Genomic DNA, 72,089 nt, shown 5'->3' with positions numbered 1-72,089 from the left:
TAAAAAATTATAATTTAAAAAAATAAATTCCGTAAAACTTCAATTTGAATCACATTAAATCGGCACTATTGAGTTATGTGTTGTTTTATTTTCGATGCCATTGTAGCAAACGAACATTTTTTTTATCCAAGTAAAACGAGATGACGGGTCCCTCTTAGCTACGACATGTCAACTGGTTTTTCTTTGTAACTTTTAGCAATTGTTGTCTTATAGTTCGTTTCTGCGTGTGTTGCACTGTCGTTTTGTTTTTGTTGCAATTTAGTGTTTCTATTGTTTCGTTGTTTTCCTCTAGTAATTGATGTGTTTCCCTGATTTAAATTTGTAACCCGGATTTGTTTTTTCTCAATCGATTTATGACTTTCGAACAGCGGTATACTACGTTTGCGCTTTGCCTTTTCTTTTGTTGATATACACATAATTTGATACATGGTATCAATTTGTATCATTTACCTTTTGGTGTTGATGCGACGTTTAGCAAACCCCAATCAATCAATCATTAAATATAGATACAAGGGGCTAAACTTGAATTGCTTAAATCCATGTCATCTGCACTCCGGTTGACAGTTTGACAAACACGCAACATCAATTATCAACATATTCTTTTCATGATGCTTTTGAAATATCAAAAAGGAAGCAAATTGTCACCTGGATAAGGGTAAAAAGTAATGGTTGTATACAGGAGGTAAGTTAAGACGTAATACAGATTTGTTATCATTACGTTATCTTCTTAAAAATTAGCAGTAAATTTTTGTTATATGTTATTTATACGGTTTAGCATTTTAAATTGTTTTTTGCTACATAACAAAGTTTGGAAGTTCAGACATTGGGATTGTTGCATAGAATACCGTTTTTATTCAAAAAATTTGGCATAAATAAATACTGACAACAATCGAAATATCGCCTTGTAAGTGAGAGGTTTAGCTAGCTTCAACACCAGGTTTAATCCACCATTTTCTACATTTGAAAAAACCTGCTCCAAGTCAAGAATATGACAGTTGTTTAATTTTGCGATTTGATTAGGGACTTTCCTCAAAGTTCAGTAATTTTGTGATTTTACTGTTTTTTTAAAGCAACAGAGAAAATGGGGTCGTGCCAAAGTCATTGCTGAGTATATAGGAAAAGTATAGGTAGGACGTTATTAAGATGAGGTATCAATCGTATTTTTATAAAATGTAAAATAATAAAAATACCGAACTTCAAAGAAAATTAACCTGTACGGATTAATTCATTTTTGAATGAATGATGAACATTATTTATAAAATTTTTACAGAAGAAAATTATGGAGATAAACCCCATAAGGCTTATATTGTTGTACGCCAGATACGCATTTCATCCTTTTCTTATTGTTAAGCGGTCTTACAACTAATTTGATGCATTATTAGATGTTAGCGTTGCGCTATGGAAAAGTATTTTTTTTTTAAATCTTATTGTCAAAACTGCTCTTTAGGAATAAAACCACTAATTCGTAGCCTCGATATCAAATTCTGCAATTTTAAGCTTCCAGAGTTTGGTAGTACAAACACAGTTACTTCTCAACTGACCAACATGCCAAATATGTCATCACAATTTTATTTCCTTTTTTTCCAAACAGCAATCACTTACGCTTTCATTTGATACAAAATAACACAGATATTTAATTGTTTTCCTTTCGTTCAATTTGTTAGAGCTTTTGATTTTGCTATTTTGACTTCTCGAGTTTGGTATTCTTGTTACTATACTTTTTACTTATTAACAAAGCAACAGCTATGCGAAGGAACAATTTTGTTTAAATATGTTAAACTTTCTTGTATGTTTTTGTGACGTGTGGCTCTATACCTTAACAGTAATATATGAAAACCTGAATATACGATTATTTGTGAATAGACTGTTCAATGACGTCTTTTATGTTGATCATTTCTGCAATTTTAATTTGACTATGTCACCTCTATATTCTTATCAATTTCACTGTCATGAGCTCTTCTCTTGACAAAATATAATTTTAAGTTCATAAAAAAAATAATAAGATGTCGAATGATTACCAATTCAACTATCCATCAGATTCTGTGTCACGTGGAAGTAAGAAACAATATATCAGCATACGGCCTTCAAAAGTTGGAAAGATCAAATCATAATAAAAGGCTGTAAACGATTATCACGGTCTGACACCTTTTATTTTAAAACATCTATGAAAGTTATTGAAAACAGCTGTCTGCAATACCTACAGATCTAGACAAAACACATCCAAAAACACTCAGATAAGGTTACATTTGGATATATAACTCATATAGCAATTAAGGTTTTTTTTTAAAGAAAGGAGATATCTAAGGGAATTTAAGATACAAACCGGAAGTCGAAACAACAAAAGGGACAGCCTTACAATTTTTAGACAGAAAACTAAACAATATCATCAACTACCTCCGCCCGAAAAAAAAAGCGCGAATATAGATACTGTAAGACATAAGCTACGAGTTACTATACGAAGTTTTTTTACGAGAAAGAGTTCAAAATATATCATATAGTGTCGTACAATTGATTTTTGAGAATATCCGCAGGATGACAATCTGAGGAATAATAGTATGAGCATTATTTATAATACAATTTTTTTTTATTTGTTTCTTCAGCGACCGGGAAAAGACTTGATAATTTGGTTTGTAAAACTTACAAACGTCAGTGAGACTAAATATCGATGCGCTTTTCAAAATTTACCCATATTATGAACTCTAAGAACAGAATATTTAAAAGTCAATGATGCACAAGAACCGAAACAATTGAATATAATTATGTATAACTTGATCATTATTTTTGTGGGACAAAGTTATTAAGGCGTGGTCTTACAACGTATTTGAAGTCAAAAAGCATTAATCATTTGAGCAATTTATGAGTATTTGAAATGGATGAAATAAAGAAAAAGGAAGACTAATTATTGTAAACATACAATGTACATGAATCAGGTAGTTAGTTATTTTGTTTGAATTGTTTTACATTGGTCATTTCGATTCCTTTTATAGCTGACTGAGTGGTATGGGTTTATTCATTGTTGAAGGTCGCACGATGGTTTATATTGTTAAATTGTTTGTGTCATATTGTCTCTTGTGGAGAATTGCCTCATTGGCAAACAAACCACATATTCTTACTTTCATATTTTTGTTTCTGAAAACGCACTGCATAAGCTAATACATAAAAGTCACCGAATATTGCAAAACGGGAACACTATTCAGAAACTTATATCAGTATCATTGTGACATTTTTGGGTAACTAAAAAATAAGTGACGTTTCAAAAGTAAGGGGATACCCAACACCTTGATTTAAATAAATTTGACTCGTTTAATTTCCATACTATTTTTACAAAATATTTAATTAACTATGACCTGTTGACAAAAATATGACAACTTCTTGAAATTTTAACTACATAATTTACAAGATTAATTCTGGTTGCATATATATCTGTCTGACCTACACTAATTTTGATCATTTAGAAACTTGATTTCTCCTTACTAATATCATGTGATTAAAAAAGGCAAAAGTAGTATACCGCTCTTCAAAATTCATAAATCGATAGAGAAAAAACAAATCCGGGTTCAAAACGTTCAGCTTGATTTTTAAATAGTAAACTCACTATGTTTTCTGTACCCCCTTGAGACAAATCTGGAGCCTTGGTTCTATACCTTTACATTAATGTATGAAACGAAGACCATAGATCTAGAATTAGCTATGAACAGATTATTTCTATGTAGGTTTTTATAATAAACATTTTCTGGAATTCTAATTTGGCTCGGTCGCCTCGATATTTTTGCATTATTTAGGTTTAGGAGGTCTACATAAGAACATGTCTGTACAAAGTCAGGAATATAATAATTGGTATCGATTCGAATTCGTTTGATGTGTTTGTCTTTTGATTTTGCCTTTTGATTATGGACTTTCCGTTTTGAATTTTCCTCGGAGTTCAATACTTTTGTGATTTTACTTTTGTTAGAAACAACTAACTTTATTTTAAATAGAAATAAAGAGATGTCGTATGATTACAAATGAAACAACTTTCCATCAGATTGCAAATGACGTGCATGTTTGCACTACATCTGAGTGTACGGCTTTACGTAATATGTCAGTCAAACCCCTATAGCATAAAATGCTATAAAGATTATGATAGTCTGACACCTTTTTTTTTCTAAACATCCATGTATGATTATTGGAAACTGTTGTATGTGATAGCACAAAATGTCGCCAAAGATCTAGACAAACAATATTTGCACAAACTCAGATAAGGCCACATAGTGATATTTAACTTATATATCAATGGTCTTCAACTTTGTTCTTTATTTGGCCTTTTTACTTTTTAAGTCGACTTACACTCATGTGTGGATCTTGTATAGACTAAATTCGAGCCTGGCGTTCACAATTTGAATTCTGGTATATATGGTGAGATAATAAAGGTTATTGTTTTAAAGAAAGAAAATACCATAGAGAATTAAAAGAACCGGAAGTCGAAGAAAGACAGACAAAAACAAAATAGACGACACAATGAACTTGATAATTTCGTTTCAAACTGATCAACGTCAGTTCCACATTTAAGAAAATATTTAAGCAAATCTTCTTTCCTTGCTAAGTTGCTTTCAAAGAAAGATTATTTGTCAAGCTTATCACGATTAAAAGTATGTTAATTTGTTTTTTCTCAATCGACTGATGACTTTTGAACACCGGTATACTACTGTTCCGTTCGTGTGACACTTTGCCTAACAGGGGTACACCTATTAATGTACCTTAAATATCCTTGCCTAGAAATTTATAATCAAAGTACATCGTTCAGATAATGTTGATATTGACGCATTGGCACAGTTGCGGAAGGTACTTTTCTGTAATGACAATCCGCCGGTAGATTTTTGAAAATATGATACCAGTGTTTCGAGCTCATGACACTTGTATCTTTAATAATCTTTATCATGTATCTTTGAGTTCATGTTTTGCAAAAACAAACCATTTTGAAATACATAACAGCCAACAGCTCTTGGTAAAGGTTCATAATGATGTTAAACTTCGTTCTTGATTCGTCCTTACAGCAGTTTGGATTCTGGTACAACTGGTAAGACTTGTGTTATAATATGAGCAACACAACGGGTGCCACATTTGGAGCAGAATATGCCTACTCTTCCGGAGCACATGAGAATACCCCCAGTTTTTGGTGGGGTTCGTGTTACTAAGTCATTAGCTTTATACGTTGTGTCATGTGTACTATTATTTGTCTGTTTGTCTTTTATCATTTTTAGCCATGGCGTTGTCAGTTTATTTTGTATCTATGAGTTTCACTGTCCCTCTGGTATCTTTCATCCGTCTTTTATGTTTTATGTAGACGATATGGGTACTGTGGGAATATTGTATAAGTCTGACGTCTCTGACTAGTATCACAAAACTATATTCTTTGCCTACAACTGATTCAACTTTCAGAAAGGAGTAGGTCCGGTAAGGGCCTCAAATTTCAGGTTCATCTGAAGAAAGATTTTGGACACTTTTTAAACACTTAAGCGTCTATTTCAGTGGATTCAAGCAGTTTATGTGAAATATTTTAACTGATTTAATCAATAAAAACCCTCCGATGCAAGCTTATATATGAAAAATCTATCAAATATGCCATAAATGGTAAATTTTCAGAAGGTTTATGTCAAAAATGATAGTGGACGCATCCGTGTTCATCCCCAACCTTTATATATGTTATGTATTATCATCAAAAATAACTTACATTTCAATATAAAGAATTAATGAACACAAATGCGGCCACTTTCATTTAAAAGACGAAAACTGTCTAAAATTTAACTAAAAAGCTAAAACTGTGAAGATTTCAGTAATTTAGCATGATTTAATGATGTAAGTAACCGATATATATGCTTTGTATTGTCAAACACAGCCCAACTTATGTAGCATAAGCAGAAGCATCTTACTTTCCAATAAATAACTAAAAGTTTACATTTTAACAATTTTGTAAAACACCTATATTTTGGGCCAAAAAGGCGTCTTACTGCACCTACTCCTTTTATGACATGAGTGGTATTCATCATCAATTTAATATTTATATTATGTTTAAATTGCGCAAAAATAAAATCTGTACTGCAAGTCATCATTTTTCCTTGATGGATTATTGATAAAAGTATATATATATATATATAGGTATACAGTTATGAAATCGTTGTATCTTATTATATCTAGGTCATGAATATCGATTCCCTTATTCAAAATAGAAAACGTATCATTTAATATCTTAAATGGATTTAAATTCTGTCTGGACATAGAAAGTTGTATGTACTTTAACACTGATATTTTAAAGTAAATCTATAAAATGTACTTCGATAAACCATGCAAAATCAGAATAAGATATCATGGTTTTTATGTCACCAAATTAAATACTTTGAGGTTACATTACTAAAGTGTGAGCATTACTAGACACGCTATTAAATTGTATAGTTTCGCTTGTGCTAAAGGGGAAAACGTTTACAAATGGGGAATTGAAAAGACGAGAAAAACAGGCATCACTCTGACCACATAAAAAACAACGAAGATGAAAGAGTTTGCACAGTTATTTTGAAACTAGGTTATCGTTAGTTTTCTCAAAAATTGATTTACATTTGTCAGTTCGGGCATTTCATAGCTTAAAAAGCGGTATGGGTTGTGTGCATTATTGAAAGCCGTACAGTGACCTATAGTGATTAATTTCCGTGTCATTTAGTCTATTGTGAAGAGTTGTCACATTGGCACATCTTCTCTTTTATATTTGATTGCTGATAAAGTAGAAGTATATGATTTGGAAAGAGCATTTGGCAGATCCAGCCATTTAACTCTGTTTGTAAACTTGTGCAAAAAGGATATCCCGTAAGCAGTGAAGTTTAAGTTCTTCATATATTTGATTAAATCCTTAAATAATCGTAACATAAAACAGACATTCTATCTCTGTTATAAGTCTTGTCGGAGTAAATTATTTCCTTTTAAAAATATTTTGTAATGTGTTTTATAAACAAACACGCAATTGTGTGGGGGTTATTTGCGCGGAAAACATATTGTTGTGGAGGCAGATCAAATGATCACCAATAATTGATGTAGTAAGAGTTTTGAAAAACACATAAAGTTATTTTATTTTGATGTATTTCAACGACCACACAGCTTTAACCTTTTCGGAATTGTTATCTAATGAAATAGAAATGGGGAATGTGTCAGAGACACCAATCTGACAATGAACAGAAAGCAGCCCAAGTCCACCACAGGGTAGTTAACACAGCCAGCGAGAAAATCCCTCACCCAGATGCGGGCTTTAGCCGGGTCCTAAACAAAATATGTACTAGTTCATCGAAAAGGGACGTCACACTTAACTCCGATCCATATAAGTGATCCAACTTTTTTTTAAATATACGAGAGTATCAACGATCAGAACCTCCCGAATTAGGACATGCCAATAAACGCAGCGCCTTTTAACATGTTTTGTGAATTCACAACCCTCTCCCTCAATCTGTAGCCAATGTCGAATAACACTCCTATATTTGTAGCTAATGTAGAATATACAAACACACAGCAATAGACAAAGTAAAATTCAGATTAAAAGAAGTCCAAGTCGTCTGATGTCAGAATAGGTTGCAGAAAGAACTAAGAAAAATGTCAATGCTACATAAATAAACTAGCAGTTACTGACATGCGAGTTCCACACCTCAATTGAACTGATCGAAATATCATATCTTCATGAGATAAAGTCTTCTTTTTCATGTTGTGTCCATTCTTGCAAATAATCTGCGACTGAATTATTTTGTATTCAAACTTGTTTTCAGTTAAAGAATTAAGCTGATGTTGTTTCGATCTTTTGGCTTATATGTTTGTTAAAGATGTGTTGATAATAATTGTAAGATAATAACTTGGCCAGTACCATAGTACAAGAGATCCGGCCGCAACACAAGTTTGAAGTTATAGTATCAATAGGCATTTGTAGTTATATAGGTAAAGAGGGTGATTGGAACATCTTATAAGTCCAATATCTTAGATTTGACTGATTTATAAGTATAGATTATCGTTTATCATCTCAACGAGATTGTTTTTTCTCTCTTGAGTCGGTACGGCGAAATTGAGAAAAAGTAATCGAGTTGGGATAAACCAATGATAATCTGTTTATCGCTATTTTACCGATGACGACGTTGTTAATTTCATTGACAACGAGCACGCGCGCCCTTAGTTTCTAACGATAATTTATCATGTCACCCTACTGTGCTGAGAAAAGGAAATTATCAATCAGTAAGATCAAAGGAAAGTTTCGTAAAAAAGCGATAATGAAATTTATTTCTTAGATTGATGTCTTCTACACTTTCTCATCAAGGGAAAATTTAACAAAAGAGGGACACAGAATACAAGAGAAACATTCAAATCGTGTCTCTGCTTCGTTTTTTCCCATGCCAACCTGACTGAAAAACCTCAAATATCCAATATCGGAACAAGTAAGATAACAAAATATGGAACTTCTAGGAAAATTTCAAAACGGAAATACCATAATTGAATGGCAAAATCAAAGTTTCAAAACACATCAAACGAATGAATAATAACTGGTATATCCCTGACTTGGTATGAAATGACAATTACAATTTTGTGATGATCATTCTTTTTAATGAAGAGATTTTTTACGTATGTTCATCTGTGCTCTTAAGTTATCCAAGCACAATAGGGTTTATTTGTAGTAAAAACTGATTTTCACCTCAAAAATATATTGTCGTAAATTAAATTGTTAGTTTAAACCAAGAAAAACTCAAATCATTTAATGAATAATTTTTCAAGATTAAAATCTGAAAAAAAGATTAACATTCGACAAGCATTGGTTCAAAAATAAATGCATAAAAAAGAAAGATCAAGTATAGACAAAATCGTTAAAACAACATAAAGGAGATATTTACTTCTAGATTCTTATTTTATTGCAGCTTCATTTCATATTTATTTACTTTGAAACCTATATACACTTAATCGTGTAGTATTGATAATGTCATGACATTTGAAAAGCTGTGTAGATTTAAAATTAATCATATAATCTCCAAATATCTTAAACATACATATCTATTTCTGTACTAAATAAAATACTTGGGGTCATACCATTTACAAAATATATGTTAAATTTAACATGTATTTTAACAAAGATTCTGAACTAACTTAAAATTGCACGATATTGTTTGAAGTGTATCTATCTTTATGTATAGAAACATTGTTTTAGCTATAACTTGGTCTTGATCAGACACATCTTGACAAAGTGTAATGAAATGCTGCAGCTGTTTCCTCGTGCATTACTTCGATTGATAGAAAAGTCACGATCACCGTTTGCTTACGTTATCTAAAACCATCCTATTGTGATATCCATGGGAAAATGGAAAAAAATATTATACACTTCGTTTCAATTCATTTGCAAATCAGTACGTTATACGCTGTGAAGATCATCAGTAATTGGCTTCAACAGATAAAACCTGATAATTTCAGGTGATTATAATGAGGGAGGGGTTCATTTAATCTTCTTTCAAGTTAACAATTTGTTATCATGGTGATAAGATTGCAGGATCATCGGCTCATGTTATTTTTATTTTTGATGAGTAATACTAGGTTTTAATAGGTTTTTCTTTTTCTGTGTTTGATTAATTTGCATCGATTCATAACGGTAACAACATGAAACGAACAAATCTGTTTAATTTGAGATTTGGTTAATAATAATTACAGTCACAATATTCTTGTAGTACAGTATATTTGATGTTACAGGAGCAACCATTTATCTTCAAAAAGTGTGTTTGTCTAAGTCAGATTTAATTTTAGTTTATTGACGTCACGCTATCAATCATTTTTTGATAATTCAATACTATAAGAAAAGGGAAATCAAAATATTTTGTTTTCATCTGCTTTACCACATTTTTTTTTATCAAATTGGGGATCAGAATACTTGTTTACCAAAGAAAAACATAACCAACCTCCCTCTTTTCAAGTCCAATGGTCGTTCCCTTATTCGAGTCACAATATTACAGTAGATAAGTTGAATTATATTTAATGTTAGGTACAATCTTATTGAGGTAAATGTATTTCCTATTTTCGCTAGTATTTTTAGATTTGTGTTATGTCTATTCTGATGGAGGTTTTTCCCTCTCTTTTAAAGACCTTAAACAAATTTGCAGCTCTAACTTAATGTTCGCCATATGATATTACATCACACTTACAAATGTATATAAATTGTATATAAAGCCACTGACTCACAATATAGGGAAAACGGTAGTATTACATTTTCCCTGCATTAGGTTGGCCTTTTGTGTACCCAAGACAGGTGAAGGAAGTCAACTTAGGAGCACTGTGATTGGATGTAAGGGTACAATATATTTTTTTATTTATCTATGAATAACTGCAGTGTGTATATTTATAATATAAATTTGAAAATTTTTTGAAATATTTTCTAGAGAATTATTGTCGCCTATGGCAGAATAAATAGTACCGTTTTCCCTATAGTACATGACCTGGCGTGCATAAGTAAGGTAAGGTAATATATATCCTGGTGCAATCCTTATTATAACGGCAGACTAGACAAATGCTATGAAATAACAATTTACCTTAAGACATTTTTTTGTGGCTAGAACAAGAATGTGTCCATAGTACACGGATGCCCCACTCCCACTATCATTTTCTATGTTCAGTGGACCGTGAAATTAGGGTCAAAACTTTAATTTGGAATTAAAATTAGAAAGATCATATTATAGGGAACATGTGTACTAAGTTTCAAGTTGATGTAACTTTAACTTCATCAAAAACTACCTTGATCAAAAACTTTAACCTGAACTTTGCACTATCATTTTCTATGTTCAGTGGACCATGAAATTGGGGTCAAAACTATAATTTGGCATTAAAATGAGAAAGATCATATCATGGGGAACATGTGAATTAAGTTTCAAGTTGATTGGACTTCAGCTTCATCAAAAACTACCTCGACCAAAAACTTTAACCGGACGGACGAACGGAGGCACAGACCAGAAAACATAATGCCCCTCTACTATCGTAGGTGGGGCATAAAAATTATCAACAACAATTGGACATCTAAAAATTCTTTACTATTGTATTTTGGTGAGGCAACAGATGTTATTTGTTTTGATCAACACTGCTGATAATGCACAGTGTAAATATACATCAAATTAAATGTAAGAAGAAGTTCTAGCTATCATGTATTAATCATCTGTTGTTTTTGTGTGTTCTTCTTCATTTTCTTTTTATCAGTATCCTTTGTGACATTCGTGTGTGAACTTTCGTCAGGATATACTTATGCATCGCAGTATTTAATTTGAAAGCAATAAAAATGTGTTACTTTTTTTTAGCAGATAATAATTTGAATGAACCTGTTAGGGTTGATAATTTCCACGCATACAATATATTGAACACGAACGATACAATTTGATAGGGTCAATTCTAGGTAACGTTGGTGCCAGCAGATATTGTGACCACCATGACGATCTAACACTTATCTGTATGCCCTTACAATGGATAAATTAAAATCTTTATTCGAACATGTGGTTTCCTTTATCATTCATGTTGCTAACTTGACTGTAAAAGGTTGTCTCTTCATTGTAACAATAATTAATGAAAATGTTATGTAAATGATTATTGTAGCACACACTAGAGAATAAAGTGGCAAATATGTATCTTCCTTGCAAACACTCATAATTTAAACTGTCCAATGTGTTGCACCTTCGCCACGAGGACATTGCATATCCTAAGTTCACAAAAAATAACAATTATGGCAAAAACTGACAATGTAAAAGTAAAACAAAAATAAAGTAGTCTCACATGGTAAACCTCGTTTTTTTATCGACGCAATAGACAGATAACTCAAAACAAAATCTTGCTTGCTCCACTTTCAAAAATTAAAATTGAATAAGATTCAATTATTATATAAAAAGACTAGCTGACTTTTTTCACATAGTTGAAGATATATACATATCAGTAGAGACATCAATCATTGTTAAAATCAAAAAAAATATATAGTAACGTATACGTCTTTGAGCGAGTCAGGCACATATACAATGATCACTGTTCTGTACATTGTTTTGTAAAAGCGCAGGGTGTACATACAATTGTCACAAAAATATAATACATAAAAAAAAAATCATAAAACCTTTCTTTTTTTCACGAATACTAAGAACACCATCAAACACTCATCATTGATTCAAGGATTCAAATTTTGTAACTCAGGCGCATTTTTTGTCTACAAAAGACTCAACGGTGGAGCTTGTATCAAAAAGGTTTAAAAGGTAAAATAAACGTCAAATGTTTAGAGTATTGCGAACCCAAACTCCCGAAAGGTTTTGCCAAATACAGGTTTTAGTTTGGCGTTTACTAAATGAAATTAATGTTACTCACAGTATGTTACAATGAAAAAAGATAATTTCTTGGCTTTATATTAAGCAGTGTAGGTATGCACTCTCTCTTCTCATCAGGTACAAGACTATGATTCAATCAGTGTCCTTCATATCAAATTATAAGCTTGGTATCTTTGATGAGATTTTTTTTTCATATCCAGTATGCCACTGTGAATATAAAATCATGATGTTAACTATATACAAGAAACTGTCAGCTTTATACTTTTGCACCAAGGTTTCTTTCCAGAAATAAACTACAAAGTTACAGCTGTATTTATGATTTAATTAGACAAACGTATTAACCTTGTCGTAATTTCAATGATCTTTTAGAAGTAAATTAAGAGGCATATGCGCAATGGTAAAATAAAATGAACTACATAATGTTTAAATTAATTTATGTTCATGTTCCTTCATATCGTTGTGACCTAAATTGAGGATGTATGGGGAGGGGGGGGGGCATTTCACTTTGTTTAATCGCAAATGATAATTAGGTCAAGTGTTTACTGAATTTGAAAAAAAAAAATAATGTAGAAATATAATGTTCTTGAGGAACGTTTTATTAAAAAATAGCTGAACATTGATAATTTTTTCTATTTGGAATTTGGAAGAACATTTGTTAACAACTTTTATGGCTACCAAAATTGTTATTCAGATAATTTTAAATCATACTCATAGATAGTATGACGATTTTAGAATAATATCCTGTAAGAATAAGATAATGTAGTTTTAAAAAATCGCATTTTAAAGAAAATAATGTATATTGTTATGTTACAATAAAAAAAAAGGGTTTTAAAACATGCATTTTTCAACTTAATTAATTAAAATATCACTCAAATATTAATAGTGTCACTTAAGTTTCATATTGTTTTTCTGCGGAAATAGATTTAACCAGATGTAAGATGAGTGCCAATTTGTAAAAAGTAAACCATTGAAAAAAAAAAGATCGGTTGCTTAAAATAAAGGATCAAAAGACATAAAGAATAAATTAAGGGGACCTGCTTTTAAAAATACACGATAGAAGACAGCAAATCACTCATGTGTGACAAAGCATGACTTTTTTTAAATATTAAAAATGCTGTCTATTATCTAAGTTGTATAATGTATTATTATTTTGTTATATCGCAAAAAAGATATAACAAACAACAACCAATTGCAACAACGACCACTGAATTACAAATTCTTGACGTTGGACCGTCACACACATAATGTGGTGGCGGTGTTAAACAAGTGTGTGAGTGCTTAGGACATTCTCTTGCCAAGAACAATGGTGTAACATCACAACATAAGACCAAACTGTAAAAATTAGTTGGAAATGTATTAACTCATCAACTCGGCACGAACCGTAAAAAACAAATTAACAAAAGTGACGGAAGACACAAATTATCGATATAAGAGTATGGAACGCCATGACTGTCTTCTGATGTTGATTGTTTAATATGTTCGGTGCTTTATGCATTATGTTCAGTAGTATGTATATTATGTTCAGTAGATATCCTATTATGTTCAGTAGTTATTACATTATGTTCGGTGCTTTAGTTATTATGTTCAGTAGTTTCATTATTATATGCAGTGGTATTTAAATTATGTTCGGTACTTCTGACGTTATATTCAGTACATTTTTCATTATGTTCAGTACTTTCGACATTATGTTCAGTAGATTCAATATTATTTGCAGTACATCATGTAATACCTTCAGCAGTCCCGCTTTCTTTATATTCAGTAGATTATTCATTATGTTCAGTAAAAGCATCTGTATTATATTCGGTTTGTTCAACTTTATGTTCAGTGGTTTTATCATTATGGTGATGTAGTAAAAGTGGTTGTATCATTATGATGATGTAGTAAAAGTCGGGAAGTCAATAACGGAAATTGTCGGAAAAAAACGAACGCGGATATTTTTGACGGACGTTTTATTCATGAACACCTTTACATGATTAAATGAAAATGAAAGAAATGGAAGCAGTTTTAAATCGGTGTGGTTTACGTTTCCAAGTTAACATTTTTCACCAGGAAAAATAACTCCTGACTTAATTTGTAAGTTGTCGCTACAAGATTTCGCGTATTTATGTATGAACGACAGGAGAAAAATAATGGAATTAAGAATAGCTTGTGTTCATTTCAGCAGCAACATTTTGACTAAGATAGCTCGAACAAATGCCTAACGGATAATTTTTTTTCTCAATCCGTTTATGTTCGCTAGACGTCCGTTCTTATCTGTTAGACGTCCGTCCATATCCGTTGCATGTCAGTTTAGCGTACGTTTAATCCGTCGACGTCCGTTCTGTCTGGTGGAAAATTTTGAGCATGTTCAAATTTTGAACTGACGTCCATTGGATGAAATGTCCGTTGAACGTCCGGTAGGCGTCTGTTTTGTACGGTACTCGTCCGTTTCACTTCTGTTTTGTATTCGTAACGTGTCCGTTATACATCCGTTTGAGGTCTGGCAGATAAATTCATCGACGGACTTCTAACGGACGTCTAACGGATAAAACGGATGTTGAACGAATGTGAAATGGACTTCTACCGGACGTATAACGGATTAAACGGATGATGAACCGATCTTAAACGGATAAATGCCAATTGGAAATTTCGCGTCTTAAATGCCAATTAGCCTTTCTTAAGATTCATGAATTCTTATTATTCATAATCGATCTTAGAGTAAGGGCACGTCTTCACAATCAAGCAGCTTTATTCAGTCCAGACACTGCCCTTTGGCGGCACTTGCTTGTGGTTTAACGTATAAAATTGATGTTGAACGAATGTGAAACGGACTTCTACCGGGCGTATAACGGATAAAATGGATGATGAACGCATCTGAAACGGATAAATGCCAATTGATAATTTCGTGTCAGGATTGTCAATTATGGGTACGTCAGATTTCTTGAGGTTCATGAATTCTTATTATTCATAATCGGGATTAGAGTAAGGGCACGTCTTCACTATTCAGGCAAGACACTGCCCTTTAGTGATAGTTTAGTGATAGTTTGAAGAACAAACCAAAACCAAATACACAGAAACATTTTGATTATTTACAAGATTTACATGTATTATTATTGTCGCCTTTAATTTTTTCGGATTACTGTAGAAGGGGATAATTTTTCTTAATTGGCTTAAATTTAGAGGGGAATACAAAAGATTTTAAGTTTTCATGGGTAAGAAATAAGGAGCCGCAAAGCACCTCTTATTTGTTATATTTACAAGAAATCTACCCGGAAATTTGTGTTTAATTATAGTCAACTGTGTAAAGATGTTAATACCAGTGAAAATACACATACTTCATGTAATTGTAGTACCTCCGAATATATTTATGGACCCATTTCCCATGTTATAACAGGAAATCTTAACATCGTTCAAGACCGAAAGTTAAAATCATTCCTCAGTAAAGGACCTAAATATCGTCCCCCGTCAATTATTAATTGGAATGAGTGTCGTAATATCATCCACGACTCACTCCATACTTACTGTATGAAATGGATAAAACGGGAAAAAGCTGACAAAAAATCTTTGGACTCTTTTTTTAATTCAGTAATGAAGATAGTTGATATACGTATTCAACATTTTAAAGAACATTTTACTATTAACAATAACCACAAAAAAAACTATTTCTCGTTTCAAACATAAACTAAAAGAACTAGCCATGAAATTTGTTTTTGTCCCGGCCGATAAAGCTGCTAATAACATTATTATTGTTTGACGTTAAGTTTACATTGAAGTTCTGAAAAAAGAAATCACCAATTCACCAACATTCCAACTGACTCCATTTTCAGAAAACGACATCTGTAACAAACATAAACTTTTAGCTACCGCTTTTATAAGCAGAGCCAAATACAATGAAAGTCCCAACTATGTACTGGCTTCCGAAGCTACACAAAACACCTTACAAATATAGATTTATTTCGTCTTCAAGCCATTGTTCCACTACTAAATTATCTATTCTTCTTACCAGCACACTTGGTACAATTAAAAATCTGCTTATAAATTGTTCAAATAAGGCCTTTGAAAATAGTGGAATTAATTACTTTTGGAGTGTCAAGAACTCGTTGGAAGTACTTGATAAATTGCATGCTTATATTGGTGATTTTGAATCTGTTCAAAGTTTTGATTTTTCTACCCTGTATACCACATTGCCTCACATTCTCATTAAGAAGAAATTCACACACCTAATTAAATGGGCATTTAAAAAGTCATAATGTGAATATATATGTTCAAACTCTTTTAGCTAATTTCTTAGTAGCAATAAACAAAAAAAAACTATGTCAATTGGACATGCTTTGCTACTATATATGCCCTTGATAACATTTTTGTTCGCTTTTGGAATTCCGTATATCGTCAGATTATCGGAATTCCAATGGGGACTAACTGTGCACCACTTATTGCGGACCTGTTTTTGTATTGCTATGAGTTACAATTTCTGACAAAAATAAGCAAAGACCCATCGAAACAACATCTGATAAACAAATTTAATAATACTTTTAGATATTTGGATGATATTTTGGCTCTCAATAATGACGACTTCAGTATGTATATTAAAGAAATTTATCCTGCTGAACTTACTGTAAATAAAGCTAATACTAACAATGACCACTGTCCTTTCCTCGATCTTGATATCTATATCACTAACGGAAAGCTGAATACTAAAATTTATGATAAAAGAGATGCTTTTTCATTTCATATCGTTAATTATCCATTTTTTGATGGTGACGTTCCCTTGTCACCATCTTACGGTGTTTATACATCTCAACTTGTACGATTCGCTCGTGTATGTAACAATGTTTTAGATTTTAACGAGAGAAATTTATGTATTACTGAAAAATTATTACACCAGGGTTTTCGATATCACAAACTAGTCAAAAGATTTACTAAATTTTATCATCGGTATAAGGACATCATTCGTAAATATAGCTCAACATGCAGACTTCTTATACGTTCAGGTATTTCACATCCAATGTTTTATGGAAATATTCTTTATAAAGCACAAAGGTGTCAGTATTCACCTCAAAAACTAACAAAACCTTTGAACAGACTTATTAAGAAAGGATATAGTTACGATACTGTTGTCAGGTCATTAAAGATTGCATATTTTGGCGTTAATATTGATTCACTTATAGGGTCTTTGCATCGGAACTAAACACATTTATTCAAAAACCAGTTGTTGGCATGACACGGGTTATGTTCTTCCCATATATGTTATGATGGTATGATACTAAACCCCTAACGGGAAGGATTATGCCTGATATTCATATGATGAAATCATAATCTTTCAGTCAGTTTGATTGAAGTCTGGAGCTGGCATGTCAGTTAACTGCTAGTAGTTTGTTGTTATTTATGTATTATTGTCATTTTGTTTATTTTCTTTGGTTACATCTTCTGACATCAGACTCGGACTTCTCATGGACTGAATTTTAATGTGCGTTATGCGTTTACTTGTCTACATTGGCTAGGGGTATAGGGGGAGGGTTGAGATCTCACAAACATGTTTAACCCCGCCGCATTTTTGCGCCTGTCCCAAGTCAGGAGCCTCTGGCCTTTGTTAGTCTTGTATTATTTTAATTTTAGTTTCTTGTGTACAATTTGGAGTTTAGTATGGCGTTCATTATCACTGAACTAGTATATATTTGTTTAGGGGCCAGCTTAAGGACGCCTCCGGGTTCGGGAATTTCTCGCTACATTGAAGACCTGTTGGTGACCTTTTGCTGTTGTTTTTTTCTATGGTCGGGTTGTTGTCTCTTTGGCACATTCCCCATTTCCATTCTCAATTTTATTAGGCTATTTCTTTCTTTGCGGGCGTATACTCCGCCAAGCAAACAACATGCATGTGTATAACGGCACTTAAGATTTTCGTATTAAATAAAGAAAGTTGCAGGTCCGGTGCATGAACAGATTGGTTAGAAAGCAAGGTTTTAATTTTAATTAGATTGGAAAGCTTAATTCGAGGGTTGAAAATAGAGAGCACCAAAAAAAAAGGGGGGGATTCCAGTGCTTCTTTGGGAATGAAAAACTTGTTATTAATCTTAGTCAAAATATTGCTGCTGACATAAACACAAGCTATTCTCAATTCCATTATTTTTCTCCTGTCATTCATACCTAAATATGCGAAATCTTGTAGCGACAACTTACAAATTAAGTCAGGAGTTATTTTTTCCTTGCTTGGGAACGTAAACCACACCGATTTAAAACTGCTTCCATTTCTTCCATTTTAATTCAATCACGTAAAGTTGTTCATGAATAAAACGTCCGTCAAAAATATCCGCGTTCGTTTTTTCCCGACAATTTCCGTTATTGACTTCCCGACCTTTACTACATCATCATAATGATAAAACCACTGAACATAAAGTTGAACGAACCGAATATAATACCAATGCTTTTACTGAACATAATGAATAATCTACTGAATATAAAGAAAGCGGGAGAACTGAAGGTATTACATGATGTACTGCAAATAATATTGAATCTACTGAACATAATGTCGAAAGTACTGAACATAATGAAAAATGTACTGAATATAACGTCAGAAGTACCGAACATAATTTAAATACCACTGCATATAATAATGAAACTACTGAACATAATAACCAAAGCACCGAATATAATGTAAAAACTACTAAACATAATGTAATAACTACTGAACATAATGTAATAACTACTGAACATAATGTAATAACTACTGAACATAATAGGATATCTACTGAACATAATATACATACTACTGAACATAATGCATGAAGCACCGAACATATTAAACAATCAACATCAGAAGACAGTCATGGCGTTCCATATAAGAGTACTCGTAGTTAATATAATCTAGTGCAAAGACGTCAACTAAGAAAAACATGACCTTGCGTATTGCTAAAATAAAAGTACATACTATTGACAGTGTGTCGGACTTCAAATGTTCATAATGTTCAGCAATAAATATTTAGTTATTTTTTAGTTCACCAATAACAAGATCAATATCAATATCATTATAATGTTAATCATATTCACAGATCTTACTACGGTACTAGAAGGATATCCTTTATGAATAATATTATTCAAGTGATCGATCTTAATCAAATATACAAGCTTTATCAACTGTAACAAATTGGGATTTGAAATCTGCATTTATGAGAATTTTATAAAATTGAGAATAGAAATGGGGGAAATGTTAAAGAGTCAACAACCCGACAAACAGCATACAACAGCCAAGGGCCACCAATGGGTTTTCAATGAAATGAGAAACTACAGCACCCGGAGGCGTGCTTCAGCTGGTGTATATATGACGAATTTAGTAAAAGTAATAAGTAATGTATGGGAACGAAACTCCTGACTTAATTACTTTACCAGTAACATATTTAAGCACATTAATTACGGATTTTTTGTTATTAAAATTTGCTGTTACAAAATGTTAGAAATTATTATAAATTAAGGAATGTATCTCCCTTGTGCAAAGCTCCTATTCCTGTCACGGATTTGGCTATACTTTTTGGGACCTTTTGGATTATAGCTCTTCATCTTTTATATAAGCTTTGGATTTCAAATATTTTGGCCACGAGCATCACTGAAGAGACATGTATTGTCGAAATGCTTATCTGGTGCAGGAAAATTGGTACCGTTAATGTTATAACGACCACTCAGTCGATGCCTCTGCTGGTGGACTCTAAGTCCCTGAGGGTATCACCAGCTCAGTAGCCAGTACTTCGGTACTGGCATGAAAACACGGATTTTTTGTTATAATAATTTGCTGTAACAAAATGTTAGAAATTATCATAAATTAAGGAATGTATCTCCCTCATGCAAAGCTCTGATTCCTTTCACGGATTTGGCTATACTTTTTTAGATCTTTTGGATTATAGCTCTTCATCTTTTATATAAGCTTTGGATTTTAAATATTTTGGCCACGAGCATCACTGAAGAGACCTGTATTGTCGAAATGCGCATCTGGTGCAGGAAAATTGGTACCGTTAAATAAATGTTATTAAAGCACGTAAAAAGAAAACGGTTTTGAGAATAAACAAATTTTCTTTGCAAACGATTTAAAAAAAGAATCAGTGCTCTTCGTGTGTGTTGCACTTTATCAGTGACATTTGATAAAACATATTTCTTTGTTCTGTATTATTCTGTTTACAGTGTGCATCTTGTCTTTGTATTGCATATTTTTTTTCTCTCAATTAGTTCGTTCTAGTAAAGTTTAAACCCGCATATTCTTACTCGATATGAAATCTTTTAAAATTTTCGTTATAATCGATTAATATAGATTCTACAAATACGTCGAGTGTGATATGATATTTATCTACTCGAGACAATGAAATTGTCAAATTTAAAACGCGAAGCTCGCCGAGCATTTTAAATATTTAAAATTTAACTGTCGCCACTTAAGTCATACTTGAATTAATTGCATGTTCGAGCTTACGTCCTTGTTTAAATATGTTTTATGAAGACAATTGCACCCCCTGTTTATGTCCGAACACACATGAACGAATCAGCTTCAAGGTGTGTCTGATATTTTCCCTTTTGTTAAAATCCTAGTTTTGACATTTAATCCAACATTTTCTACACCAGGAAATGCCTGCACCAAGTCAGGAATATAGCATTTGTTTGCCATTCGCCTAATGTATTTGAGCTTCTCATTTTGCCATTTGTTGATGGTTTTGAATTTTCATTGAAGTTCGGTATTTTTGTTAATCTACAACGTGTACACAGTCACTTGTTTCTATCCATGGTAAAACCCACTATCATCGTTCATTTACGAGAGGGTACCCAACTACTTTTTTCACCTCTCTGATTAAAACCCTCATTTCTCTGTCAATTCAGTCTCAAAATTCTTGTCCCATACACCATTTTGAAGCCGGTTTGAAGCAAAAAAAATCAATACCACTTGTGATTGATCGGTTCATAGTTCATAGGTCATTCACTCACTAGATTTTACATTAATCATTTGTGACTCTTTAGACTTATCCTTCACTGTTTTATGCAAATTATCTAAAACAGAAGTTGTTGTATTTTGTAGGAGGACTAAAAACGATTACATGAAAATTTATTGACAAATCTTGTGTATTGGGGTTAAAGGAGTAATCTAAGGGTAAATACAATGCATATCATCTGAAAGAAAAACTTTTTATGAATCGAATGGTGTATGGGACAAGAAATTTGAGACTGAATTGACAGAGAAATAAGTGTTTTAAGCAGAGAGGTGAAAAAAGTAGTTGGGTACCTTCTCGTAAATGTACGTTGATAGTGGGTCTACCCATGGATAGACACAAGTGCCAGTGAACGTGTACCTGAATCTGAATTCAAGTGATTCAAAATTTCCTTAAATGACTGGGTGTTCGGTACAATCCTTTGGTCTGTTTGTAATTAGATCATTCGGACTATATCAAATATGTGACTGGAAAAATCTACTTTACATAACGCATGCAAACTTCCTGTAAGTAAGATAACGTTTCCAGGAACCGTTCAAATATTTGTGTTCATATTATCTTGATTGTTTTGTCGTAAAAAAGTAATAAAACCATTGTTCTTGTCCTGCAAAATGATATGTTATTAAGTGAAGACATGGATCTTAATTAAACAGTTTAAAATTAGCTGTTTATTTTTTTTTCATTAAAAAAAACTTTATTACCGCTGGTTAATTTGTTTTGCACTTCACCCTACAGATTTAAAACGATAACAAATCGATGACGGCAGGTTTGTTTACAATTTCACTATAATCAATTTTGAATTGTTTTTGTCGGAAATGACACTCGAAATTATAAAAATGAGTTTCGCTTGTTCTTTTAATTTGACATTTTGGTCTGTTCTGTATATCAACAGACATAAAATCTATTATTAGAACGATGGGCATTTGTACTTTTAAAGGCACTCCGGATATAACTTGTGTAGATAACACGGATTCAAAATTATGTTTGTAATTTTTATAAATTTTTACGCAATTGAATTCTGATATTGTAACTTAAATAGGATTGTAACTGTTTCTCATATAATTCATATGAATGCGTATTATTGAATTTGTGTTGTTTGTACTTATTTCAACGATGTTAAAGAACAATCATTAATAAATATTAATAGAAACATTTATGTTATAGACCTGCTACTTGAGTACACTTGTGGGAGTACATATCAAATTGTTGGAGCTGAATATGTATAAATAGTATCACGTTTAATTGAAAAATTTAGTTAGTTATCGTTGTCAGGAACAGATAAACAAAACGTCAAATATAATAAAAAAAAAAACACAACGGCATTAAAACTAAACTCTACATCCTCTCTGCATTGTTATATGCAATTGCAGAAAAAAAGGATATTAAAACATAACGTGTTTAAGTTCTATTAAAATATAATTCATTTTGCACTTTTAAGATAAATGAGTCTGAAAAAGCAGAAAATTTAACACAAGAAACAAAGTTTGTGTTAAGGGGATCCAGTTATTATAGTGAAAATAAATAAGAGGCTCGAAAGAGTCTGTTTCGCTCACCTTCTCTTTAACACTGACCACGTTTTAATAATATCATCATTGATATGGAATATATTTGGTCCTCAATGCGCTTCAACTTTGTACTTGTTTGGCTTTATAACTATTTAGATTTGAGCGTCACTGATGAGTCTAATGAAGACGAAACGCGCGACTGGCGTATCAAATTCAATAATCCTGGTACCTCTGATAACTATTTAACTCTATTAAGAGTGAACTGTTATTTATTTTAATATACTTTTAGATCTTATCCTGCTGATAATTTTTCCTTTTGGAGATTTTATTTATGTATTATAAGATAATAGGCAAAAAACGCAACAGAAATGTTTAAAATCATCATTAAAGGGCAACAACTCCATTAAGTAGTCGGCTGAAACTTGTTGACATTTTTGCTTATTTTTAGACCATAACCATACAGTCAACTTAAGGTTTCAGCTATTTTGAATTATTCGAAGATCATGTAACTAAGTTTTTAAGATATTAGGCAATAATGCAAATAATTGGTAAACATCGTGATATAAAGGCAATACAATTTTTGTATACGTATTTTCGACATATAGCTCTTAAACGATTTCGGTACTTATACATCTTCGTATTTCAAATGTTTGGCTTTGAGAGTTCCTGATGAAGGTAAATCCAGAAAAGCGCTTCAGACGCATGAAATTATAAAACGTTTTGTTTTCAATTTTTCTCTCACATGTCTTATTAGAAGTCGTCTGACGATTTTTGTCATGACGACTTATTGAAGACCTTGTGTTCCTAATCCGTGTTGCTGATTAAAGTTTTCGTCTACCCTTTATTATTTTGGAGATTATCATGATAATAAGCAAAAAAACATAGAATTCAAATTTTGTCATTTAAGGGCAATATCTCATATAAGAAGTCGTCTGGCAGTTTTGACGGAAACGCACCATTGTTAGAACTCGGCATTCTAAACTTTTTTGTCAGATTTTCTCTATTTATAGCGGTTTTCAAAATGAAATGAACTTATTTGAAGACCTTGTCTTGCTAATCCGTTGTGCTAATTAAAGTTTTCGTCTATCCTTTATCATTTTGGAGATAATCATGATAATAAGCAAAAAAATATATAGAATTCAAATTTGATTTTCTCTATTAATAGATGTTCGACTTGTATTATACCGTTATGTTCTATTGTAATGTTAGCCATGTCCGCCATTTTGGTTGGCAGGTGGGGTTATCGAACAATCTTAAAACTAGATACATAACCAAATTGTGTTCAATGTGGTCTTGTAGTTTCAAGGTGAAGGATTTTGTAAAAGATAACAGACAATGACGCCAAGTGATGAGATAACAGCTCATGTTGCTCTATGTGCAAGGTCAGCTAAAAATGAGCAATCGCGTAGTTTTGAAATTGACAATGGTAAGGGACAGCATTTAAGTCGCATTTGAATTAATGGCATGTTTGAACTTTAATCCTTGCTTCAAATATGTGTTATGAAGGCAAGTGCACACATTGTTTATGTCCGATCCCACATAAATGAATCAGCTTCAAGGTCTATCTGATATTTTCCGTTTTGTAATGATCCTGGTCGTAATTTTTAATCCACCATTTTATACATAAGGAAATACCTGTACCAAGTCAGGAATATGACATTTATTTCAAATTCGTTTGGTGTGTTTGAACTTTTGATTTTGCTATTTGATGATCGAGGGACTGTTCGTTTTGAATTTTCCTTTGAGTTCGGTATTTTATCTACTACGCGTATCTGTTTCGGAATTCAAGTGATTTCGGTTTTTTTCTTAAATCAATAGGTGTACGGTCCTCTGTCACGTTTGTAAATAAATCATTCGGACTTTATCAAGAATATGACTGGTAAAATTGACTTTTAAATATACATATCGCATGCAAACTTCCTGTTCGATATTAAAGTAAGATAGCGTTTCCAGGAACCGTTCAAAGATTTTTTTCATTTCATCTTGATTGATAAAACATTGTTTTAACATAAAAAAAAGTAATAAAACAACCGATCCTGTCCTGCTGCTATCGTGTTCAAGGATAGGTTGTTTAAAGATTACATGGACCACAAAAGGAAACTAAATAGTATAAAATTAGCTATTTAATTTCTTCCATTAAAAAAAAACCTTTACTACCGCTCGTTAATTTGTTTTGCACTTTATCGTGCTCATATAAAACAATAACAAATTGATGACGACAGGTTTGTTTACAATTTCAGAATAATCAATTTTGAATTGTTGTTGTCGGAAATGACACTAGAAACCGGCACACCAATTACATGATGTAACAAAATTATGAATGTAGGAGTAAGGAGAATGTTAAGGGTCATATAATGGCTTAACTTGCAAAAATGAAAACAATTAATAATGATATTGGGTCGACCCGAATAATACACAAAACCAGAAAGTCTTATTATATAATAAACCCGAGACAGACTAAACATATTGTGCATTTTCAAATATGTCATTTTTGAAAGAAATGCACAACTTTATCAAATGATAAGATATGATTTATATTTTGTTATGGTTGTATGCATGGATCTGAGGCATGGATGAAGGTATATAGTCTTTGTTTACTAACAGACTGCTATTATTTGCAATTTAAATCATTTTTTGGTGAATGACTCTGTAATAGCATTCCTGTATATATATAAAGATCTCACAGTAAGAGCGTGTTCGATTTACCTCTGGTGCATACATTTAAGCTGCCATCCTTTTTCAACGGTGTTTATCATATATATGCGTAGCCAACACTATTGTCAGATTTCATCTTATTTTCGTTCCATGTGTTTAAAACTATTTGTCAGCTTCAACTTTATTTTCTTTCCATGTGTTTCAAACTTTTTGTCAACATCCACTTTATTCTCGTTCCATGTGTTTAAAACTTTTTGTCAACATCCACATTATTCTCGATCCATGTGTTTCAAACTTATGTCAGCTTCAGCAATATTATCGTTCCATGTGTTCAAAACTTTTTGTCAGCATCAACATTATTCTCGTTCCATGTGTTTAAAACTTTTTGTCAGCTTCAACTTTATTCTCGTTCCATGTGTTTAACACTTTTTGTCAACATCCACATTATTCTCGTTCCATGTGTTTCAAACTTATGTCAGCTTCAATTTTAATCTCGTTCCATGTGTTCCAAACTTATGTCAGCTTCAGCATTATTCTCGTTCCATGTGTTTCAAACGTTTTGTCAGCTTCAACTTTAATCTCGTTCCATGTGTATAAAACTTATGTCAGCTTTAACTTTAATCTGTTCCATGTGTTTCAACTTATGTCAGCTTCAGTATTATTATCGTTCCATGTGTTTAAAACTTTTTGTCAACATCCACATTATTCTCGTTCCGTGTGTTTAAAACTTTTAGTCAGCATCCACATTATTCTCGTTCCATTGTTTTAAAACTTTTTGTCAGCTTCAACATTGATATCGTTCCATGTGTATCAAACTTATGTCAGCTTCAACTTTAATCTCGTTCCATGTGTTTAAAACTTTTAGTCAGCATCAACATTATTCTCGTTTCATGTGTTTAAAACTTTTAGTCAGCATCAACATTATTCTCGTTCCATGTGTTTAAAACTTTTTGTCAGCATCCACATTATTCTCGTTCCATATGTTTAAAACTTTCGTTTCATGTGTTTCAAACTTACGTCAGCTTCAACTTTAATCTCATTCCATGTGTTTCACACTTATGTCAGTTTCAGCATTATTCTCGTTCCATGTGTTTAAAACTTTTTGTCAGCTTCAACTTTATTCTCGTCCATGTGTTTAAACTTTTTGTCCGCATCTGCATTATTCTCGTTCCATGCGTTTAAAACTTTTTGTCAACATCCACATTATTCTCGTTCCGTGTGTTTAAAACTTTTTGTCAACATCCACTTTATTCTCGTTCCATGTGTTTAAAACTATAATAAAAGCTACAGAGTCATAGTTTGATGCTATTTATCGGGTAAAACATGTTACCAAATTAAAACTCTGCAACACTGACGTGTTTAGCTAAAAATCGAGTATTTTTTTTAAAACTACAAATTACAAAGAATTATTTCTGACTTATCCAAATCAAATATCCGTGGAAAGCAAAACGTGTATTATCTTTCAGAGACGAAATAGTTGTGTTGGTTAACATTGTACTTCAATACAAACGCATGTTACATTTTAAATAGTGTATAAAAAAATTATGTCCCAACAAATTTATATCACGGAATATCTTTTTAATATTATGTTGTTTGTGTAATATTGGCAAAACATATTTAAGTATATTATTACAGTAACAATTATTGTTATGACATCACCATGTTACCAGCGTCTTGATATTGTGTGCAATATTGACGTTAACTATGAATTAATCAACCAATGAATCATTTTTGAAAATACTCAAAAATACAGTTTCCATGGTTTTTATTTTCTACTTCTTTGGACAACAGTATCTGTTCACCAAGGCAACAAGTAATTCAAATGAATTAACTACGTCTATGTTTAACCGATTGATAATGCTTTCTATAGAAGACAAAAAATGATTAGTAAATGTATTTTGTTGAAAATCTAATACAAATGTTAAGTAATTCATACAACATCAGAACTTCCTGTACCAAGTCAGGAATATGACAGTTGTTATCCATTCGTTTGCTGTGTTATATCATTTGATTTTGCTATTTGATTAGGGACTTTCCGTTTTGAATTTTCCTCGGGGTTAAGTTTTTTGGTGATTTTACCTTTTTTCATGGCATTTGATACGGTTTTTGGTATTAACTTTAAGACAAGTAGGCCACATATGCAATATGTAATCTTGTTTCTCAATGTAAACTTTACCCTTTATTGACTTTAGATCATCTATTAAAGAATAGAATTTGTATTTATGGACAAATATGTTGGGTAAAATGATCAAATAACACGTTGGTATATTACATATAATTGAATCAGCTATTAGTAAAACTTTGAATAATTCAGTATTCATGAAAAATCACTGGCAGTGTATTATTTCTAGATGCCAAATTAGTACGTGTAGACAGAATATCACACGGGTATATCTTTTGATAGATGAAGTCTAACCACGCTGTGTTCCTTGCAAGTGCTAAATATATCCATTGTATCTATTGTATCCATTATTTAATTTGATGACGTAGTTTTTGGTACAAGTTTATATTTTTGTATTCAATTTAATTCAAATCTTGATTGTTCTTATATGAGTTATTTTGTTTCAAACGATCAAAGGTTTTCTTTTGATTTAGTGACGTATCTTTCTTTTGATATTAAACGTTGGTGTACACACATTTGTAAATGCACGTCGACAATAAAGTGCTATATTTCAAATTGATATTTCAGGACCCGTATACATAAAACTACTTAAGTTGTGTTCCAAACGAATGGATTTTTCTACATGTCTAACGATAAAATGAGTACTACAATTTGATTTCTTAACTTAAGTAGATTTATGTATACGGCACCTGTGGGCAAGTCCCTGTGGAATTTAAAACTTGTTGACCAGCTAGACGAACAGATAAATAAAATTTCCATTTCATAGTTAGGTTCTAAGGACATAAAAGTTAATCAGGCTTTTTTTTGCCTCAACTGTTTCATCTCCGTGTTCCTTTAAATAGAAATGTATTAACATAAGATTATACCAGAAGTAAGAGTACTTTCTGTTGTGGTGAATTAATTTGATCCATTTCTAATACAAATGGTTTTTGTATGAAAATGACATCTAGATTCGCCATAGTACTTTTATGGTAGACTGTACTTTACTGACTGCTTTGATGAGTTTTTTCGGATTTAACATGTTCTACACCAGAACTGATGTAATCGAGTGATGATAATTTATGGAATTATATATAGTTGCTAAGTGTTTACAAGTTATGCTTGAAGAATCGATATTACTACATTGTATTACTGACAGAAATAAAGAAATTTAGATTTTTTAATCATGTGATGAATTTGTCCATGTAAGCTCTAAACTAGAGCATTGCGCCTTTTCATGTCAAGTCTATCAAAATTCATCTTCAATTTCCATCGACACAAAATAAACTCGCTCTTTAAGACAATCTAAGACTCTTTATCTTGCAATAGTATTCAACAATTGACCTTTCTACACTTTACACAAGTATTTCCCATTTCTAACTAAAAGAAAAATTGAAAGATTTGGTATTGCTATGTTTCATAAAAAAAAAAATGGCCAACGCAGATACACGTATCTCATCTTAGAGAGGGATACATCCTTCATTGTAAAAATCACTCTGATTCAAACAACAATTTCTCTGAAACTGACATTATTAAGATACTTGATTTCTTGATTGACGACATATTTGTAACGTTTGAAGGACGTGTTTTTCAACATAATATCGGCGTTTCCATGGGAATCAACTGTACCCCTCTTCTTGTCGACTTGTTTCTTTTATTTTTATGAGGCTGACTTCATACGTGAACTTATCAAGTTAAGAAGTTAGCAGTACAGTTTAAATTTACTTTCCGCTATATACATTTGTAGATGATGTTCTTTCACTAAATAATTCAAAATTTTCTAATTATGATGAACGCATCTATCCCACCGAACTAGAGATAAAGGATACAACAGATACGAATAAGTCTTCCTCATATCTGGACTTACATCTAGAAATTGCACCTCTATTATGGACAACTTTATTCGATTATACACACGGTATCTACTGGCTACCTGTCTTTCTGTCTATCTGTGACCGCATTCTCGTCCATACATTTGGGTTGATATCAGTATGATTCTCCTTTTGTTATACAATAACTTTTGTTTCGTTACTTTTGTTCGCGATCGGCTTGAATAATTTTATCTGTAAGCATGTTTGACTGGTAATAGAGTGTTGCATGATCATGTTACTTACCAAATATATATATGTTACATTTTAAGTAGCTTTGTAATTTGATTAAAATATATTTTGTGATTATATGTTTTGGTTTGAATAACTTCTTATTCTAAATAATTGTATTCTATGACTTACAACAATGTAGTGAATGAGATACAAATTAAACGTACAGCATTATCAGTATCGCATGTCAGTTTAATAAATGAGATCCGAATAAAATAGAACCTCTTAGGTATACATTGGATAAACATTGTATATTATATTTTTCTCTCACAGTCCCTAATCGTGAACCTCAGAACGTGTAGCCAGTGGTCATGGTGGCCTCTTGAACCAGTTAGGTCGCTCTTTGTTTCAAGTGGACGAAAAACACAAAATGAAATGTATTAGTAAATAAAAAAAAAAACATAACTATTAATATTTGCATTATGAAATTAAAATAAAAACTCCAACGAAAAAAAAATAATACTACACACAAATAAAAACTGACGACAATTTTAGATACTGCTAATCACCCCACTTTGTTTAAAATTTTGTATGGTTGACACGTTTTTGTCACAGAGATTTACACAATACATTCTATCGTCATTCATTAGATGTGTTAATATTTAACCTCGTAATATTTCCAATTGGATGAAAGTGTTAATATGTTAATACTTCCCGATGCAGATCTATTCTTCAGCTGGAACTGTCCAGCCTTTTCCAGATATTTTTGGTATTGTGCTTCTTTCGAATATCTGGTCCTCGGTTCGACTTCATACAATGCATTTTAAAAATTAAGTACCGTGTTTATTTTGTATTACGTCCAATTGTATATCTATCTTTGAAACACATATTTGTGACCTTGCATAAACTAAGTTAATAAATTCAGCACTGGAGTTAATAGACCAAAAGTACCGTCTTCAAAAAGGTCGATAAATGGCAAAAATATAATTTGATGTTTAACCATGTTCAGAAATAGCACGACTTGAACCATCGTTATCTCTCATTAGATTGTTACACAGGAGTGTAAATCGTGCATGTTCAACACGAAATTTACGTAATTGTATTATGCAATAGCAAATGTAATTGAATTCTTCGATAATATTATATCGCATTTTTAACTTGACTGTCATCTGAAAAATCATCGATTACAATAAATATCAAAATTTATCACTTCCTAGTATGCATTTCCTTTTAAAAAATGTTATTTAAGAATAAGTGTCTAACGTTTAAACGTTTATCACAAGTATGATATTTAATATTTGAACTCGTAATTTTTCAATGAAAAAAAGACGCTTCTAGTAAAGAGACTTTCGTCTCGTCTATGAATGGATGTATGCAAGTATACCCAACGTATATATATGGTTACTTATCAATTGTAGAAAAATCGATTATTTCTTATTTCGAATATTTTACTCGAAAAGCAAGTTGGTTAGTAACGGATCATGATTATAGACACATACCTTCGGTTTTTTTAATGTTGATACCAATTTTACAATTGAGACATGTCTTTATGTTGTCATATATATCTTATTATTCATTTTGTCTTAATGTACTTATTCAGTAACCTCTGTGGTATTATAATAACTATAGCTATAACAGTTTACGCGTCTGGCGTACTAAATTATAGTCCTGGTACCTTTGATAACTATTCACACCACTGGGTCGATGCCACTGCTGGTGGACGTTTCGTCCTCGAGGGTATCACCAGCCCAGTAGTCAACACTTCGGTGTTGACATGAATATCAATAATGTGGTCATTTTTTATAAATTTCCTGCTTACAAAACTTTGATTTTTTCGAAAAAAACTAAGGATTTTCTTATCCCAGGCATAGCCGTATTTGGCACAACTTTTTGGAATTTTGGATCCTCAATGCTCTTCAACTTTGTACTTGTTTGGCTTTATAAATATTTTGATATGAGCTTCACTGATGAGTCTTATGTAGACGAAACGCGCGTCTGGCGTACTAAATATAGTCCTGGTACCTTTGATAACTATTTACCAAATTGCAGTTTGGATTATTCTCCCATGAACTGATCAACTGAGAAAATATTTTAACAAATTGTTCGTCAAGTTGGTTGAAGTCTTTGTCATTGAATTAATGAACTATTTATCTATAAAATCTATTAATGATCAAAGTTTTCATGTCAGATAAAGAAGAAACGCGCGTCTGGCGTACTAAATTATAATCCTGGTACTTTTGATAACTAATTATACCTACTAAATATGTGGCTCATATTATAGTAAGTCATTATTTTGTTTGCAATTAACGACAAAGACTTCAACTAACAAAATAACTATGACTTTATTATTTACAGCATTCACTTTATACTACATGTAACAACCTTTCACGTGAGCAATTTGTGAAAATATTTCACCAGTTGATCAGTTTGTGGGAAAATAATTTAAACTGCAATTCGGTTAACTGCTTTCGCCATTGCTATTGTAATACAACAAAAGTTACTGGATAAGCACAGTAATAACTCATCATATATATCAGGCTTTTAATGAGGTACGATACTCTACATCGGTTATCGGTGGCGCTCGAATCAAAACTATCAAAGATAATTTATAACCGAAAATCCGGGGGTGTGGTAGAACAACCTTCCTGTTTTGAGTTTTAAATACTTAATTAATCAAACAGTAAGTAAACATATTAATGGTCAATGTCAAAACAAAATTGCTGACTACCGGGATGATGGTACCATCCGGAACCGACAACTCATACCATATAGTAAGCTATAAAACACACATGTCAAAATGTGAGAACACCAAAGGCCTGGTTTATGCTAAAACAACAAGCGAGAAACAACTAAAGACTAGAACTGAATTATAGGCTCCTGACTTTGGACAGGTATATAAACGTTACAAACAGATATTTTTGAGTTCTTAACCATCTCCCTATCCTGGAATAGTAGTGTACTGGCACTTGTTTAACACTGTGCCTTGTAATGAAAGACTATGTCAAAGTTGCAATCTGAAAACCATTGCAATCATCTTGTAATGGTTTGTCCTGTCTATAGACATTTGCTTCTTAGATTTTTGCCTAAATATTTTTGTTCTTGGCCTATGTCGCTTACTATATATTTTGTTGATGCTTTTGCATTTTCTTGTATGCTGTTTTGCAATTTAACTTATTACAACTGTTTAAAGTTGGCACTAATACTGGAAACTTTTTAAAAATGGTTAATGAAAGCCTTACTAGCTTTACTTAAAAGATAAAAATAGTTGAGACATTCCCAGAGTCTTTTCAAATAACTCAGTTATCGGGATTATGCTTCTTTCTGTGCTATTATTTTTATAATCTTAATTTTTAAATCGTATATTTATTGAATACACCCAAGTAGCTTCTTCAAGGTGACCAAGTGAAATAAAGTTCAAAAGAGCATACGAACTGTTTATTTATTTCCAGAAACTGATTTGTTTAGATATGAGTTCATTTGCCATCTGAAACTGATACTATGAAACACGCTCATAAACTACGTAGTTGGTTATATTGCAGTAATAAGCCAGTCCAGTACAAGTTAATTTACAGAGGTAATACATGAAACATGATATATATCATAACATAATTATTCATAACAATATCATTGTTTACGACTATTTTGTTCTGTACAGAATTATTTGTTTCTGTTTTCTGAACTTGTGAAATCGATCTGTAACAACTGGGTCATGGCAACTGATCACTAACACGTGATAAAATTAAAAACATGTTTAAAGGAAATCGTACTGTGTCAAGCACGGAATACTAAAAAGCGACAGGAAATATGCTAGGCTGAGCTAGAAATAGACACATCCAGTTTTCATCAAGTTAATTAATGTTTAATATCAAAAATATATAAATTATATATAAGTTGAAGAATTATGCTGTCCGACTAGTTAATTTACTTCTTGTGGTAGTGTTTTAAAGAACAAAGGGAAAGGAAAGTGAAAAAGATTGAAAAAAAACCAAGCAAAAAAAATTGAATTAACAAGCACCCCAAAAAGAAACAGACAAAAAAATATCGAAAAACTGCTACAAACAAACTGAGCAAACAAACAAAGAAAATTGTATAAACAAGCACCCTGAAAAGAAACAAAGAAAAAATAGAAAATAAAGCAATCAGAGAAGGGAAAAAAATTAATTTTCATTAGAACCGTGGTATAAAAGCATAAATGTACTGATGAGTCAATTGATATCTTTAATATAAAACTTCTTTTCATGCTAAATATCATTCATTTGATCAAATATATATTGACATTTTTAAAATCAAATCTAATGAGATCCGAATAAAATAGAACCTCTTAGGTATACATTGGATAAACATTGTATATTATATTTTTCTCTCACAGTCCCTAATCGTGAACCTCAGAACGTGTAGCCAGTGGTCATGGTGGCCTCTTGAACCAGTTAGGTCGCTCTTTGTTTCAAGTGGACGAAAAACACAAAATGAAATGTATTAGTAAATAAAAAAAACATAACTATTGATATTTGCATTATGAAATTAAAATAAAAACTCCAACGAAAAAAAAAAAATACTACACACAAATAAAAACTGACGACAATTTTTGATACTGCTAATCACCCCACTTTGTTTAAAATTTTGTATGGTTGACACGTTTTTGTCACAGAGATTAACACAATACATTCTATCGTCATTCATTAGATGTGTTAATATTTAACCTCGTAATATTTCCAATTGGATGAAAGTGTTAATATGTTAATACTTCCCGATGCAGATCTATTCTTCAGCTGGAACTGTCCAGCCTTTTCCAGATATTTTTGGTATTGTGCTTCTTTCGAATATCTGGTCCTCGGTTCGACTTCATACAATGCATTTTAAAAATTAAGTACCGTGTTTATTTTGTATTACGTCCAATTGTATATCTATCTTTGAAACACATATTTGTGACCTTGCATAAACTAAGTTAATAAATTCAGCACTGGAGTTAATAGACCAAAAGTACCGTCTTCAAAAAGGTCGATAAATGGCAAAAATATAATTTGATGTTTAACCATGTTCAGAAATAGCACGACTTGAACCATCGTTATCTCTCATTAGATTGTTACACAGGAGTGTAAATCGTGCATGTTCAACACGAAATTTACGTAATTGTATTATGCAATAGCAAATGTAATTGAATTCTTCGATAATATTATATCGCATTTTTAACTTGACTGTCATCTGAAAAATCATCGATTACAATAAATTTCGAAATTTATCACTTCCTAGTATGCATTTCCTTTTAAAAAATGTTATTTAAGAATAAGTGTCTAACATTTAAACGTTTATCACATGTATGATATTTAATATTTGAACTCATAATTTTTCAATGAAAAATAGACGCTTCTAGTAAAGAGACTTTCGTCTCGTCTATGAATGGATGTATGCAAGTATACCCAACGTATATATATGGTTACATATCAATTGTAGAAAAATCGATTATTTCTTATTTCGAATATTTTACTCGAAAAGCAAGTTGGTTAGTAACGGATCATGATTATAGACACATACCTTCGGTTTTTTTAATGTTGATACCAATTTTACAATTGAGACATGTCTTTATGTTGTCATATCTATCTTATTATTCATTTTGTCTTAATGTACTTATTCGGTAACCTCTGTGGTATTATAATAACTATAGCTATAACAGTTTACGCGTCTGGCGTACTAAATTATAGTCCTGGTACCTTTGATAACTATTCACACCACTGGGTCGATGCCACTGCTGGTGGACGTTTCGTCCTCGAGGGTATCACCAGCCCAGTAGTCAACACTTCGGTGTTGACATGAATATCAATAATGTGGTCATTTTTATAAATTTCCTGCTTACAAAACTGAATTTTTCGAAAAAAAAACTAAGGATTTTCTTATCCCAGGCATAGCCGTATTTGGCACAACTTTTTGGAATTTTGGATCCTCAATGCTCTTCAACTTTGTACTTGTTTGGCTTTATAAATATTTTGATATGAGCTTCACTGATGAGTCTTATGTAGACGAAACGCGCGTCTGGCGTACTAAATTATAGTCCTGGTACCTTTGATAACTATTTACCAAATTGCAGTTTGGATTATTCTCCCATGAACTGATCAACTGAGAAAATATTTTAACAAATTGTTCGTCAAGTTGGTTGAAGTCTTTGTCATTGAATTCATGAACTATTTATCTATAAAATCTATTCATGATCGAAGTTTTCATGTCAGATAAAGAAGAAACGCGCGTCTGGCGTACTTAATTATAATCCTGGTACTTTTGATAACTAATTACACCTACTAAATATGTGGCTCATATTATAGTAAGTCATTATTTTGTTTGCAATTAACGACAAAGACTTCAACTAACAAAATAACTATGACTTTATTATTTACAGCATTCACTTTATACTACATGTAACAACCTTTCACGTGAGCAATTTGTGAAAATATTTCACCAGTTGATCAGTTTGTGGGAAAATAATTTAAACTGCAATCCGGTTAACTGCTTTCGCCATTGCTCTTGTAATACAACAAAAGTTACTTGATAAGCACAGTAATAACTCATCATATATACCAGGCTTTTAATGAGGTACGCTACTCTACATCGGTTATCGGTGGCGCTCGAATCAAAACTATCAAAGATAATTTATAACCGAAAATTCCGGGGGGAAATGTGCCTACTGCGGCTAAGGCTATACCTTGTGGTAGAACAACCTTGCTGTTTTGAGTTTTCAATATTTAATTAATCAAACAGTAAGTGAACATATTAATGGTCAATGTCAAAACAAAATTGCTGACTACCGGGATGATGGTACCATCCGGAACCGACAACTCATACCATATAGTAAGCTATAAAACACACATGTCAAAATGTGAGAAAACCAAAGGCCTGGTTTATGCTAAAACAACAAGCGAGAAACAACTAAAGACTAGAACTGAATTATAGTCTCCTGACTTTGGACAGGTATATAAACGTTACAAACAGATATTTTTGAGTTCTTAACCATCCCCCTATCCTGGAATAGTAGTGTAGCTGGCACTTGTTTAACACTGTGCCTTGTAATGAAAGACTATGTCAAAGTTGCAATCTGAAAACCATTGAAATAATCTTGTAATGGTTTGTCCTGTCTATAGACATTTGCTTCTTAGATTTTTGCCTAAATATTTTTGTTCTTGGCCTATGTCGCTTACTATATATTTTGTTGATGCTTTTGCATTTTCTTGTATGCTGTTTTGCAATTTAACTTATTACAACTGTTTAAAGTTGGCACTAATACTGGAAACTTTTTAAAAATGGTTAATGAAAGCCTTACTAGCTTTACTTAAAAAATAAAAATAGTTAAGATATTCCCAGAGTCTTTTCAAATAACTCAGATATCGGGATTATGCTTCTTTCTGTGCAATTATTTTTATAATCTTAATTTTTAAATCGTATATTTATTGATTACACCCAAGTAGCCTCTTCAAGGTGACCAAGTGAAATAAAGCTCAAAAGAGCATACGAACTGTTTATTTATTTCCAGAAACTGATTCGTTTAGATCCGAGTTCATTTGCCATCTGAAACTGATACTATGAAACACGCTCATAAACTACGTAGTTGGTTATATTGCAGTAATAAGCCAGTCCAGTACAAGTTAATTTACAGAGGTAATACATGAAACATGATATATATCATAATATAATTATTCATAACAATATCATTGTTTACGACTATTTTGTTCTGTACAGAATTATTTGTTTCTGTTTTCTGAACTTGTGAAATCGATCTGTAACAACTGGGTCATGGCAACTGATCACTAACACGTGATAAAATTAAAAACACCAGTTACTTTAATGTTTAAAGGAAATCGTACTGTGTCAAGCACGGAATACTAAAAACGACAGGAAATATGCTAGGCTGAGCTAGAAATAGACACATCCAGTTTTCATCAAGTTAGTTAATGTTTAATATCAAAAATATATAAATTATATATAAGTTGAAGAATTATGCTATCCGACTAGTTAATTTACTTCTTGTGGTAGTGTTTTAAAGAACAAAGGAAAGGGAAAGTAAAAAACAAGGAAAAAAAACAAGGGAAAAAAAATTGAATTAACAAGCACCCCAAAAAGAACCAGACAAAAAAATATCGAAAAACTGCTACAAACAAACTGAGCAAACAAACAAAGAAAATTGTATAAACAAGCACCCTGAAAAGAAACAAAGAAAAAAAAATAGAAAATAAAGCAATCAGAGAAGGGAAAAAAATAAATTTTCAACAAACAGAACAAAAATAGATCTTAATAATATTAAGTGCATGTTCCCGAGCTTTAAACAACAGAGATATCCATCACTTTGAAATCCAAGTTATTCTACAAAACAAATAACATCTGCTTCCGTTTGTTATTGATTTCATATCAATAATATTAGCTTTCAATTAAGTAAACAAATAATGGCTACTGTGCCGCCAAAATGAACTGCACACGATTTAATAAGGGTAACCAGTACATCAGCGTCTGGCTTTATCGCAGGCAAGCGGTAATTTTTCTCACTCTTTCGTCTATTTCAGGCCGATGATGACGTAAATGAAAGTCGTTATGTTGGTTAGTTTAATCAGCCAAAGTAATTACACGGTTAGCTTTAGACATACGAGCAATCTTAATAACAAACATCGAGGGTCTGGAATATTTGTTTAATTATATCTTATCACTTTTTAAAAGATTATTTCACAGATGTATAGAATAAGTTTTTTTTTCTAAAGTGATATTAAGTTCACCTGATAGCATCTGATACGTACGCCTTAACAAACCATCAATAAATAGGCTAGGTGAAAGAAACAACAAAACAAAGATTTATTGTGAAATTCATTTTTTTACGTCATGAATTAAGTGCAAAATGTTTGATTATAAAATTTGATATTAACCATACACTACCTATAGCATTACCCATTAACTAAGCAAGAGAAAAGTTCAAGACTTAAAAATGAATGCTTATACCTTCAAATAACATCGCTGTATTCAAAAGAGATAAACATAAGAGGATTTCATCCTACATACATTTGAAAATATTATTTTCTGTTCTGCAAAAGAAATTTTGAAGAGGAATCGTTCATTGATAAAGGTCAAATCATTACTAAGGAAAATTCTGTTGAACACATTTCTATTGAAAGGTGGTTGAGTTTTGAGCAGTGTTTTTGTCTGTCTGCATTCAGCATCGATCTTTAAACGAGCTACTGCATATCATCTTCAATAGAAGAAACATTTACCACCCAGGTAATATTTTAGAAGATCTATTTTAACAACCTGATTGGAACTCAACGTTAACCTGATGTGAAAGAAACTTTATTTACTTTGAGAGATAGCTTGATGAATAGATAAATGGTATTTTGACTGTACAGTCATGGAATATATATGAGAATTTGTCAGGGAAATTATAGAACTATTGATACAATTAATTGTATTGACCTCTTCTTCCATTGAGACTTGATAACTCCATGACTAAAGAAAAGAATTTGCAATAACCATCGGCATGTTATGAGAAATCATTTCTCCTCTGAGAAATTCTTAAATGGGATTACAACAAATACCATTAACTTAGAAGAAAAGACGTAATTTTGAAGTTATAGATAAAGAATTCTGACAAGGGAGTACTAGGGTTGTCGCGGCTTAAATGAAGCCGTTTGAACATAAAGTTGCAGTTGTATCAGTAAAAAGTTGTTGACATTCTCTAATGAATGGTTTGTCATGATGGACACCTGTATAGTAGAGAAAGTAATTATCACTTAATGTAATTTTAGATCACCTTGGGAATACGAGTATAATTGATTTTCGTTCATAATTACAGCAATTGACAATTTCTAGGGATTATCGATTGATTTTGTCATTGGCTGGAAGAAATATATCTATTAACAGAGCTATGAATGTGCACTTTGTTAGAATTGTTACATGAATTAACATCATATTGAATATTATTGATCACATATTGGAGTAATACCAGTACAGACGAAAAATGAGGGTAAGCATTTGTTTATTTTTCCATTTTGTATATAATTTCAAATAATAATGATCATTAATAATTCTTATCAATTTTCAACAGCCTTGGATTTCATTTAAAATCCATAAGTAATTGTACAAATATATACTGAGATGTTTGTTTTTTAAACAAAAATGGTTACGGTAATTGAAAAAAAGTATTTGTCTATTTTTGTGTTTATAATTTTTAATGCTTTTTCTATAAAAGGTACAGAGATACGCATTTTTTGTACCATGAACTGTAATGGCCTTCGCCTCGCTCGTTTTACATTTCTACAATGTAGTATCATCATACTTACCATAGGATTGGAGATGGACATCATGATTAACATAACTACTGCAGTAAATTAATGAAATAATGAAAATAACAAGCGTGGCCTATGTATCGTAATTTAGGTATTCTGTGCAAATAGTTCTTTTTCTCCATTGTAAGTACGTACTATTAACAGATTAGTACTTGATACATGTTTAGCTATTTTTACCATCCAGTTGTAGTTATAATCTATAGAGCCTATAATAGCATGTAATCTTCAATCATCTTTAGTCCTATATTATCAATATGTCATGCATATTAACGACTGAAAGATATAAATAAATAGACAAGATAAATTGCACCAACTATTAAACATGCGGTTTTTTTCTTTTGCTTGCGTCATTTTAATACCAATCCTTCGAAAACATTTTTGTTTTGTTTTTATGAGTTGTTATACAACATAACAGTTATAACAATGTAGATAAAAGACATTTTCCGGATTTATTGACGACTCAGTTACAAATAGCATTCAATTTCACAATGGAAGGAACCTATTTTATAAGAATATGTGTTTGCCTCATCTGTGTACATTCACTCGCCCATATTGACTGGCATGTTGGAGTGGAGTCATTATGAATGACAAGAACACACTCTAAAAAGTTAACGAACACTTCATTATATATGTTTCTCCTACTTATCTTAACTAGGTCTTAATATACAAATCCTGCTTGATTTTATTCAGGCTCTAAAGAGGGGAAAAGGGGGGGGGTGTGGTATTGAGATAAAACAAAAACCCGTTTAATCCCGCAGCATGTGGAGACACGTTCTTGTCTCTATTGTAGTCAATGGTAAAGTTGGCGGAAAACTAAAGAAGGAAACCACTATACAAGACGGAAAACGGAAAACGGAGATTAAATAATTTGTAGTCATGCAATCTGCTTCAATAAGACACATCGATTTGTGAACATAAAAAAAGTGCATACTTGTTAGATTAACAAATGTCGATATGTCGTGTAAAATTTGTACATGTATACATGAATGATTGCCGTTCCTTGAATGAAACAGGTGTAAGATAAGTATATATCTTCATGACTAACCTCGACAACATCCGTTCAAAAATAACCCTGTTTTTCTTATCGTATGCCCTTAAAATAAAACAAAATAGTAAAACTAATAACATTCTATTATAGGTTGAATACATGTTGCACCCAAAATCTGCATCAAATCTGCACATCATTACGAAAATTCACATAAGATAATAATAAAACTTTTCAGATGCAAGTTTTCTTGAAACTATTCTATTTTAATGATTGCATCATTGCGGCCAACAAAACTTTTCTAAAATAATGTAATATAATACAAAAATCGTTTTCTTGGTTCTGTCATGATTATGTTAATAGGGCAGATTAAGTATGTTTTTATTTACTGTTACAACTTTACCGTACATTCCCATGCTATACGTTAATCAAACAAATCCCAATAACCCAATAAAACCTTAAAATACTTCCAGAAAAGAGGTCAGCCTAATATCACGAACTTCACTGATATATTAATGTTGATACATTCGTACCATTTAACATTCCTAGGCTCTTGTGGATGCTAAAACCGGGCAAATACTTAAACTGGAAGCAAGATACATCTTCAAGCATATGGATTTGTCAGTAAAATGTACTTTAATTCACAGAAGACATTTATAGATTACAACTTATCAGCCCTGGTATAATCCCAGACTCCCTTATCAGCACAATACGTAAGCTGAGATCTCATATGGGTCAAGGGATGATACCAGGGCAGATATGTAAAAGTACTTGTTATAATATCTTACAACGATTAAAACAGCGAGTAGAAAAAACGATTTAGTCTTCGGCATGATAAACACAACTGAATTTTTTAGTGTGTCGAAGCTTCCCTACAGTTCAATACTTTACCTGTCTCGTTTAATATTGTAATGTCGGTGTCAATTTTACATTTAGACATTAGTGTCATATGAGCCCCAGCGTCTTGTGCTGATCAGGGAATGTAGGGACGATACCAGCATGTAAAGAACATGTTATAACAATATAGTTATTGGAATGCTCCATAAAGATAATATATATTACCCTAGTCATCTATTTCTAATGAAAGACATATCTCACCCCTCCCCCTTTTCCTCATCATCTCTCTCTCTCTCTCTCTCTCTCTCTCTCTCTCTCTCTCTCTCTCTCTCTCTCTCTCTCTCTCTCTCTCTCTCTCTCTCTCTCTCTCTCTCTCTCTCTATATATATACTAGTTTACTGGTTGGTAGATTCTTATAGACTCTATATATATATATATATATATATAGTAAGTTATTATAATACAAATAAACTGGTTTTGTAAATCATGATATTTTGTACAATTTTAGCTGGAGGTTTGTCGATGTTTAATCGTTTATCCCATAACAATGTTAAGACATACTTGAGTAGGAGTTTATTTCCTTATTTGAGTGCTATAAACATCCTGTTTATTTTCCACAATAATCCGTACCCATTTTACTACGAAACATGGTCAGAATTTTTAACATCCTCTCGTAGATCTAGAACAAGACAGATTTTAATATGTTGTGTTGCTTCAAATTTCATGGAATCAATAACCTTACATGTATTTCAGAATTTCGTGTATCAACGCCAACGTTTCATATTGAGGTAATTAACCTTTGAAATATTAATGAGAACTGTAATTTGATTGTAAATATTCTTTGAGTGGATCACTATATAGATCTACATAAAAGTGCCCGTAAGGTAAGGTTGTGTATGTGCTGTCCGGGAATTGGGAGGCGGTGGCCGCGTTATCAATTTTTGTCGTATGAATTTGTCCTTTTTAAAAACGTACTTATTTATTTACATTTTTAGAAAAATGAAGCGGATGTCTTTCTAGAAAAAAATATCTGTGTTTTTCGGTTCTGTATCCAAGCTGTTCTCCAATGTTTTCCCTATCTCTGATGTTCCTCTCCTGTTAATACACATGCATGCATTTTGCAATTTCAGTGATTCGCAACATATTACCTAGTCTTTAATTGATGTTCAATGTGTTTGTTTTTAAATCTTATTTTGCTCTCTGAAATTCAAGTAAGTGGTATCATCTCACCACGTTATGCGGTCAGTCCAAATATCTGAAACAGGTGCCTCTGTAAAGACGTCAGTTTTTTTTTAAGAAGAAGTTGGATATTAGTGGTTGAATTGGTTTTGTTTGTTGGGTAATTCCTAATATCTTTTATATGCATCTTTTTTTTTTGTATTGTCCGTATTTATCTTTATTTATTCTGCAAAACTTTAATGTCTTAAAGCAATATCCCTACATAATGACAGGAATACTCTCCCCCTCCCCCCACACACACTTTCAGTCAAAATGAATTGTACAACATCCTACACCAAGTGCAGTACACGTATACATATAATTTTCTAACATTTAATGCTTACAATGTAATAGATTTTTACATATAAAATGTACAATAATCTTTTTAAAAATACAAGAAAGTAAGCAGATGTGAATATAAAACCTATCCTTCGTACATTTCATCATTTATGCAACAGATTTTCTGTAGTATATCGATGTAAATCAATATGTCATATGAATGAAACGAACAGATAGTTAAAAACGATATTGAACACCACCCCCGCTTTGTGTTTTGTGCACGCTTCGGCAGCTGGAGCTAGACTATATCTAGATTAACACACGATATCTGTGACATTGTTATAGGATGCATCAGAAATAACTTGGCACGGTGTAAGAATTTTATATTATTTATAGAACGGCTTTATTGTTGAATTAGACAAGTGTAAGGTGAATATTGTCATATTTTCGCCTTGATGTTGTGGGTTTTGTGGTTGATAAATGTAACAGTATTATAGAACATGGCTTTTTAATCAAGGTATGTTGTTTATTGGTGTTTATTTGATTATTTATAAATTGCAAGTTTTGTTTCATGTAAAATATATGATATGACTTTTCAGATTTTTTAAGTAGATTCCTTTAGAACAGTATTAGATACATGTTAAAAATGACTTTTAAAATTTTAGCTAAAATATTCAACAATAGAACGTTCATGACAAGATTTATCTTTTTATATCAGTTCAACAGCTATACAAGTTATATATTAACTCGACGTTGAAAGTGTATTTATATCTTTACGGTCAAGCATTGTGTAAACATTCAATTTGTTATATTGGCCGTGTAATCGAACCAACTATTTCTTCTTATCAAAATAAAATGTCGAGTTTAATTGCAATTTTACGGTTTTAATATTGCAGCAAAAAAAAAAAATAATAATTGTTTTGTTATTTTATTTTGAAATGAAATGAAATGAAATATTTATAGTTTTTTTTTTTTTTTTTATTATTTCCGTTTTCTTTGTTGTCCACTTTTTCGCCGTATACATTTTTGTAAATTATATCAGTTTTGGATTGTTTGATTATATAGTCGTATAATATTGTACATGTAGTTACAAGTGATTCTTTTTGTCCAGTAATACTCCTGAGTTTATATCGATTTGTCCACTAGATAAATATACTCACAAACGTAGGAATTTTTTGGCAAAATTTGTGAATGATTTGTTTCAGTTTACACATCAATAAAATCCGGAAATGCATTTAATTCTTAAATTCCTTTATTTATTATCACATCCATCGATTATTAAAAAAATATTACATCTTTTATAGTTGACGTTATGTTATTTGTTTTGCTCATTGTTGAAGGCCGAAATGTTACCTAGGCTGTTGTCGCTTACATTTCATTTGAAATCGGATGGAGAGTTTTCCAATTGTCAGTTATTCCACATCTCCTTATCTTTATAATTGAACATGAAATCAAGCCGCTATGTTTAATTCATTGGTAACAAAAGAAGTCCGCCCTCCCCGTTCCATTTGTAATTACATTACCTTGTAAAATGTTGAAAAAATATTTTAAACATCAAACTTCTAAACTGCATCAATATGATAATACCAGCACTGGCCTAATGACTTGCATAAACGCTTTAATCAACCATATCTGAAGAACACTAAGGTTTCCTCGAAAAAGATTGCTGACTTATTAAGTACCGGTCTTTGTAAAAATCATGCAGAAGGTGATTCATGGCATGTCACAGAAGTAATTTTTTTTGCCCTATATCATAAGAACTTTGGTAGATGGTCAAAATTCTGTCTTTATTTTCCCTGTATTATGCCCGTTGCCATGGTAACCATCAAATCAACATTTTGCCTGAATATGTGAAAAAAGACCCTTTTTGAAAATATAAAATAAGGGAATTTAAAGTCCCATAGAAATAAAGTTAATCAATACAAAGGATATGTATATTTACAGTATTGACAAACAAAACCCCAAACTATATAAAAACGTTAAAATTTTGAATTTACTAAATAGTTTGTTTCCATAGCAACCATTTAAAAATGTGTTAAAATTCGAAAATGAAAAATTTCAAAAACTTTAAAATTTTAAATCTGTTTATCTCCCAAGACCAACAATACCATGACATGTCATTGACAAATTTTGAAAGACCACATTCTATATATTCAGAAAATAAAAAGAAAGTCGTGTGTTTTTTTTTCTTTAAAAAAAATAATTTAGTCAAAAATTGTCAATTTTCACCAAAATTCAGATTAACAATCAGATGAATAATCAAAAATTTTGAACTTAAAAAGCTAAAACATTCCATTGATATGTGCAATTCTGACACACATTTGTTAATTTTAAAGGAGAATATATGATAAATGAAGATATACTCGTACAAAATGAAAAATCATCACTCTGGGTATGGTGCACCCCCCTTTTTTTTTGATTTTTTTTTTTTTTTCAAAATTATAAAATTTGTTGAAAGAAATGTAGTATCTCATTGTGTTTACTTGTGAACTAAGTATTTTAAGAATTTAAGCATAACACAACTTCTAAAGTTGAGGGCAGCATATGTACCACCCTCCCTTCAATCTTATATGTAAGATTTCTCAGAAGTTTAAAAAAAAATGGTAATACGCATAACCCGTTGTCGTGTCTAAGACTGATGCTGTCAGTGAAAAAGAATAAAGTTGAATCCAAAACTTAATTACTAGTGAGTCTATGTATAAAGATAAGTGGATGTGTTGTAATTGTCAATGAGACAATTAACTCTCAACCAGAGAGAGCAAAGACATAGAAATAAACAACCACAGATCACCGTATATCCTTCAACAATGAGCATAACATGATTATCTATAAAACAAATCTTACTGAACATTTAAAAAAAAATAGCTTAGGATACTTTCTCTTTCAAAATGGCTATAAAGAAGTTACATTAACAATTTAATGCAACTCATTGTTGGTTTTTGAAACAGATTGATGCTTTAAAAACTTTAACCCTAGACTAAGATCTGCTAAACAAGAAGACTCACCCTGAAATGTCTGGTTGGTTTTATTTATAATTGAATTACTTTTGAAACTCTGTAAGTGTTATGTAAAGATTTTAATACAAGTATCATATTAACTTAACATTATCAATTTTCTAAGAAAATGAGGTCAGGGTAAGATGAACTATGTCAGACAGACGAAAAAAAGAGAACGGAAACGGAAAATTCAGCATTTTTTACATTTTTAAAGGGGCATAACTTATTGACAGTACCTGTTACACCAATAACATTCTAACTGTTTTGAATTTTATGGAAATAAGCATTGTGTATAAGTTTCAAAACATTTGGTTGTGGCAAACTTAAGTTAGAGAACGGAAACAAAAAAGTCAGCATTTTTTTTCCATTTCTATAAGGGTATAACTCTGGAACGGACGTACTTACAGACAAGGGTACAACTTAATGCCCCCTTTGCTACAGTGGGGGCATACAAATTCTACATGTTCTATTTGAGGAAATATATACCAACGATCTACATTAATTGTGAAAGAATTTGTCAATGTTTCTATTGTATATGGTGGAAAAGGACAGCTTGTCTATTATTTTTTTTTAAACCTAACTGAATTATTATTTGTATACCGCAGAATAATCGCGTTTTTTATGGTTCTCAAAAATATTATCCTTGTGGCCCTGAGGAAAATTTGCTGGTCCGAACTATTGTATACTGTTTTGATTCTCAAACCTTTATGATAACCATGTGCAATGGCCATTCTTGAATTTTGCCTAATTTAATCAATTGTTATATTTACATATTTTTATGCCCCCGCAGTGGCGGAGGGGGCATTAAGGTTAACCCTTGTCCGTCCGTCAGTATGTCCCAACGTTGGTTTCTGTTCTCTATCTTTAGTTTGTCTCAACCAAATGTTATGAAACCTAATCACATTGCTTATTACCATAAAACAAGACTAAGTTTGGTGGTGTCACTTAAACCGTCCAAGAGTTATGCCCCTTTACAAATAGAAATATTGCTGAATTTCCGTTTCTGTTCTCTAACTTTAGTTTGTCTTTACCAGATGTTATTAAAATTATACACAATGCTTAAAGCCACCAAATGCAGATCAACTTTGAATTTTGGTGGTGTAACTTTCACTGTTCTATGCAATGCCTCTTTATAGAGGGAAAAAGTTGCTGAATTTTTTGTTTTGTATTTCTTTCTTTAGTTTGCCTCAACCAAATGTTACGAAACTTTTACACAATTCTTATCACCATAAAAGTTAGTACACAATTGGTAAGTGTCTTCAGTCATGTCCGTTTATGACTTTTATGATATGGAAGCGGGAGCATCATCTGTGTCCAATGGACACATTCCGCATTTATTTCAAATCTTTTAGATAAGTTAGATTATTATATATTAGAATAAAAAGAAAGGTTCTGTAGTTCTTCTTCAATTTCAATTTTAGCACAGTTAAATCGACATAGTGACAAATAAGTGTTTGCATACAGGTTTCGATACATGTCGATTTACATGGGAGGTAAATAGTAACAGCCATTATGTGTACATAATCTGACTCTGTGCAATAGTATACTAGTCCACAAAAGAAACGATGCAAGGCAATGTATTTTCCATAGATAATGAAATTGGAAACACTGTACCAAGATTAAAACTGTCACATTTGTCTAATCTTTAAAGAGTGTTATTATCTTATCAACACCACTGATTTAAGACAAAAAAAATATTTTATTTTTTTATTTTTGTTATATCAAAAATAGTATTTTTATAAATAAACCAGATGCTCCGCAGGGCGCAGCTTTATACGACCGCAGAGGTATTGCACAATACTTAACATAATAATTTTGGACCCCGATTTGGACCAACTTGAAAACTGGGCCCATAATCAAAAATCTATGACCATGTTTAGATTCAGCATATCAAAGAACCCCAAGAATTCTTTGTTTGTTAAAATCAAGCTTAAAGTTTAATTTTGGACCCTTTTGATCTTAATGTAGACCAATTTGAAAACAGGACCAAAAATTAAGAATCTGAATACACGGTTAGATTTGGCATATCAAAGAACCCCAATAATTATTTTTTTGATGAAATCAAACAAAGTTTAATTTTGGACCCTTTTGGCCCCTAATTCGTTGGGACCAAAACTCCCAAAATCAATCCAAACTTTTCTTTTGTGGTTATAAACCTTGTGTTAAAATTTCATAGATTTCTAATAACTTATGCTTAAGTTATTATGCAAAAACCAAGAAAAACGCTTATTTGGGACCTGTTTTTGGCCCCTAATTCCTAAACTGTTGGGACTAAAACTCCCAAAATCAATCCCAACCTTCCTGTTGTGGTCATAGAGACCTTATGTTAAGATTTTATAGATTTCTTTTTACTTATACTAAAGTTATTGTGCGAAAACCCAAGAAAAATGCTTATTTGGGCCCTTTTTTGCCCCTAATTCCTAAACTGTTGGGACCAAAACACCAAGAATCAATGTCAACCTTTCTTTTATGGTCATAAACCATGTGTTTAAATTTCATAGATTTCAATTTACTTTTACTAAAGTTAGAGTGCGAAAACCAAATGTCTTCGGACGACGACGACGCCAACGTGATACCAATATGCGACCAAAAAATTTTCAATTAATAAAAATCGAAATTAGAACTTAATTTTTTTCGTTTAAACATGGTCTGCTTACAATTTTGATTGCCATCCGTCCTTGTGTCCATCTGGCTGTCCTTGCAGCGCTCGCACATGTACAAATTATGTCAGATTTTTAAGAAACTAATACTTTAGGTTATTATAAGCAATATCTGGAACAAGTTAGATATTGGTGGTCAATCGACTTTAATAAAAACATTTATAACCCTTGAAAATAATAAATTTATGGAAAATAGCCCCTTTAACGCTCCCACAGGTACAATTCTTGCCAGATTTTTAATAAAACTTATACACTAGATTAATATCAACAATATCTCGGATGAGTTCTATAATCATGGACAATTGACTTTTTTAAAAGAGTTATGACCCTTAAAAATATTAAAATTTATGGAAAGTTGCCTTGTTAGCGCTCTCGATGGTACAAATTTTTTATTTTTTATTTTCAGTTTATTTCTGATAGAACGGACGTAGTTTTTTTAGGTCACCGTTTCAAAGGAACTGTGAATTTTGCCATCACTTTGCTTCCGTTGTCGTCTGTCCGGTGTAAAATATTTGAAACATTTCCACTGAAACTACTTAACCAATTCCAGTAAAACTTATAAACTGAATGATCCTTAGGATATCTAGAATTAAGTTTGTGTTCTATTTTCTATTTTATAAAAAAATATGGCCGCCATGGGTAAAATAAGAACATAGGGGTAAAATGCAGTGTGTAGCTCATATCTCAAACACTAAAGCCTTTTAAGAGCAAATTTTCAGATGAATCTAACAACCCATTGTTGGGTTGCTGCCACTTAATTGTTAATTGTACGGAAATTTTGCAGTTTTGGTTATTATCTTGAATATTATTAATGACAAAGATAAACTGTAAACAGCACAACTTTCAGCAAAGTAGGATCTACAAATAAGATTATATGACCAGAATTGTCAATTGAATCCGTATGGAGTTATAGCCCTTTAAAGAAATTTTTCACAATTTGTTCATCTAGTTTGCTTCCTTTAAAAAAAAATCTTCTTTTGATATTGAATATGCTTAATCAATTTCAGCCCAACTTGGGAGTTATAATCTTGTATAAATTTAGTTTTTTATTTCCTTGTACTTCAAGAAACTTAGCCACTATGGCTAAAATGGAACATAGGGGTAAAATTCATTTTTTGCTTTTGAAGAAAAAACGACAGATACAAAGAACATTTAAATGGAATTGTTAAGCCACTCATTGATATATATTGAAGGGACAAATAATCATTGATGCAAGATTTAACCAAAAATTTCAGGTGATCGATTCAGGTTCTTTAGAGTCAATTTTAAAGACCATGAAATAGAATCTAAAGATTTTAAATTTCTGTTTGGGTTGTTCTCTCTTTGACACATTCCCCATTTCTAAAAAAAAATCTAATATATAAAAATGGTGTAGGGGGTTCTATTATTGCCCTCACCCTTTGAAGAAATTTCATGTTTTAATGCTCAAAATGTTCACAATTGAATTCCATCTTTTAAATTTATTAATGATTTTTTGAATTTTGAAAAAAAGGGGGGGGGGCACCATGCCCAGAAAGAAAAAATGTCCTTCTCTACAAAAATATCTCTATCAATCATATTTTCTCATTTATAATTACCAAATTTGTGTCAGGAATGCACGCATAAATGGAATGTTTTAGCTTTTTAAGTTCAAAATGTTTCAGTATTCATCTGTTTGGTAATCTGAATTTTGGTGAAAATTGACAATTTTTGACTAAAATTATTTTTTTAAAGAAAAAAAAAACACACGACTTTCTTTTTATTTTCTGAATATATAGAATGTGGTCTTTCAAAATTTGTCAATGACATGTCATGGTATTGTTGGTCTTGGGAGATAAACAGATTTAAAATTTTAAAGTTTTTGAAATTTTTCATTTTCGAATTTTAACACATTTTTAAATGGTTGCTATGGAAACAAACCATTTAGTAAATTCAAAATTTTAACGTTTTTGTATAGTTTGGGGTTGTGTTTGTCAATACTGTAAATATACATATTGTTTGTATTGATTAACTTTATTTCTATGGTTCTTTAAAATCCATTATATTTCAATTTTCAAAGGCTACTTATGGACGTATTTAGGCAAAATTTTGTAAGGATGGTTTCCATGGCAACCAAAGTTGAAAAGAAAAAATTAATACAGAAAACTTATTTTCATACCATACCTTCATCATAAACAAAATATAAAGACATTTGAAGAGGGGTCATGAATCGCCCATCAACAGGAACCTGCATGATTCTTACAAAGACCGGTACTTAAATTGAAAACAAACTTATTCATTCACAGATATACATAATGTTTTAAGATTTTATTTAACTTGAATCTTTTGCATCGGACATTAAAAAAACAGATTGGTGTATGTACGGCGACTTTAAACTGATATTATTTTGTTTTGACTATTTTGTTTTAATATCATTAATTGATATATAGAGTAGACCTATTGTTGACGCCTACAATGAATATGTCTTTTGTGTTTGTGTTTGTAGTTTTTGTGTTCCTGTCTCTCAATAGTTATCAAATATTAGGTCCCAGGCTTATGAATTTAATACGCAAGACGCGTTATACACAGTATACCCAATTTCTCTTTTATTCGTATATATACTAAAATATGAAAGAAATGAAGAAAAAAATAGTGACTACCCTAATCAGAGAAATACATATATCATATCTCTGCCAAAATAAAGACACTGCATAATTTTGCTTATCACTTCGTGACGTCATTGACTGTAATTATGTAAATAAGAGAACGGACAAGTACAGTCAAGATAAAATCAATGGGCTGTAGAGAGAGTGCACCAGTTTTTTTTCCTCACGATTTCAACGAATTTTAAGCATTTAATCGTTAATTTGCTCAAGAATTGTTTCTCCTCGATCTGTTTGGCGGTATATATTTTCCTTTTCGAGAATTACGCCAACCCTTTCAAAAATCATTATATGCCCCCTGTTACCACAGGCGTTTGGGTATATGCAGTGATACAGATATATTTTATTTTGTTGTTGATTAAAATATTCATTTTTCTCTATTTATAATGCATATCTATCACTTCTGTGCATGTCTCTCCTAATTTCGAGTGATTAAAACGACTCAGAGAAAATACCCAATTTTACTATCCATATACTAAGAAACTAGTTTCGAGTGATTTAAACGACTCCGAGAAATACACCCAATTTTATTATCCATATCACGGTGGGTATGGTTGTCCTGCGAGAGAACGTTCTGTGCTGGTGATTCTGTCCTGACGGGTGCCGGTGATCAATGAAAAAATGTAAACAAAGACGAAAATGATGATTTTTGACGTTTTCACTCATAAAAAATGGAAGAAAACAGTTGAGATTTTTCAATTTTGTATCTTATGGGTTCATATGTAAACCATTAAAAACTTGACCCTCTAAACTGTTTCAGTAAGCGTAACACAAAAATGCTCATTTTCAGAAAATCTAGAACTGAAAAAATAAAACAAAAATGCTCATAGAGTCCGCTTTCTATACCGCAATCCACACGACAAAACTATTTTGTGAAAAAAAACATTGCAATTTATTAAAATTTAGCATTTTCTCAATTTAGTCATGTCCTGATACTGTGCTGGTGGGTCCTGTCATTGTGCTGGTGGGTCCTGATACGGTGCTGGTGATTTTGGATAAGAAGTTGGTCATATTTGAAACAAATGTTACAAATTCAATAAAATTGGGCAGATAATTGTTGTCAATAGGATCTATGACTCCTATTTAGCTCTTGTGCATCCATTTGGCTGTTTAATCTGTGTTTTCAAATGATCGTAACTTGTATTACATAATTACATAAAACGGCAACATATTTCGTCCAATATCAGATAACAATATATAGTATCTAAAATAAGAATAGTTTTATTAAGATATTAAATACCCCTTACATTGATGCTTCAACAATGATCAAAGCCCATGCCGCATAGACATGTTTGTTAGCGCTCCGCATAGCCCTCCCCACTTCCACCCAACCAACCCTCCTCATTTCCTCCTTCATTATTACAGTGGTGTACCAACAAAACAATTTATCACATAAAATAATAACACAAAGACACACATTATTGAACAACGAATGCTCGCAGGTACATGAAAGCTAGTTCAAAGCCGCATTTTCAACTAATAGATAAACCATGTTCTCATATACAAAAATTCCAATCGTGTCGATAAAAAAAGTCTCAAAACTTTAAGTTCACATTTTAATGTTTGATGAAGCAGAACTTTAAAAGTGTGCAGTGAATCTTGTGCTCACAACAGTTATTGTCATAATTATGACTCATAAAGGAATTAAGTAGGTACCAAGAAATATTTTACAGTTCAATTTAATGATCATGAATGGAAGGAAATGGTACGGAAGTTTACATAGGACAAAAAGAAATTGATAGTATTTTTTGGCGAAAGACTTAAACGCTTCTTTGCATTATATAGTACAGCTCTTCTATAAAAGCATGCAAGAAAAAAACTTTGATTAACTTGTTTGCTATGTTTGCTTGGATGTTTTCAAACAATAGGTAGGCGGAGTTTCAATACATACTGGGATTTGATTGGACAAATACAAACTGACAGGAATTGAAGTTAATGTTTATTGTCCAAACAAATTCTAGTATTATAGTAAACAGACTACTTACCTGTCGTTTACAAACATCCAAACAATCATAGCAAGCAATTTGATCAATGGTTTGCTTTGCATATATTTATAGAAGAGCTGTAAATTCTTAAAAAAAACTTGAACACAAGTTAAAAATTCCACAATACTATATAATTCATTTTATGTGTCAATTTGTTCGAAAAAAGTCGAAAAGAAGAGAGTTTTTTTAATGTCATGATTATCTGTCGCTTTCTAGATGTATGCTTAGCATTTATTTCAGATGACATGGACTCCTCACCCTGGTGACCCTGCTGCCTTTCATAACTTTATCCGTATACATATATTAATAGATAAACAAAAGGCTGCAACTGGTATTTTTGTATTTAAAATGATTCGTTGTAACGGGAATATTTGTGGTGAATGGAAACTGTGAGGGTCAAAATCTTAGATTGCTTATAAATGTTGCTGGACCCAGTTTCGTTATCTGATCTGAATTTTCTGAAATGTGCAAGGTAGATAGACATTGGCCTTTTGATTTTTTTTACTCGGTAAGTTTTGCCCTAATTGCTTGAACTTTTGCAATATTAAAGCCGATTTCAATGAGTGTGTATACAAAGGGAATATCTTTGGTTATCTTGCTTGCTGAACAGAAAAGTCATTGTTAGGTTATGTAAACTACCCTACTTTAAGAGTAGACTAGTCCGACAAATGACACATCTTTCTGTCTGTAGGACCAGGCTACTTCGAAAGGAGGGTAGTATACCTTACCTAACAATGACTTCACGGTTTAGCTAACAAGCAAGCTAACCAAAGATATTACCTTTGTCTACATACTCAATGGAATCGGCTGTAACTAAAAGCTCGAATACATTTTAACAGACAGTGGTCATGTTTGTTGATGAATATTGTTTTTCCTAGATTCACTCTTGAAAAATCATTTGGTAACATTTGGTCAAGTAATTTCAGAAAAGATCTTTTTGTAATTGCGGACGCCAAGACAATACATGAACCTCACACGACCCCTCGACACAGGTGAGCTTATATATGATCTTATAGCGATTCGGGTTGATTAAGCCAGTTTTTTGTGTGTGTAGATTTGTATTGTTTTAAACTGTTATGACCTTTTAAAGTTAAATGTTACAGTAGGTGTTTAATCTAAGAATTTCTTTTTTAAACTTATATACTTGTTTTATACTCAATTGGTAGTATGAAGCTACGAGATATTTTAATTTTTGAAATTGAAGGCACAATTAACAAAGCAAACGGTAGTTTTATATACTTTTAAATAGATCTTTAAGGATAATGTACTCTTGAGTTGATCCCATGCTAAACATAACAAAAATCTCTGTACAAAGGTTATCTCGTCTTCATTCTCTGACATATTCTAGTCTGCCCTTTCATAAAATAGTGAATTTATTTTAGTGGCCTATCGAACTTTCGAAAAGAAAAAAAATACCTGATAACCGTTCAGACAAAAAAATTATGTTGAAAAAATCTTACAGATACAGCAAGTGATTCTTAATAGCTATAAGATACATTTTTTCTTTTAAAATACAACTTTTAAATCTTACGAGAAACTATTCCAAGCTTAAAACTTTCACTGTAACCTCGCTCTAAATTATCCCCCCCCCCCCCCCCCCAAAAAAAAAAAAAAAAAAACCAAAAAACCAAACAAACAAACCCGCAATACTATTGTCATTATTATAGTCAGCACTAAATTGTTCACACAAATGTGTTTTAAGCTGCTAAAGACATACATGTATGTTTCAAACGCTCAGAAATTCCTTTGTTCTATATTTTTGCTCTCCATTTTTATGCAAAACCTTTTACATTTTTATTTTATGGGTTATTGTTGAAGGTCGTACGATGACGTATGGTTGTTAACACATACTTCCTTTTGTTTCTTATGGAAATTTGTCCATTGACAACAAACATACCACATCATCTACTTTATATTTACAACGTATTTTGGTGATCTTGCAAAATGATCGTAATCCCGAAAATCGTAAACATATTTTCTTATCTTAAAAAGCGGCAAGAAGGGTTCCATTAACAGGCCAATAAATAAGATTACAGTTAATTTAAAAAAAAAATAAAAAAATAGGGGTATTTTTTTTCTCTCATAATAACAGTAAACAGATTCACAACAATGTCAATTTCAAGAAAGCAAACAACAGTTAATTAGTGAATAACAGTACAGCATCAATGATCTTGAATATATGCCACTTTTAACTAAAATATAAAGGCACAGAACCAGGACATAGGAGCACAGAACCAGGACCGTTTTTCTTATCACCAGCACAGCGTCAGGACAATTCCGTTTAACGAACTTGCACGACTTTTGCAATATAATATTGTTGTAATATATTTTGCATGGTACTTATGACACATCAGAGAAAAATTAAGCAACAAAACAGTCGTTTTATTGCCGTTCTGATACAATGTAAACAAACCCACCAGCACAGAATCAGGACCCACCAGCACCTGACAGGACCAAATCACCAGCACAGAACGTTCTCTCGCAGGACAACCATACCCACCGTGCATATACTAAGAAACAATTTAGTATGGATAGTAAAATTTGGTATTTTCTTTGAGTCGTTTAAATCACTCGAAACTAGGTGAGACATGTACAGAAGTGATAGACATGCATTATAAATATAGAAAATAAAATATTTTAATCATCATTTTTTTTTATCTGTATCATATACCCAAGCGCCTGTATCTGTTTACCTATGTGTTAAATTTCAATTCGTACGTTTACGTTTTCCTTGTTTACAAAATATTCATTATTTTGGTTCAAAATCATAAAGGTCGCACATTGAAACAATCTGTCTTTCCAACAAAGATGACTATTTGCGTGTAATCCGCCCACACTTGACCTGAGATTTGCTTCTGTATTTATGATCAATATAAATGAAAGTCATGTGTTTAAGTCTTATCACAGTCGGACAGAGACATGTTCTTTTTTAAAATGATTTTATTTGTAATGAGTTAAATGATATGGGTGACTATTACTGAAAAAAGGTAACATTTTAAAGCTTGGTGCTGTACATTTAGTCTCAATAAGTGATAAGCAGTCATAAGTGCACCAGACCCCCTTAAAAATTAATAAGACGTCAGAAATTCTGATGTCTTAAAATCATAAATTATCGTTTCAAGGAATTTGAAAGCTCAAAATATGAATCGTTTACGATCACGGAAATGCGCAAGAAAAAAGTCAAAAAGTCGCATTAAGCCATCTACCATTACCGTATTTTCAAAAAATTGTATGAAAAATATAATAATATTTGAAAAGTAAACTACTTCCAAATGTATTTTCCATCTGATAAGTTAAGCCTTTTTCAACTGATTTTTATAGTTCGTTCTTATGTCGTACTGTTATACCACTGTCCCAGGTTAGGGGAGGGTTGGGATCCCGCTAACATGTTTAACCCCGCCACATTATTTATGTATGTGCCTGTCCCAAGTCAGGAGCCTGTAATTCAGTGGTTGTCGTTTGTTTATGTGTTACATATTTGTTTTTCGTTCATTTTTTTTACATAAATAAGGCCGTTAGTTTTCTCGTTTGAATTTTTTTACATTGTCTTATCGGGGCCTTTTATAGCTCACTATGCGGTATGGGCTTTGTTCATTGTTGAAGGCCGTACGGTGACCTATAGTTGTTAATGTCTGTGTCATTTTGGTCTTTTGTGGATAGTTGTCTCATTGGCAATCATACCACATCTTCTTTTTTATTTAAGGAATGACTGTAATATTTTTTCTGTCTATGAAGAAATAACATTAAAAATTTGGTGCACACTGAATAACGCGCGTAGCGGGTTATTTAACAGTGTGCACCACATTTTTTATGTTATTTCGAATAGACAGAAAAAATATTACAGTCATTTCTTATAATTTAATTCTAAATTCCATTTTAAACCGTAGAAAACCATGAAAAAACGTTGATGACGTCACGGTCACATGACTAAATTATGTCTATGGGCTCATAACAAAATAACGTCAGCCAACCAGAAGACGCGTTACATCCAAAATTAAATTATATTTGATATATACAAAAGCATTTTCTTTTTATAATTTGTACAAATATTATCGTGACGTTATTAAACACAGGTATGTACCCACCCAGTGATTTGGCAACATTGCGCAAATCAAATATTTTTGAAGTTCGCAACAATTTATGAATTTGTTATTTATTTTTTTTAGATTCATTTTGGTTCTAGATATCTGTCAATAAAGAAATTAATCAAATTCAACTTATAGTTGTTTTCATCAACAAATAATTTAATTTGGAGGTAACGCGCCTTCTGATTGGCTGACGTTATTTTGTTATGAGCCCATAGACATAATTTAGTCATGTGACCGTGACGTCATCAACGTTTTTCCATGGTTTTCTACGGTTTAAAATGGAATTTAGAATTAAATTATAAGAAATGACTGTAATATTTTTTCTGTCTATTCGAAATAACATAAAAAATGTGGTGCACGCTGTTAAATAACCCGCTACGCGCGTTATTCAGTGTGCACCAATTTTTTTATGTTATTTCTTCATAGACAGAAAAAATATTACAGTCATTCCTTAAAGAAATTCGGATTTGAAAATTCATTTAAAAACAACGATAAAGCAGTGACTTAAATTAAAGTTTTAGCACTAAGATAAGTAAGCGTATGGCGTGCACATATATAGTCTGTGACTTTTGAAGTTATACAAAACTTCAAGTTGGTCAATGGTTGTATGTAATAGAACATTTATATTACGAATTGCTCGATTAACCTTTATTTGTCAACAAGTGACAAAGTTATTTTGTCTAGCGATATATTACGTTTATAAATACAGAGATATAACAAAGTTATTTAATGCTCATGCAACACTTCGACAATGGGTGTTAAGTTATATACTAGTTTGTATACAGGATTTTCTTCTTCACCTTTTTTTACCTTTTCTCGCTCGCTCTCTCTTTCTCTGACAACGGTTCTGACCAAAATGACGCAATGCAATAACGTTATGTGGTCAGTCGAAAAGGAAGTACTTTTTGCCATAGGCCATACGAACTTAGACATGATTCCAATTATAATCTCTTATTTATCCAAACTTTGATTTCCTGACGTAGAAATATGGCAAGTTTATATATTTATTTATATATATATAGCTTAAATTTTATCATTAATATTTCATAAAGTTTTTTTTAGATTGCATTATTGATATGCTGAAAAAGCACGTCCGTGGAAAATAATTAAAAAGAATTAAAAAAAATATCTATACACTTTTCACTCAATTTCACAATTATAAGTTCTCGTTTTGACACTATCGACTTTTTTTTTACTATTATTTTTTATTTGTTTAATTTATTTCCTTTTGTTTTTTTTGTTTTTTTTTTTTAACTTTTATGAATGGTATACCTCCCAGTCTATCTCTCAGTGAATTCAAGAACGGTGACAACATTATAAAGAAAAACATTTCTGTTCTTAAATAGCTGCAGCATATTCACTTCCATTTTTTTTTTAAATATAATGTCAATAATGTTGCCGCTTCTTGTAACTCTCTAAAATGGGAATAAGTTTATACAGCTTTCAAAAGATCAGCATTTTTATCTCCCGAAAGTTCGAAATCGAGTCATGTCTACTCGTTATTTTTCGTTCGTTTTTTGTCAGTTTCTATTCTATTTATGAATTTTATAGTCTCTTTTTGTATTTTTCGTCTATTTTCTATAATACTCTCACATTAAAATATTTCCATAAATGGAAAAACAGATTTTATTTCCCGTTTTGAAGTTTGGAGATATTTCTCTCCTCCGCAAATTCTGAAAACCTAATTTGGAAAGAAATCACAGTTATTGTGTGTTTGACATGACTTATTCATTACTTAAAAGGAATAAATAGACTGCAATTGATATCCTTATGAAATATGTTGTTTACTTCAAAGTGATGGATTCGCACTTACACGTTTTATGACGTTATTTTGAAATTAACACTTCGGAGATACGTATATAAAGTCAATAACTTTTTTAAATTTAAACATAAACTCTGTACGAGACTGTATGACATTATTCACTTTTAAAAGATTCAAACATTTTTTTAGAAGCCTTTTTTTCAAAAAGAAGCAAGAATAGAATTAAAACCAAAATAATAATATTAATAACGTAAACATGGAGAATAGGAATATGACTTTGTATCGAATACTTTATTGCGTTTTTGGAAACGAAGAGGTTTGTATGCGTTAATAATTCACTTGGAATTGTAGGTGCTCTAATATTCTATCATACTGTATATGCTTGCACTAAATACAGTGTTTGTTTTAACAATTTTGTTAAAAAGCAAACAAAAATATAATGCTAAACTAGTTATTTTTCATCATCAGCAGCAGTGGCATCTGTGAATCAACGAGTGGATTGGTGTTTATATATTGTACTTACAATTAAATATGAAATATAATATTTGTTTTTTTGTTTTGTTTTGCAGGGAGTGCAATTAGACGAACCGTCAACGCCTATTACTAAACAGTGGAACCAAGACTTGCAAGAGTTCGTTCGTAATCTGTCTTCACCAAAACTTGATCTCACAAACCAAACACAATCAATTGATTTAAAACAAGGGGACGAAGTAATGAGACTGCCATCAGATTTGTGTACAGAAATGAAAGACAAGTGCACAGTTTCTTGTGAAAAAACAAAGGAAAAATCTACACCAAAGAATTGGAGAAAAAGAATAATGGATAGAAAAAGTAGTTCGGGAAAAATAAGTTCATTTGACATTGATGAAGCAGTTGAGTTATCTTTTGACAGTACTTCATCTTCATCGGGTCTTAAAGATAGTAAAGTAACATTTACTTGTGATACCTCTCCTGAAACATCAGACTTTGACCTTCATTCAGACACAAAGTCAATAGATTCTAAACAAAGCTACACGAAGAAAGACAAAGAATCCAAACGCAGACGATTTAAAAGAATGATAACACGACCATTACGTCGGAGTCATAGTGCTGGTTGTACCAATGACATTCCTGCACATGCACTATTTGTTGACTCTGATCCAAGTCAAAATGGAGATACGGTAGGTGCTTTTTTTATTTATTTTAAATTGGGACCAGTATATATTTGTTTAGGGGCCAGCTGAAGGACGCCTCCGGGTGCGGGAATTTCTCGCTATATTGAAGACCTGTTGGTGACCCTCTGCTGTTGTTTTTTATTTGGTCGGGTTGTTGTCTCTTTGACACATTCCCCATTTCCATTCTCAATTTTACTTTTGTATACCATTTTCTACAAAAATTAACCCCTCTTCTACTTGGATCAACCAAACATGTGCAATATGATGATAAAATTTATAAAAAAAAAGAATTCGAATGTAGAAACATATTTAACGAAATGAACGAACAACAAATTAAGTTCACAAATGCGCGTTTTTCAAGAGTAAAACGTCATTATTATTTTGTCACGTGCTGTATATTTTTGATATTTTAATTCTTCTATCATTAGTCTATTGTAAGTTTTAATGCAAATAAAGTAGAAAATGCATTGAATTGTATCCGTAACTATGCGTTCTAACTAAATGCAGCTTCCTTGACAACATATATCATTGTATGGCGTCATGCAGAGGAGCGAATCTACAGTACAGGGGTTATTACACATGTGAATACATGATTTTTTTTCTTCTGGGAATCAGTAAACAAATTATTTTCTTACAAATGCTGTCTTGTGCAATACGTCCAGATATCAACAACAAACTAGTGTAATGAATTACTGAAGGCGTTTGGTACATAATTAAGGTCAAACGGTATTAAACAATGAGTTCATGCTATGCCTTTGCCAAACCAAAACCGACATTTGTCATTCTTTGTGACATTGCACTGTCCTACAGCTAACCAGACTTGACAAGTAAAGCTACAGTTTTCCTACATAAATATGCCATCTTGGCATTGTAACAATACCAATTTCTTTGTGATCCTTGGCAACAAAATGTATTGGTTTTACATGTTAATATAATCATATCTAGGAGGGTGGTTAGACAAAATACAAGAGGCGAAAATACTATTCATTATGTAAATTTAAAATTAAGGTAAGAATAACATTTTAATGATAACTTAAATTTAATGTAATCATAATTAAGGCTAAAGTATGTCTGTTTAAAATCTGTTTTGAAATATTTGCAGAGTAAAATTGACGCCTTAAATGTTCCCTTTTAAAGACTTAACTGTGATATTTGCTACTGGACAGTCAATGATTTAAAATATTAAACATGTACCTTACTTATATTTACTGGCCAAAACAAGTGTCTTTGAGATTCTAGTTTTTATGATTGCATGAATGCCAATCTTCGCTAGCCAAGGGTTACGAGGAGGGGGACTGTCAAAGACGCATAAATATAACATTCACTGAACTGAAAATGAAACATTATAAGCTACTTATTATTACAATGTTTGGCACGACAATAAGAAATAAAAAAAAAATAGGTATATACATTTACCGACCATGCATAATTGTTTTGTTTTGAACATTCTTCTGTTTCCTCGGGATATTTTTGTGCTTTTAAGGGTTTAATATCAATAATTACTGCTTCATTATAAGTCACAGTAAACACAATCTAATTATTAAAACATATTTTTCAATAACAACAATAATATCTTTTTTTTTATTTTCTCCCAACAAAAGCACATCATCAACACAGCGGTTTTCTTTTGTTCATCGAACTGTATTTATGGTATTTTTAGCTCAAGAAAACTATATATGGTAAACTAATTTGTGATCTCTGTAAAAAGGCCTTATACTTCGTGACAAAATAAATTCTCTGTCTATTTCTAGCAGCAAATAAAGTAGTTTTCGAGAAGAAATCGATCCTAAATAGGAATGTCTTTTAATGTCTCAAGACGATATAGCTTAAGGACGATAATAATGAATCATAGCTTCATGATGTTTATACATTAAAATGGGTTGTATTTCAAAAAAAAAGTTAATAACTTTGTTTTTCTGAAATGTATGAGTAAATATCATGCAGATATTTAGATTATAATTATTTTATTTTTGGTAGAATAAACTAAGTCACTACTATATGACGGTGGAATTTGTAAATCTAAAATTGTTGCCATATTAAACCCGATCCATAAGCGTACTATCTGAGAGTTTAGATTTTCAAAGTAATCAAAGGAAGTTGTTTTTGTGGAAAAGAGAGACTATTAAAATATTCAATCATTTTGTATGTTTGTTAGATTTTTAATAATAAAGGACTATAATTTGCCTCACCGTAAAAAATTATTTGAATTTGTCATTCAGTCTGATTAATTAACATTCAATAGCATGTGCAATAATATAATTAGAACAAAAACAACTGTTACAATTCACATAACACTACCAAAAACGCAATACAAAAACCAAACAAGCAACTGTGCATGAAAGCAGGTACTTGGGAATGGTTATCTGTATGAATAAAGGCCATGATCGGATATGTAGGGAGAAAAGGGGATACAATAAGGCAGCAATCTAACGATACTGTATACAGATACCAAAAGCCATCTAAAGGTCAAAACAGTGTCTTCTTTCAAATAGTTGTCCCTGTTAGAAAATTGGAATCTTGGGGTTGTTTGTTAGATATCAAAATTATTGTTTAAATTTTTCTGATGACAGATCTATCATATTCAGAAAAGCGATTCAATCCGAGCAAATTATTCATGATCATCTTGATTAATAAGCGCTTCGAATTAATCTTAATCATGTTTATTATAAAACAAAGAAAACGTAAGCAGTTTTATAAAAGCGTCATTAGAACTGAGGAAAGGAGACCAATATCGAGTTTTTCTTATTTTTGTTCCGCAATTCTGAATTTATTATTATAATGAATGTCTCTATGGTCGGGTTGTTGTCACTTTGACATTCCTCATTTCCATTCTCAACTTTATCTTATTTGTTTACAGATGGAAAGTCGTGCTATGGAATTATCTTTATATCACCAGAGATTTAGAAGTGATAGTGATGGTAAGACAGACAGAGAACTGACTAGAAGAGTTCATAAAACATGTTCTGCAGATGCTGCAATGATGAACTCTCCAGATTTTATGACCAATACTTCACAGCCCAAATCTAAATCGAGAAATTCGTAAGTTTTCATTTTCAACTATTCGTTAAAAGTCTTATTTGTACAGAGTATTACACATAAAACAAACACCAGATAGAACAAGAAAATGTAAAACAAAACAAAAATCTCCACAAGAGTAGTTAGGTTTTCGGTTTGTCATGCATATCAAGTTTATCATGAATATCAAATTAATCACGAATATCAAGTTAACCATGAATATCAAATTTATCACACATATATATCTGATTATAATGATTCATAGAAAATTTTTGTTTTCTACCTTCTTCATCATCGCTAGCCAAGGGTAACAGATCCGTTCCCCTCATTCTATGGAGAGGAGGGGAACAGATCATAATCCTTTTACAAAATGTAGCTATTGCGAAGATGCGCCTTCTTATACACACAGTGAGAAGATACCAAAGAGGAAATACCCTTGTGCCATTATTCTGACAATATTTTTTTCACAGTTCACGCAGATGAATCTAATTGAAGACAGTGTCAAAAATCTTAATAATGAAATGATCACATATATGAAGGCATGTCTGGTTGGTGTTGTTCTAAAACTAGCACTAAAACTATATTACTACACAACACAAAATTAATAAAGCAGGTTTTATGTATTTTTTGTTTATATGAATATCAAACCTATATTTTGTTTGTTCATGTTTTGCAGAGGGTTTAAGAATATGAAGAGGAAATTTCAAAATCTACGACGCAGAAACACGGACACGGCACTTGTTCCTAAATTTTCTCTACCTCTGCATTTCACGATTCCAACATATGATCAAGCCTTTCAGTGGAGTAAATCATTTGAATCACTGTTAACTGATAACAGTAAGTAGCTTCTGTCATTTTCATAAATTAGCAGCCAATTTGAATAAACCAAGATGTTGTATGGTTGTCAATTAACTATCCGCCAAAAAACAAAACAAAAACAAAAACAACACATACGCTTCAACTAAGGAAAGTACGATGAGCAAAAACATACTGAACAGTAAGTTACATGTTATGAAAAGTTATCATCTTTATTATTTTTGACATTTAGAGCAATGGATCTCAAACTATCAGATAAAACTCATTTAAATTCAGTATTTAGATGTGAATTGCAATAAGAATAAGTCTGAACAGTTGGTTATATAAATTATAGAAACCAACATGATCACACCCACTACACCCAGACGTGCTAACGCAAGATTTTAAAAGCCATGAGATGTCATTCACAGTGATAATGTCAATATGCAGTCATTAACCAGAAACTCTTTAAGTTGGCGCATCCATATTAGTCTTAATTGTTCTTTTAATTAATTAATTGTTCATTCATTGTTAACAGGTGGTTTGGAACTATTCAAGGGATTCTTGAAGTCCGAATTCAGTGAAGAGAACTTAGAGTTTTGGATTGCCTGTGAGGAATTCCGTTTTTGTAAAGAATTTAATGTTCCGGTGCTTGCACAGAAAATATATAGCGACTATGTTGCTTTCCAGGCCCCCAAAGAGGTAGGTTAATTTGTTTAGTCTGCACGTCAAGATCCATGTATACATATCGTCAAACGAACAAACAGTAATATTTCAAGTTTTGAAAAAAAACCTTGTATTTACAAGTAGAAAGACATAATGCTTTCTGTTGGGTTTTTTTTTTCATGTCCCACTTTGGGGCATATTTTTTTCTGACACATGGTCCCTATGATATGAGCTTTCAAATTTCAATGCCAAATAGGAGTTTTAACCAAAGTTTCATGATTATCTTATGAACATAGAAAATGAAACATAAAAGAGATTGCTATTTTTTGTAAATTTCAACAGATTCTATTCTATGTTATACTATGTAAAGCATACAAGAGGGGCGAAATATACCAAAGGGACATAAAGTTCCCTATAATTAACAAACAAATTTTAGAACATTTTAAAATACATGACTTTGTTCGATATTCAGATTTTTTTTTTTTACATTTCAGGTGAATTTAGATTCTACCACAAGAATGACAACAGTTTCAAACTTAGAAAACCCTTCTAAACAAACATTCGAAGTGGCACAGCACAAAATTCAGGCATTAATGGAAAAGGACTCATATCCAAGATTCATAGAATCAGAACTATATCAGCAGATATTAGAAAGTGTATCGAAAGTATGAAGTTACAAATCGTTAAGCTATTAAATATCATGATGTTGTATCATCCCCCGGGAAAGCACCTGTTTCCTGAAAGCGACATACCGATAGTTACGATCTACATTACGTGAATGTAGATGATAGAAGTGGTGAATTGTAAACAGGCATATTCCTACACCAGCATTTGGTAGTGCGTATATATATAATTTATCACGATTCATAATCAAATGATAGTTTTCAAAATACATCATAAAAATTATATAGAAATTGTCGTGAAGAAAAAAAGTTTCGACGTGGACTAATGAAGTAAATTCTGTTCATGATCAAAGAAAGACAACTCTAGCATACTACTACATTGACGTTTCTCTTAAACTGGAATCCGCTGGTGTATTATGCTATACTCTAAAACTCAAAACTGTATGAACAAAGTGTAGTAGTCAGTCGAGAACCAGCTTACGATTCTCTTGGATAACACATTGTAACAATACCAGACTGCTTTATTGCATTCATTTGATCATATTTATTTTAAACTGTCTGACGTTTTGTTAAACATTTTTTAAACATAACATTTGCGTTCACATGTTTTTATATTTTATGTGGGATATCAAATAATTTATAATGTAAATAAATTAAAATAGAATGTTGATTTGTTTACATTGTTGTTTTATTGAATAAATTTTTATACCGAATGGTTTTATTTATTAATTGTTTGAACGCTCATGAAACAATAATTGATGAGAAATTGTTCAATTCGTCGAATCATGAAAAAGAGTTTGAACATAATATAATACATTAAATACCAGGTAGAAATAAACCAATTTTCTCTCATTTATGGGTACATGCGTATTCTTTACATATAAAATTATGTTGTTAAAAGGGATCTTTTGTTTTTAAATCACCTGACCAAAAAGGTTATGAGAGCTCACCTCATCACTTGTCGTCCGTTGCCGTCTATGGAAGGGAATATTCGCAAAAATTATACAATTCTTAATTTGTGAAATGCAATGTCTTTTAATTCGTAACATGCAATTTCTTAATTTGTAAAATGTAATTTCTTAATTTGTAACATATATTTTTTCCATCCGGTACATGAATTTCTACATTTCTTGATTTGTGAAATGTAATTTCTTTTAATGTGTAAACACAATTTCTTAATTTGTTAACGTATTTTCTTCTTTCGTTACATGAATTTCTACATTTCTTACTTTGTGAAATGTAGTTATACTTTGTTTGAGTCACGTTTTGTGAGATGTGTCTGTGTAACTGTTACTGCTGCCAGCCAATGAGAAGTTCCGTTTCTTTAATAGTTATCCCACAAGGACGCGGTGTGTCAGTGTAAGATCACCCCGATGGCCGTAGGCCAGAGGGTGATCTAACACTGACACACCAAGTCCGAGTGGGATAACTATTTTATATCCCAGCTATTTTAGATTAGACGAAAAACCATTTACAATTCTTAAAATCACAAAATGGTTTTGTGGCGTTCTAAACTAGATTTTCAGAATTGTAAATGGTTTTTCGTCTAATCTAAAATAGCTGGGATGTAAAATAGTTATTCCACTCGGACGCGGTGTGTCAGTGTAAGATCACCCCGATGGCCGTAGGTTTAGAACGCCACAAAACCATTATAATATACTTTATATATTACTATATGATGTATACCCTTTATGACCCCCGAACACGATGAGTGGATATCAAACAATGTAAACTCGCCCCACTTGCCAATCGGCCCACACTATATCGCCACTTGATAAAAAAATCGCCCCGCTCTTGTTTACTGACTCGCCCACTTTTGAAAAAGTGTAAAATCAAATTTAACAATCAGTCTGACAACTCACTTATTAACGAGGAAGGTTTAAACCTCACTGAAAAAACGTCTGCCAACTCGCCCCACTTATAAAAAGATCTTGCTTCCTTTAAATATGTTAAATTACTGTTAGTTCATATCCAGTCGTCCTGGTGTAGTGGTATGTGTCGTGGCTTGATATGCTATAGGTCTTGAGTTCGACTCCCAGCATATACATTGGATTTTTTCTACGTAAAATTTGATAGATAGTCTTTTCCGTATAATTAATTATAAGTTTTATAGTGGATTTGACATTCCCGCCAAAATGTTACCGAACAAAGAAACTCAAACTGAGTTGATCTGGTAGGACTCAGATCAACCCTGTTAGAACAAAGGAGCTGAGATGTAAAAAGAAAAAAATACAAGTTACAAATCAACAGGATACAAATCAAGAAGTTTTACAAATCTAGAATAAAATACTTTCACAATATTCCACACGAGGTCGCTGTGGAGCCATGTCAACTCGTACCTTCGCAAACTTGTTCCCAATATTTACCAACTCGTATTTCTACCAACTCACACCCAATATTTTACGATTTATATCGATTAAAGTAATTATCGCTATTTTGTGCATTTTTCTTTTGATCTTTTTTTGTGATAATTTTCATATCATGCTTCTCGCTTGAGATGGAAAAATTATCGCTAGAAACTAAGGAGACCACGTGGCGTTGCTAACGAAATTGACATGAAATTGACAACGTCGTCATAGGTAAAATAGCGATAAACAGATTATCATTGGTCATCTCAACTCGATTGCTTTTCTCAATTTCGCTGTACCAGCTCAAGCGAGAAAATCAATCTCGTTGAGATGATCAACGATAATCTATAAGTATATTCTTTTTTATAACATTAAAACATAATATAATCTAATCCAATCAGTGATCATTAGTCAGTGGCGGCGGGAAGGGTTTGGATGTTCCGGGGGTTGATCCCCCTTTTTGGTTTGACTACTAATACTTTTGTATGGGAAAATATGGTTGGAACAACCCTTTCTATTTGACTTGAAAGTGTTGGAACCCCCTTTAAAAATGCTTGATTGGTACCTGATTTATAGTGGACAAAAGGCTCGAACATACAAAAGTAGATAAGAATTGTGTTGTTTTAATGAAAAATAGATATAGATTCAAGAATCAGTACTGCACTTTAAACACCACAATCCACTGAGTTTTACCTATTGACTTTGTAAAAACTAAGATTGGGTGAAAATAAGGGCGAAATGTATGTTTTTTTTTATTTTAATCATGGTTCGTATCTGTTATAGTATCTAAATAACTGTATGAAATATCCTATGAAGCTTTTTTCACTGATCTTTGCGTTGAACATGTGGTCAAGGAGACTTTTTTTATTTAGTTTATATATGAAAGTCTTTCGTTACTTTAAAATCGATCGATTGATTGTTGGTGTTTTAACGCCACTTTTAAGTGCCGCTTTTGGGCTATTACGTGGCGGTCAGTTTTTACTGGTAGGGGAACTGGAGGGCCCGGAGAAAACAACCGACCTTCGATAGGGAAACTGAAAACCCGTATATTTTTGAAGCGACGAAGCGACAAAGTCAGAACAAGAATTAAATAAACTAAAATAGATATAATCGTCTCGTAGGTTTAAAGTATCAATGTAAGTTAACATCGTTTCATCAAATATTCAGATTTGAAATCCAAACAAGATGTCAATGAAATCCGGAGACAGCATTTTTGTTGGTTAGCCCACAAACATAGAAGAAAATAAACTTTATGCTATCAATGTTCAACCTTTGTCTCGCTTGACAGAGACAAGGGTATGCTGTTTCCGGCACCGGCGTCGACGGCGGCGTCAACAATGTATTAGTTTGTGATAAGCTCTATAGTTTGTAATGAACCACTAGTGGTAGGTCAACTACATTTATCAAACTGTAAGATGATTTAATCAAAGATATTTGGTATGCAGTTGTATTAGTATAGGCATATCACATTACCATGGAGATTATTTAGCCCCGCCCCCTCAGCCATGGTCTATTGACTTTGAAATTTTAATTATTTTTCACTATGATGTATTGGTTTGTGATTAGGTCCGTTTATGAGGAACCACTAGTGGTAGGTCAATGATATTTAGTATGCAGTTGTATGAGCATTGGCACATCTCATTTCCATGAGGAATTATTTGGCCCCGCCCCCTCTGTCATGGTCTATAATTGACTTTGAAACTTTGCTTAGTTTACATGTATTAGTTTGTGATTAGGTTTGTTTAAAGGGAATTACTAATGATAAGTCAATGGTATTAAGTATGCAGTTGTATAAGCATTTGCACATCTCATTTCCATTGAGAATTGTTAGCCATGTACCTTCAGTCATGGTTCATTGACTTTGGTAAACGCCCTGTCACTTTCTTTTGATTTTTAGGGTATCACTAGATATAGACCCTTTTGGGGTCGTGTGTAAATTTTTTGACGAAGAGCTAGTATTACGCTATGTTTACTCTCGATTCGTCTTATACCGTGTCCGGAATATAGAACTGATTGAAAACTTATTGTATCAGCAATTGCACTTAAAGTCATAAGAAACAGTAACCGGTGAAAAGTAATGTTCTTCCAATTCTTGAACCAATGCAAACAAACATCATAAACTTAGTCTTCTGTGCACGATTTATATTTTTTCGTGTAAATTTCGTATAATCGTCAATTTTTTTTTCAATCGGTCAGTGTTGTTGTGAAAAAGGTAATAAAGTTCGTGTTTTGAAGCCGAAGATTGTTAACTGTTGAATAATGATATCAAAATTTCATTTTCACTGTAGAGCGATTCACTAGTTGTTAATTTCTGTGTCATTTTGGTCTCTTGTTAAGAGTTGCCTTATTGGCAATCATATCACATCTTCTTTTATATATTGTCAATTCAATATTCTGTGATAATTTGAACAGACCCAGATCTATATGTACGATTAAATATATCCTTTCCTATGACACGCCATCATTGTATACACAGTCATATATCTTGGACAGCTAAAGTAGCAATCATGTGATTTTCTGATTGGGGGGGGGGGGGGGGGGGGGGGTGCATTAATTATTTTTTACATTGAGCAAAAGTAACTTGTAATGTTTTTCCATGCAAAATAACCTGTAATTTTTTCCAGGCAAAATAACTTGTAAATAACTTTTATTTTATTCCTTTTTTCACGTAGTGATCCGAACCTGCTATGAGGGTTTGGGTCCTCCCTCCTGCCCCTAGGAAATTTTGAAAATTAGACTATACTAATTTTCTTCAATAACACATTAATATAGTTCTTTTTCCCAAAAAAAAAATCCGTTATATAAACTAATGTGCCTTTTCAAGTAACTCAATCCCCCCACCCCGAAAATTAACTGATTGCTACAGGAAAAGCAGTTTACGATTTCGGTCTAAATATACAGCACATACTTCAGACTTGCTTGCTTGGTTTGTATTCATGTTTGCCTAGGCATTGTAATTGAGATAGAGCTTGAACTTATGAGATATTTGTAGAACGACGCTTAGTAAGGAATGATTCATAATTGATACGATAATTTTGCTTAATAATTTTGATTTGATATTGCCGGTAATAACATGATTATTTTACCAGAATTAGCACAATTCCAACTTAGCAGATGTATTCTATTTGTCTATAGCGGAGCTTCTGAATTCCAATTGCGGGATAGTAGTACAACAAAGGAGTTATTAATGATATGTTAATAGCTACATATAAAAAAGAAGATGTGGTATGATTGCCAATGAGACAACTATCCACAAAAGACCAAAATGACATAGACATTAACAACTATACGTCACCGTACGGCCTTCAACAATGAGCAAAGCCCATACCGCATAGTGAGCTATAAAAGGCCCTATAAGACAATGTAAAACAATTCAAACGAGAAAACTAACGGCCTTATTTCTGTAAAAAAATGAACGAAAAACAAATATGTAACTCATAAACAAACGACAACCACTGAATTACAGGCTCCTGACATGTATATATTAAGAGGATTCCATTATACTGGACTTCTGATATTAGCGATCACCAACTGACTATTATTATTTTTAAGTCACTAACAACTTAAAATGTGTTCAATTTGCCCGTCCGTCTATCCGTCCGTCCATCACACTTCAGTTTCAATTAAGAAATACTTTGACAAAATGATTCTATTATTGGTTTGTACAGCTTAATATTATGTTACAGGTCAATTTTGTGATTTATGCTGGTGGAATAACATCTCAGACGGGTGTGTGCCATAAGAAATTAAGAATGTTCTTACAATTATTAGGGCCATATCTACCTTGCCTTACCATAGTCCAGGTTGGCCCAGCTATTGCAATCCCATGAAATTCATCATCTGTTAACGTTCAAAAATTGATTATAAGATGATGAACTCGGAACAAAGTCCGACCAAACGCAATTATCTTTACAAGCATGCAACATTTAAAAAAATCAGCATACCCCCTCCCCCCTTTTTCCAAACCCCCCAACCCCAATGTTACATTATATATTACATTTATTGAACAATCTGAAGAAAAAAACCCAGACAAAACTGAGAGTGAAACAAAGAATGAAGTCATATTCCAATTTGAAAATAAACACCCTCTATTTATGTATTTTTTTTTTAAATAAATTGCTATTTATGCAGTTTTTGAGGGAATGTTGCTATGGATAATATGTGTTTCCGTGGTAACAATTGAAGTCAACAACA

The 72,089-nt window shown here is 32.0% G+C and overlaps 1 protein-coding gene across 6 annotated transcripts; it reads left to right on the top strand.

The window, feature by feature from the left end:
- The first annotated feature begins 38,499 nt into the window (after positions 1-38,499).
- LOC143063939 (uncharacterized) lies at positions 38,500-66,260 on the top strand. 6 transcript variants are annotated; one of them, XM_076236398.1, is made up of 6 exons: positions 38,500-39,541; positions 59,864-60,454; positions 63,306-63,487; positions 64,140-64,300; positions 64,797-64,960; positions 65,419-66,260. In XM_076236398.1, exons 1-6 carry the CDS (start codon positions 39,536-39,538, stop codon positions 65,593-65,595), a joined length of 1,281 nt encoding a protein of 426 aa, XP_076092513.1. In that variant the 5' UTR covers positions 38,500-39,535; the 3' UTR covers positions 65,596-66,260. The 6 variants fall into 6 exon arrangements, with proteins under 6 accessions (XP_076092513.1, XP_076092511.1, XP_076092516.1 ...); XM_076236396.1 differs by lacking the exon at positions 38,500-39,541 and adding an exon at positions 42,320-42,473; XM_076236401.1 differs by lacking the exon at positions 38,500-39,541 and adding an exon at positions 43,520-43,554.
- Positions 66,261-72,089: the final 5,829 nt, after the last annotated feature.

The sequence above is a fragment of the Mytilus galloprovincialis genome, chromosome 2 (assembly GCF_965363235.1).
Source record: "Mytilus galloprovincialis chromosome 2, xbMytGall1.hap1.1, whole genome shotgun sequence".
Classification (NCBI taxonomy): Eukaryota; Metazoa; Mollusca; class Bivalvia; order Mytilida; family Mytilidae; genus Mytilus; species Mytilus galloprovincialis.
Note: the sequence above shows the minus strand (reverse complement) of the source record. Positions and strands in the feature narration are given on the sequence as shown.

Excerpts from the sequence above, each read along its gene's own strand:
- LOC143063939 (XM_076236396.1), top strand. The coding sequence starts at position 42,387 with ATGTTGTGTTGCTTCAAATTTCATGGAATCAATAACCTTACATGTATT. Across the intron at positions 42,474-59,863 it reads CGCCAACGTTTCATATTGAG|GGAGTGCAATTAGACGAACC; the intron begins GTAATTAACCTT and ends TTTGTTTTGCAG. Across the intron at positions 64,301-64,796 it reads ATCACTGTTAACTGATAACA|GTGGTTTGGAACTATTCAAG; the intron begins GTAAGTAGCTTC and ends CATTGTTAACAG.